This window comes from Crassostrea angulata, chromosome 2 (genome assembly GCF_025612915.1).
Source record: "Crassostrea angulata isolate pt1a10 chromosome 2, ASM2561291v2, whole genome shotgun sequence".
NCBI classification, from domain to species: Eukaryota; Metazoa; Mollusca; class Bivalvia; order Ostreida; family Ostreidae; genus Magallana; species Magallana angulata.
Window position 1 is genome coordinate 37,870,936 of NC_069112.1, and position 72,089 is coordinate 37,943,024.

Genomic DNA, 72,089 nt, shown 5'->3' on the forward strand with positions numbered 1-72,089 from the left:
TTGATTTAACTATATTATAAATAAAACGCAGAGGTTGCTTTGGGAGCAGAGTCTGATCTCCAATATCGAGGATGCTAAAGAAATCTCCTACCTCACTCAGACGTGCTTGATAGATAGATGTGGTTGTTGTTAAATGATGTAACATGATTCCTATGATAAAGTATTGTATGATTTGAAACACTAGTGTTTAATAGGATACAATATATTACCATATGTTATATTGTAAAGCGTTATATGATACGATAAAATATTGTATCAATTTTTTTGATGTTTTATGATATGATATTGTATCATAATATTGTTATGTATAGTATTGATTATTATGATACAATATTGTATAATATTATATTGTATTATTCATTCATTATTTAATCACATGATACTATTACATATGATATTGCAATATATAATATTGCATCCTATGATATTATATTGTATATTATATGATATTGTATCATACACTATTGTATAATATGATATTGGTTTATATGATATATTATCATAACACATGAAAATGTATTTTATAATATTTTGATATGTATTATTGTATCATATGATACAATGTATATAATATGCTTGTATTTTATAATATTTTACTTTATCCCATGATATTATATCATTTGATATGATACAATGTTGTATCAAATTATATTCTATCATAAAATACAATACCATGCTATAATATTTACATTCACTTTCTTTCCCTCTATTAAATTGCATTTGTTGATATGAGTGATATTAAAGCACAAAACAGAAGTATGAATACATTTAGTATTCCTTCAGTATTTCTTGAAGAACAAGAACTGACTCTTCTCGCGACTTCAAATAGGATAACTACCTGATAGTATACTTACGCTGATAAATGTTTCATTGATGTAAATATATTTTGACAGTTACATGAATTCAATTGATTAATTTCTTAGTTTACCAAGAGTAAATTCATTAAATTACAGAAAGAAAAATAAAATTGTGTTATTAGAATTTAAAACGCTGTGCACTATTTTTGTCAGCATATTTCGCCTGTTCCAATGGCCATTCCGTTAATTTCGCACTACTCGTTGAATAAGACAGAGCTTTTTAAAAAAAATCATATTTGAGGGAAGGAAATACATGTTTAAAAAACGTAAATACAAGCATTGATTCATTATTTGAAACGATGAGTGCAAACAAATTTTCATAACGCGCTAGCGCGCGTTATACAATTTATATGCACATACCGTTGCAGATATGAGACCACATCTTTAAAAAAATAATGATTCAATGCTTAATATATCTCACAATGTGTTAAGGTATTTTATGGTATTATATGATATATATTGTAAGTATGATAGGATGCAATTTTGATTTTGTATTATTGTATTGATTATCATACAATTTTTTAACAGATGATATACGATATTGTGTCAAAACAGAATCCATGAATATCCATGATCATAAAGGATGGTTTTCATATAATATGATACAGGTGGTCTCATAAAAGTGATGCCTCATAAAGGTGATGCCTCGTCTCGGTGAGCTTTGTAATATGTTATTACCTATGTTTTATAATTGCGGAGCTCTCCATCGTTTAAAGGGTTCCGAGGCATATTTTGGATTTTTTTTTTTTATAAAATTAATAACATTAAATTATCCAGCAGGATAGGGTCCGGACTCCTATCCCGTTTTACTGCGTACATTTATTAATATTGAATTTTCCGGGGGCGGATCCCCTCTCCCCCTCTGGATCCATGCATGAGCAAAAAGTGTCGCATAATGAAATTAGAATGTTACTGTGGTTGGTCCACGGTAAACAGACGGCTGGTAAGTGACAGGAGTCTAGAAGTGCAAATGTACACATTATGGCGGACATTAAATTGTGTGTGGAATAGATAATGATTAGGCATAGCCAGCACTGGTAAACATATATGTTACATGTACACATTCAAATATTTATAAACATTCGTACCTGTATTAAATTCTATGTAATCGACCGAGACTGAATGCAATCAAAAAATTAAAGGCGAAGGCGAAAGTGCGAAGGCCAGAGTGCAAAGTTGGGAAGGAGCGATAGTAGAATCGCTCCTTCGCCTTCGAACCTTCGCACTTTAGGCATCACATCTTCGCGCTTCGTTGTCGCATCTTCGCACTTTTGCTCATTCGCCTTAGCACTATCGCCTTTGCAACTTAGGTCGAAGTGGCCCTATCGGAACACCATAGATATATGTAAATGTAATTGTTAAGATGCCAACCATACCCCGATGCAATACGTCAATATCTTGTTATAACGGAAGGATTTTTATTTTCTAAGACATACGTAAACATAAGTTTATTTGAATATGAATTATAATTTCTGTTACTTTCTGTAAACTGCAGCAGTAAAAATAACAATAGTGTAAAGAATATTTCACAAATAATAAAAAAATATACTGAACAACTTTAATCTACAAGGGGGTCATTATTCTACAGGGGTCACTTTTCTTCCTGTGGAGTGTGTTCATTTTTATGAAAATGACACTTATTCTTCAGGCAAAGGGGTCATTTTTCCACGTAAAATAATGACCGGGGGGTCATTTTTCTGCGTAGAATAATGACCGGGGGGTCATAATTCTACGTAGAAAAATGACCCCCGGTCATTATTCTACGTGGGTCATTATTCTTCATTACACCGGCCTTTGATTTTCTATTTCGACAACTGTTTTGAAAATGTTTTAAATTCCGCGCAGCCTTAATCCTAACTGAGGCACGTTGTTTTAAAGATTTAATTATGACAAATTGAAAAAGTACGACATATTTACTCTTCTATTGATGTATCCGATACAGGCCCAAGGAAGGTTTGTAGCTACCGTCCACTTAGAGTGATCCATCGTAGTATTAAATGTCAGACCATTTTGTCGGAAAAAAATGTATCTAATATTTTTTACCTGCAGTAGAAATATTTTTTTTTTAAATTATAACGACCGATTAACATGCTTTTGATTATAGTACAATATTTACATTCTACTGTGTTTTACCATTAAATTCCGTGATGTTTAAATGCCTTTAAATGCAACACCTATTCACTGCGTATGAATTTACGAGTAATTTACGTAAGTAGTTCTCAAAAAGTGATTTCTATGTTATCAGTTAAAAAATGTATTTCATGAATGTTGTGAAAACACCATGTTTTATAATTATTCAACAAAAAAGTTGACTTTATTGTTAACAGCAACATTTCAAGAGTTATTAATCATGGATTATATTTTCATGCTCGTCGATCTTATCTCAACAGTCTATGTGAAAACCAGTTTAAACCGGTTTTACAAAACAGCTGTTCTTGCTGTTACTTATTCACTCTCTCCGTGATCTGCACTTTATATCGATTTATTTAACCAAACAATTGATTTCTTCAGTAAGGGAATGTAAATATAAGCATTAAATGATAAATATTTGACGTCGTCGTGTCAATTACTGCCGTCAGGTGAGCAGACAAATTATCATAACGCGCTAACGCGCGTTATTCAATTTGTCTGCACACCTGACGGCAATTATTGACACCACGACGTCAAAAATAAGTCATTCAATGATATATTAACTTCTTATCTTAGTAGTTATAAGAGTAAATATACCTGGTTTATTGTAACATCTAATCTTCATTCAATGACATGTGAACTATGTAACATTTTTAATGAACATGTTGAATTTGTTTATGCATTTAGGGACTATTGGGTCGATGCCGATATCAATTCAGAAGGTCATTTTCAATCCAATACCGCCTGACGGTCTTCAATGTGATATCTTATATAAATATAAGAATTATCTAATACAATAACAATATTTATCTACTTATACCATACATATCATTTCAGTATTATAAAAAACACACCACTATTAATCGCTTAAGCACTTTGAATTATGTATCTTTTGTTATATCTGCAGTTATTTAAGACTTTACTCAGTTTGCTTTTTGTAACTGTTTACTTCGTCTCAGAAGTATTAAGAGTAAAAGTAACTGCCTTCGTTTTAGTCATTCATTCGACTGAATTAAAAAAAAAATTCTTTGATGGAATTAGGAGCAAACACAAATAGGTTTGTGAAATAAAAAACCAAGAAAATTCAACAAACATTTTTATTTTTTCCCCTTTCTTGAAAAAATATTTCTGGCAGCGTTATACATGCATTATTAAAGTTAGGATTTGATCTGTTCGTAAATATAATTTTGCATATTTTCTTTTCCTTGTCAGGTGCACGCAGATAAACATTTTATGTCTTAAAGTGTTTTTTTCATAATCAACAATATTTTAAAAAGTGATACAATCTTAATCTAGTTTAAAATTTTGAAGGATCATAATCAATTTCTCAAAACTTATTCAAAATTTTAAAGTACATTAGACAGTTTTTCGTAAGAATCATTTAAATTTATCCTTTGTCGTTTTGAGTAAAATTCATCTTTTAAACTTTAGAGCGTTTTACAACGTACATCAATCTAAATAGTAAAAGCAGGACTAGAATAATGTCATGTACACATGCATGTGTAATAAGACTAATAAAGTCTTAGTTTCTGTCTTATAATGCAACAACATATACTGTTCGTGTATACACACTCCTAAATTAATAATTTTCCAAAAAGATTAGTCTTAAGGTCCCTTTCAAAAAAGCTGTAAAGGAGGCACACCTTTTTGAGAGGTGATAACCGAAAGAACTAGTCTAAAAACATATATAGAGCTCGTTTCAAAATACCGTCGATTTTCCCACTTGTTGACAGGCGATGTTTACGTCAGCCGGTAACTTCGCCGGCATCAAAAGCATGACAGGGAATGTAGACACATTAACATTTTATTCTAAACTCAACTTGTATATATCGATTTTGGCCAAGTTAAAATAAGTAAAATTTGGGTATACAATTGAAATTGTATATCATTTCATCAAAGTGAAATGATCGCAAGAAAAAATGGGCCCTTGTAACAAAAATCACAATGACCTTTGAGAATGTATGGATTCTGTCCTTACATATTTCAAATATATGATATCAATAATGAATATATTAATGATTATATTATTTATTCATTACATTTTTAATAAATGTAGCATATTCTAATTACCGACATACCGTATATATCTGTAACCCCTGTATAAGGCATGAGCGATTTGACGTTAACATCAAGTGTAGTGCTGAAAAAATGTATTATAATTATTCAATAAAAAATAAATTACAAGTGAAATGTTTCATGCACCGAATTGAAAACATGAAACTCGTAGCCGACTAGTAGAATTAGTTTTGTTGCTTTTAGATTAAGGAGCTATTTCTTATTTTTATGTGCATTTTCTGTAAATAATGCATTGATATGTTTATACCTTATTAATATTCTCCTGGCTTACACGACGTGCGAAATAATTGATTATTATATCTCTGGTGACCTAGATTTGAAATAAGCGAAGAGAGGCAGCCATATTGGAATTGTTTGTTTAGACGCTGGTTAGAGATTTTACAGGTTACATGTACTTCTAGAATTTAAACGTACTGCTGTTAACAGTTGACATAAATCCGAAAGAAAGAAATATTGCATGGACAGGGCTCTTGGGCCCGACAATGCGGCACTTTAGGCAAGATCATCAACGGATATTGACTCGGGAGCGCTTTGCGGAATGACCGAACAGTTTATAGTTTGCGGTTTAAAAGTAAGTCCACTTAAAGCGTCGCTCATTTGTTTTTTGGGTTTTTTTTCTAAGCCGTCAAGCAATCTCAATTATAACTCCTAACAGGGGATTCTTTTTTATGCCCAGATATGTGCATGACGTGCCTCATTTTAAACCCCGCACCATTCATGCATTGGATTGCTATTGCTCGCGAACAATGGGCGGTGTAGGATGCGCGGCATTTTAAATCTCTGGAAATATCTGAAAACGGCTAAACAGATATTGTTTACCCAGGACGTTACTTAACCATACATCCTTTTTTCAGGTGACGACAGCACACTTTTTTACACAATGGTTGAAGAGGCTTGTCGCATTAAGATCCGTTTTCGCCAGAAACAGTTTTAGAAAATTGACAGGACACTGTTGGCCTAAATTAGGGATTGCGTACATTTCTTTTTGTTCTGTGCAGTGACAAAGGAGTTTGGTTTAAGCTGCCCATGGCATTCGAGGCCTCTTGAGACAAGAGAAACCATATTATAAAACGCAGTGCAACTGGAGTCAAGTTTTCATAAAGGTAAGTATAGAATTTAAGTGTTTATGATCCGTTATTGTTTGTTCGTCTTGCAAGACCTTCTTGTAGATTTCTTTTCAGTTTACCATCAAGATTGCTATTGGAACTTCTAAATTCTTTTCCATTAACTATATCAATATCCCGCCCCAAATCTTGCAGGTGTCGTTTAAACACAGAGCGGCAAGATTTTGGGATTTTTTTTATACTTTGATGCTTGTTCAGAAGACATCTGATCGCCCTTTTTTTACTTGATTTTTGGAGCGTCTTTAGCGTAGAATTTTCGTAGTTTTCCGTTTAATTCTAAAGGCTCAATCAGATGAAAATATGCTTGCTCGCCAAATGTTTCTACACCCCATTCTTCAAAAAGGCGTTGAATGGAAATAACAATTGCTATCACTTTGTCGATAAAGAGCTTGAGCCACGAGGCAACAAGAATTGTCCTATCATACAAAATCACCTTATTTTGGTGACATAAAGGGTAGAATCTTAGTTTTTCATAACTGTTTTTCTTTTTTCGATATCAATCATACTTTATTTATAAACGAAATTTATAATATGGCACTGTTTTGATGAATTTTTTTTGTTGTAAAAATCCATATATCTCCAATGTAATACCTTTATCTGAAGAGTACATTTGTTTCTTGTGTGGCTTACATGACAGGTGAACTACCGTATATCAGATTTTTTCCGCGTCATGTTTTTTTCCGCGATTCAGAACCTAGAACGGTATATAAAATTTTACGCGAATCAAATTTTCACCATTCCAAAGTCATAGTGAAAATATAATTCAAGATTGTTTAACCCTGTGAAGTAAGAGGGTAAACGTATCTAAATTGTAGCTCTTTATAATAAAGAATTCGGACAAACCATTCACACGATTTCCTTAATGTTAAATAATTACCGATAATTATTTTCAGAGACGCAAACAGTCATAGATAAAAAGATCATGTACCGTTACATATACCAGTAGCTCAGGTATAATTAGACATCGGTTTACGCAAGAAAAGCGACCGTTTTAATTAGCTTGTCAATGGATTATTAAATAAACTATGAGGCTTACATACCTTTTATCTTGCGCTTGCTTCCGATCCCGCAATTTTTACTCTAAACTTACTGAACACAGTTTATTATACTTTTACATACATGTTTACTTCATAAGGAAAGAGAGAACTATATTATAAAAAGAACACTTTGTATCAAATTTACGCTGATATATTTTCCGCGATTCGGAAATCGTCGCGAACAAAGCGGAAATTGGAAACACGCGGAAAAAACCTGATATACGGTATTTACTTTTCAAAATTATTATTTCATAGGAAAATAATGATTCACATAGGAGAAATATTTGTTCTTAAGGAAATATTAAAAGTCTTATAGGAATGATGTTTTCTATAGGAGAAAAGTATTTCCAGCAGGAATTTGATTCAGACAGATAGTTTTGGATCATCTATCACCGGGAAAAATATGGCGTTTCTATATATCCGGCGACAATAAGACTAAAATGCTATAAATTATAAAAAAAAATATAGTTCATTGAAATTTCACCCCATGATAATTCCCTCTCGCTCCGGAAAATGAGACGTCCTCGTTTCAAAGCTCACCGATGAGGATCGCTGGGTGCACGCGGCCTTTGACTGAAGTAGACGGACTGGTAAACTTGTCTTTGATTATTATCCGGTGACCTTGGTCTGGACGCGGGAGTTTTGTGAATTTTGTTGACACGGTTTCTTGAACTTGAGGTGTTCCTTAAAGCTGACATGAATTCATAAATACGCATTATTTCCCTTTTATCTCCGACTACCGCCATATTAGTTGTCGATTTCTATTGTTCTGCTCATCGCTACACACCCCCTATATAAGGCCGAGAGCACTATTCATGCTTCACCGCATTCAGGTATTTCAATCACCCAAACACGTTACCTTGGACGAAAAGACGTGTAGAACAAAAAAAAATATGACAACCATTGCACTGATAAGGAATATATCCAATGAACGACGAAACATGACAGACTGAAATCAAGGCACATAAACATAAAAAATCCTCGATATTTGTAGACCTTTTTCCTGTTTATCTTATAGCATCGCACATGCGCAACCACACACTGTGGGTAATCGAGCAATGTCAAAGATCGCATGGAAACGGAGCGTTTTTATATAACCGATGGATAAGAGTCGCTGTTACGTTGTTACTTTCTTGGAATTACTATCATTTAGCTACTGGGTTGGATGTAGTGCCGCCGGGGTTCCAAAAAGATGCAGACGTTATGCACTCTGTATCGACGACACACGTGTTCGATGTGCATGTGAAAGTAAGGCAGCAGCACTATCTGTGCAAAATAATACGGATACTAGAGTAAATTGAAAATTCTTTCAAAGAATAAATATATTTTGTATTTTTTTGATTGTTGTTTCCTTTATTCTTTATTGCAAACATTTTACTGCAATGTGTATTGGATGCATTTAGAAGTCCGTGCAACCTGAATGCCTCGATCGGAAAGCAACCGACCGTAACTTTCTCGACCAGTATATATACCCCAGTGGCAGTAGAGGAGCGATCGAAACTAATATGGCGACCAAAGGCTTTTATGAATTCACGTCAGCTTTAATGACGCGTTCTTGAGAGGTGATAATGTTGTTTACGTCTGCTATCTTCTGATTAGCGATGGTCTGTCTTTGGTTTAGGTCTTTAACAGGTCGAGACCACTATAGTTTGTGACGTCGGCATAAATTTGCATACTAGATTAGGCATCTGTTTACTTTCATCGACAAACCAATCAGGTGAATGAGTTGCAAGGCATTGTGGGCTACTACAAGTTTCGGTGTATGCAAAGTGTATTAAAAATATATACCATTTTGAATTGTCCTTTGGAAATTCATTTTGAATGATTTTCCAGAATTTATGAAAGTAATATGGATAATTATGTCTGAACTTCAATTTCTATGCTCACATTTAAAAGATATTGCATATGAGGACTTATATCAACCTATTTAAATACCCCGTTGTCAATGTTCAAAAGAGAGGTACGTCCTATTGAATTAAAAGCAGTGAATACTTGTTTTTTTTTTCACGTGATACCCCATATTTGGGACAACATTAGTAGAACGTGCGGTGATATTTTTCTTCAGGGACATTCATCAGAATGTTTAACGGACAAACTACTTTATGCTGCATATAGTTTGCGCTTCTGCGTTTGTATATTTATGCATTTCTACTACCGTGGCTATTCACGTATGTTAAAAATGTACAGTTACCGTTATTTATTTCTAGTGCACAATGAAAAAGTCACCAATTCACAAATGTGATGTTTTTTTCTTATCAAAAGATGTTTGTACTTGTATGCGTATGTTTGTCAGTCGTTTGATACTGATCATTTTTTAAGCAACAATTAATCAACTAAAACAACAGTGTTTTTTAATGTGAGCATGGAACAAAGTTAATGGTACGTAATCTTTCCTTTATCACCTTCTAAAGTAAAAATCAAGATGTACAAAAATTCCGGCAAGCAATTAAATATTGTGTATAAAACAGACAAATACCACGTGCGTTTGTTGAATCGTAAACACGTTATAGACCGTCATGCATTGCAACTCATTCACTGGATTGGAGAATCTGTTTGCCGAAAATACTGTCACGTGTTAAATATGGCTATCCATATAAGGTAGTGTACCCGACCTGTTTAAGTCTCTGTTCTAAATCGTAGCAGTTGGAGTTTAGATTGCTAACGGCATTCTTTAGCATTTTGATTTCTCAACGTTGTCGTATGGTCTTGAATTACAATAGGTGTAACTAATTTTTGAATGTCTTCTGAACTCAAGTGTTCGAACGGCAGCTGTTTCACAGGTTCCAGTCGGTTGTAATACTCTTTAATTCTTTTTGCGTCCCGGCGTTGTTTGCTTAAGGTTTTGGTTTGTGCAAGATGCATTCTACATTGCGAAATATCAGCAATTGCAACACAAACTTCTTGAGGCTTTTTCTAAGAAATTCCTACAGAAGGGTCGACTTTTGATCCTGCTAGGATATCAGTCGATCCTATAAACGATACTGTGCTATTGCAGGTCCTTCCATCCTTGGCCGAACCGTTTTTGAACGAATTGTTCATGCTATGCAGGTCTCTGTTTACTAACTCATTTGTTTCATTCAGATATGCGCGTTATTATCCCCTCGCGCAACTTGTTGCGAAGGGGATATAGCATCGCTACCGTGCGTGTGTGTGTTCGTATGTGTGTGTGTGTATGTATGTATGTGTGTGTGTGTGCACTCCATTTCAATTTTCTAGTAAATTGAAAAAAAAACCTTCCAATAGAATTTCCTCAACCTTTGCACAAATATTCCTCATTGCAAAAGATTATAACAAATGCAATGCCATATTAATTGGTCAAATTTTTATGCAAAACCTTAGATAAAATTACACCATTGTAAAGAAGGGGGGAGCATACATTATGACAAAATTCGTTCAAAACTAAAAATATTTATCATAGATTGCACACTTCTGTAAAATAACAAATAAAAAATGCATGTACCTTTCAAACCATTAATTCCATTACAAATTATTATTTCATTAAATCAATGTCATAATCAATTTTGTTTACGATTTATCAATTTTCCGCTTCACTTCTTTGAAGCCAAAGTGAAAGTAAGCAGTTCAAATCAACAACTTGATATTTTTGAGATTTAGATCTAGTACAGGTAAAGAAAATGTAGTTTTTGCAGTAATGGAGGGTTAGTTGAATGTGGTCTTCTCATTAACATAACTATATATTCCTAAATAATGCATCCCTACACACAATAACTCATGTTGCGAGGGGATGCTCCGCTTAGCGGTGCCCTTGTTTCTCTTTTATCACCGCATATTGGTTATCGATTTCTGATGTTACACTCATTGCTACATAAGACCAAGACTTCACTTAGGTATTTAATTCAGCCGATCACGTTACATTATATGGAAAGCTGTGTAGAAATGCCAGTTGAAAAAAGAAGACCAACGCCGCACCTGTAACAAAACAGACAGAGATTCAGGCACATGTTATATATTCTCTTTATTTTTTTTTTATTGTTTGTATTTATACCCTCTCGTAACAAGTTGCAAAAAGGGGATAAAGTTACTGTGCGTGTGTGTGTATGTATGTGTGGGCTAATTGTATTCAGCGAATCGGAACGCCCATCTCATTTCTTTTATTTCATTAGAAATCTTCCTGTAGGAAAACACTCAAATGGCAGTTTTGATACCTTTAAAGGTACGCGGCAGACCGCATATGTGCAAGATTTAATCTTTATGCCACAAGTTTTCTTTGTATGTCATTTGTAATTCAATAGTTGACCTTGAATTCTGTTCTATTTTGCTCTAACTTTAAGTGGTTAGAACTTGGTTTTTATTTGTTTTTGACATCACCTAACACTTATTTAATCTTTAATATGGTACTGATCCTGTAGTCTAGGCTTCTCTTGTAAGACTGATCCTGACCATTAAATGCAACGCAGGGTGTCACAGTTTCAGGAACACATACTATTGTCCGAATTTATTAATACAATGGGTATGTAAATGTTTGGAAATTGGATTTGTTGAGCCAAAAGCCCAACTGACCTAAATATTATTTAAACCTGGCTGTCTAGAATGTAAGTCTACATGTATAGCTAAGTGATTAAGTAAATTGCTGCAAAATTTGTCATTACTGTCCTAAATGTGAATTGTAACAACTATATGCATACACACGGCTAGGCGTCGTTTGAGCAATAAATTTTAAAACGCTTATGATCAGCCTGCTAATGACTTATATATTAATATATTTGATGATTTGTATGTTGATATTTTAAACACTTGTAGCCCCCCCCCCCCCTTCCTCAAAAGCTCGTTGATTTCTAGTGGTATTTAGCAATATGTAAAAGTTTAATGACAAACACTTAAATCTATATTATAAGCATCGTACGAACTTGAAACACACAGTATCAGAACTTTTTTTTAAAATTCTCATTTATCTATCATCTTTATATCCTCATAAAATCAAGTTTCTAACAGTTTTCGTTTGTAAAAAAAAAACCATTTAGTGCATCATTTAAATCACACGATGATATCAGGACATTTCATTACTTAGTGCATTAACTGTCATTGCTGTTCACTGCCAGGAACAAATAAACTGTAAATTATTATTAGGTCCCTGTTCACTACTATATCTGGCAGAGTGAATACATTGTGTCCGATAATAATAAAATTGTATAATTTATATTTAATTAACAAACAAAGTATGTTGCGCAAGCGATTTGAATGAAATTTACCTCTGTTTGTCCACTTCAGCTTACGAGCAACATTAAAAGAAAACCCTTGCACAAAACAAAATATTGTTTTCGATAAATTTCTAACCCCGAAGGCGCAAATTCTAGAAAACTCCTTATGAATCGTGTTTTGTAATATTTAAAGATACAATTGATTCAATCAAATTATGTAGTAGTATGTAGCAGTACTCGAAATATTCGAAAACGTGTATGGATCCAAGCAATAATGACCCTTAGTCTCGGTCAACCATATGCTTGGCTGTGTCAATTAATCACCGACAAGCAAAAGATACTATCTACAAATATGAACACCAGATCACGTGATAGCTTGATGACGCGACCTTTAAATATGGAAATAATCTCTGCTTGTCGGAGATTTACGGACACAGTCGATGGTTCAACGAGACTATATCAAACTCTGGCGTATGAATACATACGACTGCTAAACATATCTACAAGGTATTTATAAGTAAGTTTCTTTAAAAAAACAATGATAAAGCATACATTACATCGAATTTTTTCACGAACTAACTAAAGTCTTCTCAGCGGTGATGATTTGTGCTGAGGTCCAAACATTGTTTTAGTTTCGGTTTGCCAGACTAACTGCATAGGAGAGTTGATTAAAATCATCTCCTAAAAAGAAGCTCTAGTCAGTGTGTACATGCAATTTAAATCAAATTTGTGCAACCGTATTTCTTTCCTATTTGTAAAAGTTTGCAAGCAACGCATCGAACGCAAGAAAAACAATATTTTAATCAACTGCGTTTATGTGTTTAATGCTGTAAACACTTCTATAATTGAAGTACCGTAACTCGATTATTTATCATTACCCTTATCCCCGGTCAGTGGAATTTTCTAAGGCCTTGAAGATGACTTGTGCAGGATTTGTAATTTCATCCATCTCTCAGGCACTCTTTGGACCATTTTCCCAGGGTGTTTTTGTACTCCTTGGTATTTTTTCAGCCAATCAAAAAAAGCTATTTGGTCACGTGTTTTGATTCAATTTGTAAATGACCAGTAAGCGTAGGGTCATTACCACTTTATTGAGGATATTGAGGGCATCAAAGTACTTGACACACTCTCCTCCACCCCAGCTTTACCTACCTCACTTACATGTACGTATGAATGACATTTGTATTTTTTTTTCTGATATGAACATTTGTTTGTGGTGCCATCTTTGTGTTTGAGTTTGACATCTATTGTTATTATCTCAGTTTAGGGAATCAGCATATGGATATGTCACTTTTGAAGAGTGAATATATTTTGGTGTCTGATTGCCTATCTTATATAGATGTTTGCTACTAATTTCGTCATTTGCAATAATTCAATGACAAATTTCATTTAAACGTGAGTGTTTGATTTAATTGTTTACTCAGCTAAAACCTATATGCGGTGAGTTTGTGCAGCATGAGCAAAGTAATGTTGCTCAGAATGGAGCAATTGATACGATTATTGACCATCGTCGTTTGAAACGATGAGGGATATATTTTTTACCAATGTGTGTGGTTCAATTCGGGGCTACTTTAATCATATTCTTCTAACGGGCTGGAGGCCCCCTTTTGGCAGTTATTGCCCCTGAACTTTTCCAATGTTTAAAAAAACACATAACAACTTTGAGCCGTTCATCATATAAACATCGGGATGGAAGCGTACACCTTGGCCGTTAAAAATAAGATAAAGGTCAAAGGTTCCGGTCTAGTTTTCAACTACAAAAAATTCGGGCTAGGTTTTTTAAGATTTTTTTTAGTAATGGTGGGAACGCATTTTATCGATTTTATATTAACAGAAATGTTTTTAAAATAAAAAGGGATGGAAAGACCTCTCATTAGTCGATTATATTAGTTTGCCAGTATTATATCAGAATTGCCAATCGGTTATTTGTAACTCAGTTTGACGGTATAATCAGTTGATTAATTTAATTTTAAGATATGGACATTCCTAAATATGACATATATTATCAATTTGTTTTTAAGTTTTCAATATTGATTGTTCAATAAAGGCTAGGCATTAAGCACATTATTAGGGCCCCGCAAGGATTTGCGGGTGCCCTATAGTAATCACTCTGTCCGTCCGTCCGTCTGTCACTCTTCCGTCCACAAATTTCCTGTTTTTTTCTAATAACTTTTTTATGGTTGCCCAATCAAGTTCAAATTTGGTATGATAGTTCAGTAGGCAGAAATACATATTTTGAGGCAAAGTTTGGTTCTCTATGTCTTCTGGTTTGGAGCTGGGGTGGTGGGGTAGATTCCTAACTATGCATAAGAATGAATGGGCAAAGAGAGATAACTGCTGAGAATGAATGGGCAAAGAGAGATAACTGCTGAGAATGTTACATGTACCATTGTATACATGGAAGGCTGTGCAATATTTGTCCTTTGGGATTAATTAACCTTCCACAGGAAGAAAATCCTAAGCTTTATCTTAATCTGTCACATTGACATTAATTACTGCACTGCCTGTGTCTGCAAATGAACTTTGTTTTGAAGTTAAGGTCAATTTTGAATGATGTGTATTGTGTACATTCTTTGAAATATGGATTTAAAATATAATATTCATATTTTATTTTGGTTTAAATACCGTACACAATGATTTATAATAATTTTATTGAATTCTAAAATCAAGATATATATTAAGATATTCTTTTTCACTATTTAATTTTTCAATAATTTATTTTATTTTTTTCTGCCTTAATGCTGTTAATTTTAACAGGTAATCATATAATAACCCCATTCTGTCATTTTTGAAAAAAAAAAAATCTTATTGTAAATTTAGAAGAAAAGGATGAGAGAGCAGAACAATTAATCCCCTGGGATTAATTATCTTGCCTGCTGCAGAAAATTTAGAGGCTTATCTCTATCTGTCATATTGAGATTAATGAACACCTTTGTCTGCACTTATGTTTGTTTTGAAGCACATTAAACTCTTATTCCATATGAGCTGCACCCAAATATTTTTACCCCTCAGTTTGAAGGATGATATTTGAAAAAGAATATATTTCATTCTAGTCCAAATACTTATATTCTGTAAAATTAAATATATGAATTACAATAAAATTAAATTTTTTTTTTATTAGGCCAAAAAAAATTAAATACTTGGTTCTCAGGCCAGTTTTGTCAAAATTAAATGAGGGAGGGAGGCTTTTTTTTTTCTTTTTATCCAATAAAAAAATGACGAGGGATTTTTTTTTTATTTTATTTTCAAAATCCGAACTTCAAACAGAAAAGGAACATAAAAACTTCTTTCTCTCAAAGTATCAATATTTGGGTCAATGGTCCAAATGCAGTTTGTTATGGTTTGAATCAGTGTTTTGCCTTGGTCGAAATTGGTTGGTGTAAACCCTAATCCTGCCTTTTGCAGCATTTGTAAAACTCTGTTGTATAACACCCTCTTGTTGTTAACGATATCTCCATCTGCTGCATATGGTTCTGGTAAAGACAGCTTTCGAGCACCAGATATCAGAACTTCAAATGCATTCCTTTTGGCCTTACCTGTCAATAAGGATTTTTAAAAACTTTACATATGGCATTGTAAATTACATTTACAGAGAATGTACTCATAACTTTCGCTATTAAAATCAGTTTTTTTTCTTGTGGTGCAAATATTTCAATGAATATTTAATAGTGGTGCTATTCAATTTTATATTTTTTCTAAAATTTAATACGAATATTCTTTTCTGCCTCAAATCATCACATAAAATCAGGAAAATACCTAACTACAATGGTGTGAAAATATGCCCAAAATATCATGAAATATTAAGCATATATATAAAATATGATTTTTCACACTAACTAAATACATAGTACTGTACGTACCAGATTCAGCGCCAGAATCCTCCGTTCCCGATTCCGAAGGCATTTCACAAGCGGTGCTTCTCTTTTGGTCTTTATCTTCTACAAGGTTGAATCTCACATAATGACCAAACAACGATACTGTTTGGACAACATTCATATTTGCCATCACATTGTCAAACGCGTCAGTCTTTGATTTTCCAACAGAAACTGTTATCGGCAAATCTCGCAGTTTTTCCGGGAAAACCCAAGTCCCGAGGTCAATGGAGCCGTTCTTTATGGATTGAAAGAGTTTTAACATAGTACATTTCTCGGAAAACCCACCAACTATATGCCAGGGAAGCAAAACAGTTGATCCCTTCCGAATTTGGGCCGAAATTAATGCCACGTGAAACAAACCTTTTGATCTGACCGCCATTTGCATTGCAATGCTTATCTGTTTACTCGGAACTCCAAGGTCGCACACTTTACCTTAGCGTAATGGAGTCGGCCGAGGATTACCGATTGAGTTTTAGTGATTCTAAAATACGATCGGGATGCGGTCGGCGAATTCCGGAATTTTTTTTTTCAGTCGATCTGCGCACGAGAGAATTTTTATTTTATTCATTTGATGATAAAAATGGGTAATGCGCATTGTTAAAAGACATGCGGGCGGGCCTGAGAACCAAGTTATTAATTTTTTTAGGCCTTAGATATCAGTTTTTTTATTCTTTTTTTCTTTCTTTTTTAATGGATGTTTTGGTGTTGTTGTTGTTTTTGGTTGCTATGTTTATATTAAAGGAAACTTAAGAATAGTACCTGAAAATGTTCCTTCTGTAAGCCCTGATTAAATTCAATAAATGGATGAGAGCAGGATAATTAATCCCCTGAAATTAATTATCTTGCCTGTTTCAGGAAATCTAAGGTCTTTCTTTATCTGTTATATGTATTACCGTACACATGTGTCTGCAAGTGATGTTTGTTTGAAGTTGAGGCAAAGCCTAGGTATCATTGCATTGGTATCAATTCTTTGTTTTTTTTAACACATTTTATTTCATCCCATGTTAACCCACTTTATCCCGTGGATATGACTCATTGGATATTTTATTGATATCCCACAGTTGTGACTTTACAATGGGATTTGCGTAGGCATAATGAAGTAAAATAATGTGGAGTTTTATAAACAGTGTAAACATTGATTGTGGTGTATAAAACAGTGGATAAATAGATCTCATATGATTTGTAGTATAATATGATTTTTATCCAACTTGTGTGTTTTATCCCCTCTCTAAGGCTCAAGAAAAAAACACTTTAGTTGTTGGATGAAAATCATATCCAACTACAAATCACGAAATCCTATATATTCCAGTTCTTTACATCTTCTGCCGGGCATTTATTTTTCATCATTGTTAATATAAAGAGGATGGAATTCAAAGTTTTTTTCATTTCTCGATATTAATTGTCATAGCGGGGCCCTTCCTGACTGGTCAGTTTTCTAGTTATTATTTTGCTTACATGTAAATAAGAAAAAAACCAAAAACTTGCCATACTATGATAATCATTCAAGTAAAATGTGAACAACAAAGATAGATTTAGCTTTAACGTTTCTACGTACGGGTTATAAAAACCTGTCTTGCTGCTGACTTGTCAGGAGAATTTGTCAATAGGTATTGTTCTGCAGTTTGTTGACTAAATTTTCTGCATTTTTCTAGAAATTGGGGTATGCATCTCTTGCTATTCCTTCCAGGCTGAGACTGAACGCATCCACTGATAGAGCTAGTTCGACCTGAAATAGAGAGACATCTGACTGTTCCATCGTATTGCAAATATAGAATATCCCAATTTTGTTTTGATCTCGGCCCTGGTATCAGCCCCAGCGGTTGGTATCGGCTTGGGCCGATACCATCCGAGGGCTTATACCAGGGACGAGATCAAAACAAAAGTGTGATGTTGTTTATATCATATATCTAAAATCAAAGACTTTAATTCAAATTTAAATTCCAAATAAGGAATATAATTTATTATGAAGAAGCTATAGATTTTTTTTTCGGATTTACAAAACGTGTTCGTTTTTATTTCTTTTATATGTGTTAAAACTTTTAGAGTTGTCGGTCTTTGTTGACAAACCATCGTCATTTGAAATACAGTAGAAGGGAGACTGTCGTCTGAAATGAAGCACTATCTTCTAGAATTCAAAATTATCGCGAGAGAAACTTCCCGCCTACGCAGCTTCGTTATGAGTCAAATTCTTTCACTGGGATTTCGTAAGTTTCTCGTCAGATTCCATTCATAAAGACCCATACTGTTATAGCAACTAGAAAGTTGTTTGAGAACGTTCATAAGCGCGTCCATTACTTTAACCCTTTATTTTTTACAGTCTAATCTCTGGTTTTCTAAGATAAAGTCCATCCGTTCCATCCTTCTCTATATCCTCAATAATTTAAACGTTGATTGATATTAAATAAAGCGTGCTATTGTTCTAAATACACAACCGTTGTATAGGTTACCTCCCCTTACTTAGATACACATCACTCTTTGGCGCTATTTTTGAATTATTATTTTTCAATTTTCGGTAATAAATAAAAATATTCAGACGTGTAAGGTGATAATTTGTATTATGTATTCGTTATTCTATCGTTATTTCACAAACTAGTCTTAATTTAAAGCAGCGATATATGGAAATTATCAATTTCAAATTTGAGGGCAATACACCCCCTTGACGACGGGCTGAGACAGAGAAATATCAGCCCCGAGGGCGATACAGCCCTAGCTTCCAGTTGCTGTCTCACCTAGTCCAAAACACGTGTATCAGGGCTGATACCCTACTGGGTATATGATATATAAGTATATTTGTAACTTTTCCCAGGTATTGAATAATGTCTGTACAACAACTTTGTGTAGTATCTACTTTGTAAAAAGTAATATTTTAATCTTTGAGATAGCAGATCTGCCAAAAAATTGGCTTTTTGTTGAGCAGTTCGATGTTGTAGTCATAAGCCCAGTAGTACGTGTTCCAAACCAGAATGTATTGGGATGGATACTATTTGCTGAAATAAGTCATTATTGTAGTGTTGTTCGTTATGACAAACACCTGCTGGTTCCTCAATAATTGTTTGTGTGAATAGCTAAACAAGAGGCCACCTGGGTAGCATATAACCCATACACAAACGTGTCGAGGAGTCTCATTTATGCATTATTTAATTAAGTTTCATTCTGGAGTAGAACAATTATAAATTTGTAATGACGACCACCTCGCTGCCTTAAATATTTAAAAAAAAACCTGTGAAACCTATCATTTTGGCGAAAAACTTAAAGATCTGGTCTAAAAAATTATGAATTCAGATTTCCATTCAGGTGTGTGAGAGTAAAGAAGATAATTTTTTAACATTATATGCATGAACACCTATACATCTATTTTGGCCCTGTCAGGCCAAAGTCAGTTTTTTATACATATGTGTGAGAGTAGAAAAGAACATTTTTAAACATGATATGCATTAACACTATATTGCCCCCTCATGTCCCGAACCCCTAGGTAGAGGAGTTAGTGGGCATCATAACCATGTATTCAGTTTTTTGCTCACATGTGTGGGATTAGAGAAGATTTCTTAAGATTTAATACATTTTTACTATTTGGCCATATTGACCCCACCATAGAGCCTGCACCCCTAACGTATGGGGTCATGGATATTATAACCAGACATTAAGTTTTTAACAAATATATACGGGAATAAAGAAGAGATTTTTAAGATTGAATTCATTTTTACTATATGGCGAAAGTGGCTCCACCCTAGAGCCTGAACCCCTGACCCTGGGGTCATGAATTTCACAATTTCGGTAGAGGGCCCCATGGATATAATAATCATGCATTTAGTTTTTGTACAAATATATACGGGAGTAGAGAAGATTTTCTAAGATTTAATACATTTTAAGTATATAGCCATATTGGCCCAACCCTAGAGCCTGAACCACCCAGGAGTCATGAATTTCACAATTTGGAGATGCATTTGAATCAGCAAGGTATAATCGTGCCTTTGCTACTAAATCTGCTTAAATTCATTATTCTTAACAGTTTCGACTTAGTTGACAAAAATAAATTAATTTTCCCAAAGCTTTTTCTAAAATTCTAAAGTTCTAAAATTGGAAAAAAATGCCTTTTTCCATGTCTATGAAAGCACACAGTAAAACGAGTTTCTGAGACACCTGAAAATTTGACTTTTAAAAATTCACTATGCACCTCTAGTTTAGTCTCTGTTCTAATATTAAGTGTTGTTCTACCTTTAGTTGGTGAAAAGTTGGCTTCTTCTTAGCCAGTCGTCTAAATAAGCATGGGAGTGTAAACTGCTTTGATGCAAGCGGCTTAATAAAACCAACCCTTTTTGCAACAAAAACTCCGAATGGACCTACTGGATACTTAATACTCTGATACTTTTACTGCAAACCCTACGTTTTTCTGTTTTATAAATGGATATGTACATACAGGTTAGTATCTGAACGATCTATAGAAGAGGCCCATTGCCCTGTGTTTAGTAAATGCAAAACTATCCTTAAAGTTTTCGGAAGTTTGTTTTTAAAGAGTATCCCGGGTTGCTTTGGAACAATAAAACCGTTTGAATAATGCTCTGCATATAAGTTTGAGGATTTCATTTGCATTTTTAACTATAAGACATTTAATTTCCCCCATTTTTTTTTCTCTGGGTCCTTCAGAATTTCTGGTAACAAAATGTTTGAGTATTCCGCCATCTTTACTATTGGATTTTGGAGCCATGTGTGACTGGATTTGGGTAGCAAATATTTTCCCCTTTTGATTTTTGATGGCTGAGAATTTGATTTTGCTGTGTTAGTCCTATCTGAAAGTCTGCAGGCATGAGGCTTCTCTGTTGTATCGAGCTGTCCACAACACCAGCTCTTTTCCTGATCCAAAGCCGACTTCAGATTTATCAGTACCGTCTTTAAGGTCACTTAATTGTATGTCATATGCCTCGTATGTTCTCGTACATCTTGCCTTCTTGTGCACACGAGAGCATTACCAGCAGATGTTTGCCCCCTTCTAAGGGTACTTTCAATAATTCATCTTTCCCAGATAAGTATAGAATACTCAAGGTATAGACATGGATATTGCGTCTGGCAAAAAACAGCTATTTGAATTATCTAATACAAGTCATCAATGTTTACTATAACACTTGTAATCCCCCCCCCCCCCCCCAACAAAAAAAATAAATAAATAAAAAGTGGGCCTTCCAACTAATGAACATTTGGACTACTTGGAAGACAATTTTTTCCCTATATAATTCTGTCGTGAAGCCAAATGTGTGCCATAAACCTTGAATATTTTTTTTAGAGAATGCTTAATTGTTTTAGATTATGCTTAATTGTTTTAGATTACTTTTAACAAACTGCATATTTATCATTTTGTTTTTAAGAAAAAAGTTAACTTATTGCATTTCTGTTTTTAACAGGTCAATATACTAGACGTGGAACCTGCACATTATGTTTAAAACAACCTCTCCGTACAAAGTATGTAAGTGCTCGAAATGCAGTGGTGACGCAGAGTACATTTGCTTAACATGTTCATGTAAGATGTGCGTCAAGTGCGAGCAATATCATGTTAATGATATCAGATCTACTGGCCATAACGTGGTTATAATCTCTGAAAAAGAATACGAGGGCAAAGAAGACATACATTCGAAATATATAGACGAAAACGCTACAATTAAGCGACAACAATACCGAGAAATTATTCACACAATTAGGAGTGATACTATTTTAAGAAGACGTTTTATTCTGAAGGAAATAAAAAATGACATCAATACCTGTCATACACAAACTTACGATGTTCAATCAGAGATGCAAAATGTCGCGCAAAACATGAAAGATATGCTTGATAATTGGATTCGGAAGATTGATTCCCCACATAGATGTTTAAACAAAAAGAAAGAATTAGAGAGATATTTTTCAGTTTTACAAAGATTTGAGCAAAATGATGAACATTCATTTATCAGACCGGTTCGATTTCTGTCATTTCTGTCATTCTTTAAAAAAAAAGGCATTCAGGCCGTCAATTTTCATATAACATACCACAAACGGCTCCACATGACTGATTCAATTAAAAGAAAGGATTTGAAAAAGTTATTAAGCGGGAAAATTAATAAGAAACGTGTACGTTCAATAGGAAATGAGTGTCTGTTTGATCTAATGCAAACACCTGAGTTACAGAACTCTTTTTTCGTCGGGGATCCTGGGTTTCAATGCCATCACATTTCGGTTCTTACTTCAGACCGATTCTGGGTAAATAATGACACAATGCTTTTTTTGACAAGCTCTGAAGGTGACATTCTTTTTGACGTGGAAGACTTTCATGGTGGTTTACAAAGCTCTGCATTTACTGGGGGTGTGCACACAGTAAACAGTAAGCAGGAATTATTTTATTTAAATCGACGCTTCAATATTAAAAAACTTTCAAATGATATGAAAACAAAAACGACATTTGTAAAAAGAACAAACTTTTTACAGACACCAAGATGTATGTATTCGTCCCGTCGCACTGGCGATCTACTGGTTGGTACCATAACGGGTATTGTTAACCGGTACAACCAATCAGGAGAACTGATACAGTCGATTAAAGACAATGCACAGGGACAGAATCTGTATAAAAAACCAATTTATCTCACTGAAAACAACAACGGGGATATTGTAGTGTCTGATTTGCTAAATGGTGTGGTGGTGACAGATTACCATGGACGGCATCGTTTCTCCTTCAGCATGCATCCAAATGGAAGAGTTGTAAGGCCTTTTGGAATTTGCACCGATGAGTTGTCACACATTATCGTGTATGATAACAATAACCTTACATTATTAGTTATCGATAAAAACGTGAATTTCATACGTGATTTGTATATTGAAGCAATTGAGCCACAATGGTTTTCACATGAATTTGGAATGTATCGAAGGGATGTTACTCCATTATGCCTCAGTTACGATGTCACTACTCATCGTCTTTGGGTCGGAACATGCAATGCTAACAAGCTGTACATTTACCAGCATATTACTGGACAGAACGCATTCAATGGTAAGAGAGATATATATATATATATATATATATATATATATATATATATATATATATATATATATATATATATATATATATATATAATCCAAAAATGAGTGAAAGGTGATATCACACAGTATAAATAATCAAAAAAGAAAATGAACAGTTCCAAAGTTTCTATTCACTAGCGCTTTCTGGATTTACATCCTTCTTCAGGTGAATGTACATAAGTTATGAACTTGTTTTCCTTAGAAACGTTTACTATGACGTCATGATGTAACGAGAGTCTTTTCAGGGAAGGAATAACTCCATGACGTCATAATACAATATAAAACGTTAAAGTTTGGGAAAACTATATATATGCACACACTGTATATATATGTGTGTGTTTACGTTTATTCCCTATATAAAATATCTTCATATCGAATGTAAACGATGTATATCTTTAAGAAAAGTAAACAATGCAATTGAACGGGGCATGTTCAAAATTTGGTAATTTGTTTCCAATTTTGATATTAACAGTACTTAAGTAAGGCATTTCTAATAGTCAACCAAAATGTCAGCGTAGGTCGTTGAAATTAAAGTTGGATACAGAGCTCAGAATTCTTTGTTATGTTAACAAAACTAAGGTAATATTCTGTTTACATTTTGAAATTTCCATGTTTAGACCTACAAGGAATGTGCCAAATGCCAGGAACTGTATATTTATGTTTATTACTTATCAGCAGATAGAAAAAAAAGCTTGAAAAAGAACCTTTTACGGTAAACTGAACAATTGTCAACAAAATATAGCGCGAGAAAAACAGGAATTGTATGATCTGCAGTTTGCTCATAATTCTCTGACTGAAACTCAAATTTTGGCTTATCATTACAAATGTCTTACTAAAGCATGATAAATTACAAGAAAAGGAAAATTAAACTTGACCAAAATCGTGACAATGCCCCTTTAAAGATTGTAATTGGCAAAACATAAATGTAAACTCTTAGGTAGCAAGGGACAGTTTCGGATAAAGTACCCGTCAATATTTTTGTAAAATTGAGAGTTGCTGTACTTAAAGGCTTATGAGTGTTTTTGATATGATTTTTAATGATTATCATTAGTTAGAGGGGTGTTGTTGAAATTGATATCAAATATGCAGGCCCCATATGTTAGGTACATGAGAATCAGAAGTAAAATGCGAAACCTGCGGCTATGACTGTTGTGTTGACTTTACACAGTGAAATTGCAAGTTACCGACAGGAGGTAAAATAACACGAAAAGTAGGTGGATGGGACATTTTAAACTATACACCGGTAAGTTTCTGACATGTGATAGTGCAACATGCACGCGGTACAGAAGGTCAACCCTCTGCAGGGAATTAGCTGGGGGAGGTCTAATCAAGAAAAATAAGCAAAATATGAAAGGGTCAGAATCTCATAAAAACCAGTATGTAGAATTTTTTACAGGTTTTGACTAGTAATTTTCTTCAGAAATTGGAGATTGGTCTTATAAAGAGTGAATTAAAGGTATTTGTGCTGAATGGGAACAAAGGAAATTCTAGTAACAGAGTTCCTTAGACATGCATCACTTGGCTACAATGAATTTCATAAAAATTTGTCCCCTGCCACCTTAAGTGTTTTAGAGTTTTTTGTCAAGTACACGTACATTTCAACATTAGTAAGTCGTATCAAAAAAACAACTACGCATATATTTTAGTAAACAAATTATAAGGGATCAATTAGCAACGTCAATAGATGTAGTACATAATTAAACAATAAGGAAATGCTCGCTCTCAAACAATAATTGTTTGAGAGCTTTATTATCCATTTGAGACTTGCTGTAGTCGGGTACTATTCACAGATTTGCTCTAAAAAAATAAAGCCCATTAATGATCATAAATACAACATTACAAGAAAAGTTTAGAATATTAATACATATGCATTACGTAGAAGAAAACAAAACTAACGTAAAATGTTTCTTCTTTTCAAATCACATTTTCCAAGAAATGTAAATAAGAAGTTTTCATATTCCTACGTTACCTGCCTCTTTACTCTTTTTTACGAAAATATATACATGCACCAGTCTTTGATTGACAATTCATTCACCAATGGAGATTGCTTATATTATTACAACAAGTTTAGCATTTTAAAAAAGCTTACCGCTTATAGAGCAAACCCTTAACAGCAATAAGATATCAAAGACAATTTAATTTTAATCCATCCTTAATAAATGTCGCCTTTTTCTCCATGCAATGGCTTGCCACACTTTTTAAAAAAAAAATATGTGTAATTTAAGCGTGCGTGCTTAAAATGGAAATTTGTTACAGCATGTTATTTATTGGAGATCGGCTGTAGTAGATGAAAAAAAAATATCTTAGGAAGGGTCGTATCACTACAGTAAAATCGAAGTTAATACATCAGCATTCAATATCAATCAGTTTACTGGTAATAGTTTTACCTTATCTTATATACAAACTTGCTTACTGATATTGGCCATACAACATGGGGGCCCAGGGGTAATTATTCTAAGTCGAAAAATGACCCCTGGCCATTATTGTCCGGGGGTCATTTTTCTTCTTTACACCGGCACTATATTTGCCTTTGCTTGTCAACATCATCGGGTACTAGTTTTAAGATAGCTTTTCGGCAAGATGGATTTCATGTAATGTATGTACAGTTGTGTAGAAATCTGCATATACCTTCTTTCTGGTGAACAGCTTAAGGAATCAATAGGGTGGTCTAATTGGATAATTATTATCAGGTAGGGAGGTAGTCATCAGAATATCATTATTTTTCTACTTCAGATTGAAACTTAATTAAATGCATAAATGAGACTCCTCGACAAGATGGTGCATGGACTATGGTACTCAGGTGACCGTCAAGGACTATTAGCCTCTTGTATAACAAAACGAAAAGATTTTTTATACAAACTAACGGATTAATTTTACTTACCCAATTATTATGATAATATATTCTTAGCAAATCTATTTCATAAGTTCAAACAAGAGTAATATCAGTTAAAATACATATTCATAATCATGTTATTTAAAGATAACATTATTATGGATAGTATTCACACAAAGGAAACCCCGGTTTACTGTAACATTGACAACTTTTCTCTTGTTTTAAAAACAGTTTAATATGGTTTATATTATTTCAGAAATCGATGAATGGGAAGATTCAGAAATTCTAAAACAGAAAAAGGCATTAAAAGCCCGAAGGATTTTTAAAGACGAGGACATTTTGAAAAAACACCTGTCTATCAGCGGATACATACATGGTACCAAAAACGGACTTGAAGTAGTTAAAGTTTTTCTACGATACGATGACAAAATTGCAAAATTGGAGATAAAGGACAATATCTTGGAGGGACTTAAAGAGGAATTTATCATCATTCCTAAACGAATAAAAAAATTAAAAAAAAAGCTGACTTCAATTACAAAAAAAGAAAATTCTACTCCTGGAGTTGATGTTGTAGAAATGAATCGTGTAGGTAGAATAATAAGTAACCGAGCATCATATGTATATAAAAACCATTCAGACGTATTTGGACTTCGGATAAGTAATGTAAGATGCGTTGACGGCAAGTTTAAGCAAGAGCCATGCATTGTTATATATTGTTTAGACAAATCATTCATACCGTCCGGCGAAAACAAATTACCAGAAACACTAGAAGGATATCCTTGTGATATACGAGAAAACATTATCATGTTTGGAGGAGGACCAAGTATAGGATCTAGCATCGGGATTCCATACAATGGATCATGGGGTTCTGTCGGATTTTTCGTTAAATCAAATGTTCCTTCCTTGATACCTGTTTCTGGTTTTCTCACAGCAGCTCACGTAGCAATCAAAGAATTAGACAAACTACACGACGAAAAGGCATTACTGTCAGAATGCAAGCAAAGAAAACGCTGTGAATTTGCCAAACAAACTCATTTTATTGTGCAGCCAGCATGGCCACATAGCGACGGTGGTAAACCTGTTGGAGAAGTTGTAGAATCGTTCTGTGGAAACTATAAACCATATGGAGAAGGAAAATATAACCCTTCTTTTGGAATGGACGCAGCTTTTATAAAGACATATCCTCCAATGCCAGAAGGTAAACAAATTCAAAACATTTATTTTTCTGAAATAAGTGTTAAAGAGGCACTGTTTTTAGTTTTGAAAGATTTAAGGTCAGACGACACGTCCTTCAATTTTACATAACTATCTCCAGGAATGTCGCTACTTTGTCAAGTTTTCTTGCATAAATGTAGGGTACCTTATTAGGCATTTATGCAAGATACTAGAGTATGCATTTTCCTCTTTAACCTTATTGAAAGTACAATTGAATTGCTGACACATGTACAAAAATGTTTGGTATATGTGTGTGTGTGCATATATATATATATATATATATATATATATATATATATATATATATATATATATATGTATGTCTCTGTGTGTGTGTGTGTGTGTGTGTGTGTGTGTGTGTGTGTGCATATATATATGTGTGTGTGTGTGTGTGTGATATTTTAAATATTTAAAAATGACAAAATATAATAATGATTTAATTTGATATATTAACAGGTCGTTGAAAATTTAAAAATAATCATCATTTTTCGACGATTGTCTAGTCTGACATTAAAAAAAAAAATGAAAAAAAAAAATTGTTAATTGATATCTCAACATTTTTTATAAAAAAAAATGCAAATCCATGTTCATTGCATTTAATTACTGCTGATCATTCATGTTTCAAAACTGATCTTTCGTACAGTTAAAGATAGCATCATGGAAGTCATGGATGAAAACAGTTTAATTTATGACAGATCCACAAAAGTATTAAAAAGGGGAATCGCGACTGGAGAAACCAATGGGATTTTAATAAGTAACACCGCCTCAATTGCTGTAAGAAGTGAATCGAACAATAAATATGTATATCAGTTCGATAACTGCTACGAAATAAGAAGTAGTGAACAAAGCAAACCGTTTTTTGAAGCAGGAGATTCTGGTTCTGCTGTTTTTGTGCATGAATGGAACAAACTAAAACCCCTTGGAATTGCATTTGCCTTTGATGCTGTTGGAACAACATGTGCATGCAGGATAGACCAGATTGTTCAGGCTTTCAATCTGTCTATTTATCAAGAGGAAGAAGATATGGACACACAGGATGATTGATAAATCTACTATTGACCTTTTGTTTTCTTTATGTTTAGGTACAGTGGTAACAACGTTATTGTTGACAAGCCAATCGTGTTCAATAGTTCGTGTAACGTGGGTGGTCGTTCGTGTTACGTGCGGGATCGTGCGTTTATCAGGAAAATTGGTTTGCGTTTTTTATCGTGCGTGATCGTGCGGTTTTTTCGTTTTGTAACTTTTTTTAAGGAATGCAAGAATTTATTCTTAAAACAAAAACAAGTAGTTTTTGTAAAACAATGTGAATTTAAAAACTTTTTTTTTTATATAAGAATATTGACAGTTGTTAACATTCATTCTCTCTTTCGTCGTTAAATACATTTTTTTATTTCCAAAGCTCATTCAATCCTTTGTTCGGTCGAGTTAGTTTTGCTTAATTTTATAATCAGCCTATATCAAGCATCCATTGTATCTTGACACATAATTTCCATCATAATAGCAAGAGCGACACGTTGAATGAAAGCGGCCAAGCTTACCCATTCCCCGTTTTAAACTAAACGATTGTTCCCAACGTTTTTCTTTCAAATGAGAATACGATACGCATTATTATCTGGTTGATTGTATAAACATTTGTTTGAAAGAAAAAAATTTAGACGCTTTAAAATTAAGAATAAATAGAAATAAATCAGTTATGTACTGTAAATTATGAAAATATTGGATGTGAAAAATCGAAATTCAATGGAACAAGGTAACAAATTTACCTGTATCCCTGCAGAATTAAATCGTACGTAAGAGAATTAAATTACATAAACAGTCAACTAGTATGTAAATAATTTAGTGTAGTTTATGCATTATTCATTTCTATTACACGTAATTTTCTTTAACTTATGATAGAAGTTAATATTCGTTATGGAGACAACAAAATAATTTGTGTGTGAATCCTTTATATTTGTGTATGGATGTGTAAAAGTGTTAACTAGTAAAAAATTTAACAGTGCATGACTAAAGTACATGCCGCTTTTCAATAAAACACAAACATAAAGCAATACAAATTAAAGTAAAACGTTTCCTTAATTCTAATCTTAAAAATTAATTTTGATTTTGCGTGTTTAATGGTGTAGAATCGTTCGGTTGCGTGTTTTATCGTTTTGGTTCGTGTATCGTGAAAATTCAGTAAGTAAGTGATCGTCCGTGTATCGTGCGTGATCGTCCGTGTATAGTGCGTGATCGTTCGTGTATCAGAATCGTGCGTGTCGTTTGTCAACAATTCCGTCGTTTCGATTGACGAGTTATCGCTCTTGAATGCAGGTATAAACACTTCCGGTAGAATTGAAAGTAAGCATAAAGTCAAATCCCCGCTATAATTTGAACCAAACATTATGCATTTAGATAGTAAAACAACGATAAAAGATATTCTTAATTACAAGAAAACCGATATTAAATCGTATTTAAAGAGTAAAGGTAAAAAAAATAAGCGGCACGAAGCTTGAACTGGCGAGAAGAGCGTACGAAACAAACAAGGATGACGATGTAAATATTAAGTCTGTTGTCAATTCTGAGCCCAATCTAGTCGATGAAAAAATAGTTTCAATAGACTCTTTAAAAACCGGCTGGACTTCTGAATATCTCACAATGATGTTGAAAATTACCTATTACACAGCAGTCACAGGACGGAAGACAAGGAAAGGATGGAGTGTTATCGTCAATTTATCAGAGGTTTTAACTTTTTTAAGGAAGGATACGTACAAAAAATAATGATTAACTGGGAGCAGTTGATAACCTATTACCACCCTAAGAACAGCTGCCTACGTCAATATTACCTGAGAAACCGTGCCTTATTGCAAATTCCGCCATAAAAACAGCTTAGCTACGGTGTTTGTCAACAGGACGATTGTCAACCAACACGCCTTTGAAGGGGCGAGTATATGGATGTGGAAAGTTTAGGGGTAAGCCATGACCAGGAACTGGGAAGGTTCATACATGCAGCAACTGGGACTATGGCCTAGAATCGTAATTATTAGAGGATACTTCATCCGAAAACCAATGACCGGTATATCAACCTTCGATACACGTAAATGAACAGAAATAATCATATTCTAAGTTAAACATGTTAAATAACTGGACAATGTAGATAAGTAGAAACTTGCGTCGAACATGTAAGTCAATGAAGCCATTAATTAAGGTTCAATAGCATGTACATGTAATGCTGACACGACATTGTTTAGCTAACTGTCAGCTAGCAAAGTATTGAGTGTAAATTATTGGATTAAACGTTTACATTCCAATTGTTAGTCGGTGTATTCAAGCTCAAATATATTAAGACCCTTTTCATTGTATTCATTAAGTGTCGATTATTAACGGGTGTTGCTAATACGCGGAACGGAACGGAAATGGAAAATATCATATCACGTTTATCGCTTTAAAAGGGTATAAACTGGCCAGAAACGATTTACTTTGTATCATTTATTCATATTTGATGGATGATAATCAACGTGTGGATGTCTTATTGATATTCTTATAAATGTCTATCAAATTCAATTGGCTTTAGTTAAGTACGAAACGAAAAAAATCAAATGTATACAAATTATGAAATATTAACATGATTAAATGAATAAATAAGCTTTTACTTCTTACTTATTTTCTGATAAAGTATTGCTGGCACATCAGCGTAACGTGCTCAGTTAATGAGAGCGTTTCATGTGTTAAATGTGTGGTCAAATGGCAGAATCTACCCGGCTTGGTGGTGAGTTACAGTAAAACCCTGTTACTGCGAACTTTAAGAGACTTGTGAATTTACTTCGTTATATTCTTAAAATCCATATTAATTATGAATTCGTAAAGTATTTATAGTCAATGCGCGGAAAAACAATTTGGCTACCTCAATACCGGAAGTCTAAATGGGGTACTAATTACAAAACCCACAGAAGATATGTTTCCGTATATAAAAGTAAAACTCGTAGATTACTGTTTTGTAAAAGCAAAAAAAAAAAAAAAAAAAAAATACACTAAAATTGATTTTATTTCTGCGTAAAGATTTCTTTGATAGGCATAAGGACTACATTATTTCATACTGCATGTACAATTAAAAAAATATATATTTTTCAAATGTAAACTCAACCACCTTTGATAATAATGGCAATGCACAATTTATTTCTTAGAAAAGAAGATTTCAATTATTGTTTGTTTTTTCATGAGTTCATATATGATTTTACTCTGTTGAAAAGATCGTTTTTCGCTGATATTCTGTCGCGTCGTTTCTAGTCCGCGACGAATGATATCGACCGCTGAGGCTATGTCACGGAATATTGGTGGTTTTTCCTCCGGTTCCGAATCGGAGCTAGACTCTGTGTGATTATAATTTTTGTCTAGAAGCTCAGTCACAATATCAGCGTCCGTTTCTTACGTCATAATCAGGCCTGTATAAGCTGTCACGAAGTCGGTGAAAGTAATTCCTGCAGGCGTCAGTCTTTTGGCGAGTTCTGCCAGCGGAATGTCGTCGTCTGAGTCGTGAGCTGAAGATGCTGATAAAGGTACATGTACAAGGCATGAAAGCGGCATGCCATCTTCCGCGCTGACACCATCTTTGGAATTTAAAGACAACGAGAAACCGGCCTTACTAAAACAGTTACCAAAACAAAAGCTTCCAACGTTGTCCCAAGCGGCGGTGGTAGTGCGTATGGCTTTGAGAACATTTGGAGATTGACTTTGCTGTCACTGATAATATAACGAGGTTTTTTTTAATAACAACTTGCACCATATATATCCATAACTAGTGTCATTTATATCCCTTAGGCCAATCATGTACATGTACACTTCATAAGGAGACGAGAATAATATTTATCGTAATTATTGAGAGATCATACTACACATTTAAGAGAAATAACAGAAAAATAAAATGTTAAGATAACTTTTAAATACCTTTTTAATGTATTTCATCAATCTCTCTCTGTTTTTTGTCTACAGATTTTAGATAATTCCCTGACCCATAGGCTGGAAGACTAAAGTAGTATTGGGCTGGTAGAAATGAAGCGTGAATGACGTTTGGGATGTGCAGAACAATTATCCACAAACTTTAAGGTCTTGCGCTTTAGGCGAGGAATTTTGTACCAATGGCTCTATTCCATTCGATATATAAGATGCACGCCATCTATGATTTGTTTTTTTTTTGAGCGCGATATGTGGCTGGAAGGGAATATACATTCTTAAAACAACGGGGGTTTTAAATTTTAATGGGCAACAGTTATTGTTTAATTTAAAAAAATCGCTGTAAACATTGTCGAGATTTGTTATTTTTTACGCCTGTGTGACATAAAGTCAGCTTGCCATATCCATAAATTCGTTATGTCAGGATTCGTTTTATCCTCAATACTAGTATTTATTAAAGATTTATTAAAAACTTTGCCGGAGACAGAAAAATAGTTCGTTATACCTATAAATTTGCTATATCCGTGTTCGCTATAAACAACTAAAGTTGCCTTACTTTACTTACTTGATAATTAGTGGAGATGAAGAGTGATCTCACTGTGGTTCAAAATTTCTTGAAATCGAATTATATTCGAGCCGCATAAAATATTTGCTCTACGGTATGATTTATTTTACCCACTAACAAGAAACAAAGATATTCTGAAAGATAAGTCAGGAAGAAAATGTAGTTTATAAATGAGAAATTGCTTAAATTATAGAACATTGGAAGTGCTGCAGTTATACTGTGGGTGACACAAGGAAAGGCATCTTATGAGTAATGGCAGATGGTGATGTTTCAGAAGTTAAGAAAATATTTGTTACACAGTTTACAGGATTTGAAATGATAAATCTTAATATCAGGGAAATACATTACAAGGGCATATGTAGAATTATGATACTGCCAAACAGAGTTAGTTGATGCTATTATCAAGTGGTCTTAAATTGTTGAATGCAAAATACATGACTTTGTTAATGAGAATAATTAATGAATGCTGTGGTAATCTTAGAAATATGAGTAATTAGCCTAATTGTACAAAATCCAATATTTTGGAGACATGCCATCTAGGACGTGCCAAGAAAAAGAAAGTCTGGCAGTATAAAAGTACACTATCATATAATAAACTGTATGAGGTGAATAATGCGTTTTATAGGGGTTTAAGCAAGGACAATGGTAAAAACATAAATTGTTTAGGTTGGAATTGTGTAAAACCCCAGAGGATTGACCCGACGGATGGAGTATTGACTGTCGCTGTAGTTTTACTTTGTAGTAAAAAGGGGTTATATGTTATAGTGTTCTGCACCTAGGGAAGGTAATAATATGGTAGTATGAACAGTAACACCATCTGTAGTATGTAAAGGTTAACCAGTATTTATATGGTAATTCTGCAATGAGAATGCAAAATTTTCCTCTCTAAAGTTTGTTTTGTGTGCTTAAGTTTATATGTTAGGACTTTATATTAAGCAACGAGAACTTTCTCACTGACAAGAACTGTGACTGCTGACAAATACGAGGGTCGAATCTGTGCAGTTTTTCCCTTGACTTACAGTGGGTTGTTTTGTTTATCTTTTTTGAGTTCTTTAAATATAACTGAACATGTAAACTAGAAGAATATTCTGAAAGAACTATGCCAAGCTGTAGAATGTTATACATGCTAAATATCCCCAGCTGAGTTTTTTTTATACAGTAGGTCCCCTATATGGACCTTTAAGCACATTAATTGAGGTTGATTAGTTGTATCTGGAAAAGAAAGACGCTGTTAAAAGATCGCTGACGTCTGGTATCAATGTACGAATTAAGGTATGCATATTTCGCAAAGGTTTGAACGAACCCATAACGCTCATGTATCAGGAAGCAGTAATATGCAGGCCAGACTGCTTTTCCACTATTCCAGGGGTAGTGATTGACATGCATGCTACGGACTTTTTACTAGTGAAAATACTCCAATTTATTTTATAAATGTTTGACCAAGTGTTATTAGAAGAAAGGTTATAAATTCTAAAGCAGTTGCATGCGATACAAATTCATAGAATATGAAAAGATTATACTTTTTAAGCTAATAAAAAAACCTGATTTATAGGTCAGTGTTGTATTATCAAACAAAATACTGTACAAAAAGTACGTTTGTGACACGCGCAGCCAGGTTTGACAATACCTGATAATCAACATTGCTTAAAATTTGATACAAGTTAATACTTACTGTAGTTGATCCTATACCTACCAAAGACCTCAATGTGTTCGAAAAATTTGAATAAAAAGGATACCGAACCCGATATGAATCGCGAACACCTGATTGTTTGGCTGAAGCTAACCCTATCCTCCTTCGTATCAAAAATAAGGTTAAGGCTGCTGTTGCTTGTTAAAATGAATTTATCATTAGGGATAAGTTCAATTATATAATACGTAATGAAAGGGTTAACACATACTTTTACAAATGTAACCATTAACAACACCTTTATTTTATTAATGTTCAATCTTGTGTTAATGAAAGATAAAGCTTGTTCTTTCTTGATTTATGTTCAGTAGCCATTATGTTAATATATTGATGACTAGTAAACAAACTTTGTTCCAAAACTGCTTGATTGAACAGATGTAAATACATGCAATAAAGTCAAGTAAATTAGTTATGCTCAGCCAAACAATCATAAATATATTAGATATGTGGATACTTCTGTAATTTAATAATGTTTGTGATCAATAGCTATATAGGTGTATAGCTATTTTGTACCACGACATAATGTTATCAATCCGGAACACAATGGCGTTTCGAACGGAAGTCAGATATGTTTTGACGATGAAGCCTTCCACCTTAAAACAACGGGGGTTTTAAGTTTTAATTGGCTACAATAATTGTTTAATTTAAAAAAATCGCTGTAAACATTGTCGAATTTGTTATTTTTTTACGCCTGTGTGACATAAAGTCAGCTTGCTATATCCATAAATTCGTTATATCAGAATTCGTTTTAGTCTCAATACTAGTATTTATTAAAGATTTATTAACAACTTTGCCGGAGACAGAAAAATAGTTCGTTATACCTATAAATTTGCTATATCCGTGTTTGCTATAGACAACTTAGGTTGCCTTACTTTACAAACTTGATTATTAGTGGAGATGAAGAGTGATCGTACTGTGGTTCAAAATTTCTTGAAATCGAATTATATTCGAGCCGCATAAAATATTTGCTCTAAGGTAGGATTTTTTTACCCACTAACAAGAAACAAAGATATTCTGAAAGAAGTTTATAAATGAGAAATTGCTTAAATTATTGAACATTGAACGTGCTGCAGTTATACTGTGGGTGACACAAGGAAAGGTATCTTATGGGTAATGGCAGATGGTGATGTTTCAGAAGTTAAGAAAATATTTGTTACACAGTTTACAGGATTTGAAATGATAAATCTTAATATCAGGGAAATACATTACAATGGCATATGTAGAATTATGATACTACCAAACAGAGTTAGTTGATGCTATTATCAAGTGGTCTTAAATTGTTGAATGCAAAATACATGACTTTGTTAATGAGAATAATTAATAAATGCTGTGGTAATGTTAGAAATATGAGAATTAGCCTAATTGTACAAAATCCAATATTTTGCAGACATGCCATCTAGGACGTGCCAAGAAAAAGAAAGTCTGGCAGTATAAAAGTACACTATCATATAATAAACTGTATGAGGTAAATAATGCGTTTTATAGAGGTGTAAGCAAGGACAATGGTAAAAACATAAATTGTTAAGGTTGGAACTGTGTAAAACCCCAGAGGATTGACCCGACGGATGGAGTATTGACTGTCGCTGTAGTTTTACTTTGTAGTAAAAAGGGGTTGTATGTTATAGTGTTCTGCACCTAGGGAAGGTCAGGCACGTAGCATTGTTTTTTAAAGTGGGGGGGGGGGGGGGGGGCGACTCATCCAAAAAATCCTGACAAGCAAAAAAAAAAGAAAAAGGGAAAAAACTTTCCAAAATCTTCAAAATCCTAATCCTTAGGGGGGGGGGCGTAGTATATAACTTCAATTTCATTCATCATTCCCTTATTTTCATATCAATTTTTTACATACTCCCAAAAAGTGGGGGGACCAACTCCATGATAATTCAATTTTTTATATGTAAATTTTAAAAAATTTAAAAATAAAAAAAAAGCCCCCCCCCCTGATGCTACGTGCCTGAAGGTAATGCTATGGTAGTGTGAACAGTAACACCATCTGTAGTGTGTAAAGGTTAACCAGTATTTATATGGTAATTCTGCAATGAGCATGCAAAATTTTCCTCTCTAAAGTTTGTTTTGTGTGCTTAAGTTTATATGTTAGGACTTTATATTAAACAACGAGGACTTTCTCACTGTGACAAGAACTGTGACTGCTGACAAATACGAGGATTTAATCTGTGCAGTTTTTCCCTTTACTAACAGTGGGTTTTTTTTGTTGATCTTTTTTGAGTTCTTCAAATATAACTGAACATGTAAACTAGAAGAATATACTACGCCAAGCTGTAGAATGTTATACATTCTAAATATCCTCAGCTGAGTTTTTTAAGCACATTAATTGAGGTTGATTAGTTGTAGCTGGAAAAGAAAGACGCTGTTAGAAGATCGCTGGTGTCTGGTATCAATGTAGGAATTAAGGTATGCACATTTCGCAAAGGTTTGAACGAACCCATAACGCTCATGTATCAGGAAGCAGTAATATGCAGGCCAGACTGCTTTTCCACTATTCCAGGGGTAGTGATTGACATGAATGCTACGGAACTTTTACTTGTGAAAATACTCCACAATATTTTATAAAAGTTTGACCAAGTGTTGTCTGCTTCTATGATACTGTAAGAGTTGTAGAGAAGTATTCAGATTTGCTTTAGATCCATATGTAACAATGCCAGAGCTGGAAGTGGTAAGTACCTTTGACCAGGGTCTAGACACAACAAACCACGTGATGGATTCTTTGTCATTCGAACTCAATCTGTTTAAGGTGCTTCCAATATCGTATCTCACTGTTTCAACATCGCCTGTTATTGAGGCAACTTGCCAGATCCAATTGACATTAGTTAGAAAGTTATATGCAGAGGTTTTAGAAAATTGTCCTAAAAGTTGAGCTGAAACCTGAATATTCCTGACATAAAGATTATCTGCTTCCGTTATATACGAATTTATTTTAACTCGGACTCTTTTGCCAGCTAAAATGGATTCAACAAGCAGGTCTAAAGACCCATGTATCCCACGTCCAAAAGTGTCGTGACTGTATACTTGTGTCCAGCAATCATCTACAAGCCACATCATTGATCCAAAACTTTGAAAACTGTTCAGCTTAGTGTGCTGGCCAACATACCACTGAGAAGTTGGAATAGTGCCAGTAGTTGACCATATCGTTAACAACCAAAACACTCTTGTTGGGAACTCAAATTCCTCGCCTAGTTTAATTTGACCTAGACGCCATGGGTATTGTCCGTGTACATCCGAGCTATCACTAGACACTTCAACTGTTGTTAAACTGGTCATAAATCCAGTCTCTGGTTTTAAAACTTTAACACTAGCGCCATTGTTAACTGTATTTAACAACACAGATTTGTCTCCACATGTTCGAACCCCGGACAGCGTATTACAGTAGACAGGTTTTTCAGCAGCGCATGATCTACATTAAAATGTAGGTTAGTATATTTGTCCTATACATTTTATTCAGACAAAAATAATACCAGATGCGTATTTCGAACTCGATAGGTCAGTGTATTTCTTTTTTTTCGAGAATGGACATGCTCTACTATCGGTGTGAGTTTTAAGTACCAAAAAAAACGTCGTACTTGTGTTCAGGTTTACAATTGCACAATGGTCATAAATTCATCTACATAGAATATTCATAACAATATTACGAAAAATAACTTCTCCGTTTTGCTCTAAAAATTAGTAACTGCAGTTTAAGGACAAGTGTGAAAAAAAGTGTTTGTTGGAGATGAATGAGGAACGTGATAGTGGTAAAATAAACAGGGAGACCTTACTTGTTAATACACCGGGGAGGCCATAATTAATTGAGGCCGATTTAAGAAAATCAAGATTTCCAAGACCAAGTCCAATATTGAACAATTTAACAACTAAGTTAGTAAAAAAATATTATGGTGATGTTAATTAGTTGGTAGAAAATGGGTTGTTTATGTTTTACATCAATCGTCTGACATCGACGTTGATAGATACAGGCACGTAGCATCGTTTTTGAAAGTGGGGGGGGGGGCAGACCCATCCAAAAAATCTTGACAAGCAAAAAAAAAATAAAAATAAAAAAAGGAAATTTAAAGTTTCCGAAAATTTTCAAAATCCTAATCCGCGGGGGGGGGGGGGGGGGGGGGGGGGGGGGGCTTAACTATACTTCCAAAAGTTCAAAATTCTTCCCTACCAAAATTTGTTTCCCTCCAAATCATGGAGGGGTGGGGGGGGGGGGGTAGAGGTAACTTCAATTTGACTCCTCATTTCCTTATTTTCATATCAATATTTTTTACTTCCTTCCAAAAAAGTGGGGGGGGGGGGGGGGCAACTCCATTATAATTCATTTTTTTATATGTAAATTTTAAAAAAAAATGGTTGCTGCGAGAAAAAGTGGGGGGGGGGGGGCCCTGGCCCCCCCTGATGCTACGTGCCTGAGATATTCATGTGTACCCCCTGTATATAAAGCCCCCCCCCCCCCCCCCCCCCCAAAGAATAAAATCAAAACGAAACACTTATGTTGACGGTGACACTTTACGATTCTGACAGGTTGGTGAAAAGTAAAGAGATGTGGAAGACCTTTATAACAAAGTTGACAATGAATTGGCGTCGATAATAAACAAATTTTTCTTACACATGTGATGATGATTACTGCAATGTACTGTTTAAAAGTAGTAAAAAGGTATGAACGTTGTACAGCATTTATTTAAAATAATGGCACATTTATCCATGTGGAGTATTCTGAATCAAGAAACATGAAATTATGTTGCCAAGCTATAAGTTATTTATTTGGCGAAGATCAACGTCGAAAACAATTTATCAAAAGAAAAAGAAAAATGGATGCTAAGGTCAACAAATGATTACATAAATGATTACTTTCTGTACAGATGCTTTAGTCCTGCTAGGACACAAGCACAAGCTAATTTATGTATAGCGCAAAGAACACCGTAGACCTTATTTAGGTATGAAGTACTACTATCCGAGTCCACCAGCCTCTCCTCTTCAGATATTCTTTACATGGAAATGCTGTTGTTACAGTCGGTTCAAGCATATCTTTTACAACATACACCATAGCATAGCATAGCATTGAAATCTCATAGCATAGCATTGTAATCTCATATCATAGCATTGGAATCTCATACCATAGCATACAATCTCATATAATCGCATTCGCCATATCATACCATAGCATACCATAGCATAGCATACAACATTCTTTTAACTCGGTTTTAAATATTTTTATTTGAAAAAATAAATGTTTACATAATAGATTTGTGGTAAACTTCGGCTTCTTATTATTTTATTTCGAAATGTGTGGAACTCTTCTGTGTATGGAGGCGTTTTTGTTCAAATCTCATATCATACCATAGCATAGCATACCATATCATTAGGCCCTTCATTTCAATTTTTCATAGCATAGCATACAGATCTCATAGCATAGCATACAAATCTCATAGCATATCATTAAAATTGCATACCATAGCATAGCATAAATTGGTAAAAGATATGCATGAAATGACTGTAGGTCTAAAGGAAATTCAGGATGAAAGTAGTAAAGTACTTGTGCATTTTCCGAGCAGGGGCCATCTTAAGGGCAAGGTCGAGGAGCATTAGGAAGACCAAGGAGCCTTAAACTACTTAAAAGCTTATCCATCAGAACGTGATTAAATGTGAATACTGTGTTAAAAGATTATTGGAAGAGAACACGTGGATTTTGAAAATATCTTAATATTTCCTTTATAAGCTACGTGAAGCCTTATAACAGTCTTAATAGGTATCCTATTTTGAGATGGCTAAAAACTGTATAGACTCTAAAAAGATGTAATGGTGAAGTAGTTACCCTTGGAGAGAGATATTGAAATGAAGATCAATTGTTATTTTTAGTTACATGATGTAAACCTTTTTGTAACGCAAACATTTAAATTAATTCATTTCAAGACTGACGTATCGGGCTCGATGTACGCAACTCATCTAATCCCTACAGTGTTATATTGACTTACCAAATCGGCTCGTTTAATTAGGGAATTTGTTGGCATGCATTGTATTAAAATATACCCTCATACGTACCTTACAAACCATACTATATCAACTACAAGTGTTGCGTTGCCTGTAGAGTTATGTTCGCCAACATACCAGCGGGATACATGTGCGTGACCAGTAGTACATACGATTAAAAAATTCCAGTAAAGATCGCCACTGAATTCGTCGTATGCAGACCGACCAAGTAGAAAAATTGTTTGAACACAAACGTTTTCGTTTTCAGTCAAAGTGGCTGACTGTATCGATGTTTGAAAAATAGAATTGTTTAATGAAATTCTGATCTCATCTCCGGCGACTAGACGATCGACAAGATCTCGTTTACTTCCGTTTATTTCTGTCCCATCAGCGCCAGTTTTAACGATAGCTCTCCATTCTCCACTGCATCCTATAATAAAACCAAAGTACTGAAGCACTGATGGAATTTTATCGATTATTATTTACTTTAAAATCAACGATGTTATTTGGCTTGGTTTTTAATCTGTACTTGAGTTACACACATTTTTCCGACAAGAATTTCGCGAAAACTCCTTATAAATCATTGTGTGTTATATTTAAAGATAAAATTGATTCCATCAAACTATGTATCAGTAATCGATATATTTCGAAAATTGTATGGATCAAAGCAATAATGAACTTTAGTCTCGTTTAATCCGATGCATGGCGAGATACTTTCTGCCAATGTTTACGTGATAGCTTGATGACACGACCTCTAAAAATAGAATGGCTCTCTGCTTGTCGGGGATTTACGTAGACAGACAATGGTTGAACGACACTATATTGAACTCTGGCGTAGAAATACATACAAATGCAAAAAAATATCTATATTGTTGGTACTGACTACTTTTGGGGTATTTAGAAATAAGTTTCCTTAAAGAACAAAGCTCTCTTTTTCATATATTACATCGAATTTATCGATTATTTTCAGGAATGCGCTTTTTTGTAGCCAGCTTTCTGGCCAAAATAAGAAATAAAGTTGAGTACTAGCAACATTGCCTAATGTCCATTATGACAAGATCTGAGTTGTTTTACCCCTTCCGAAAAATCTATTTAAAGGCCACTGCAGTTGATTTTTTCATTATCTCATTTTACTGCTATCACATGCACAGAAAATTTAACTTGTTGAAAATACAAAGTGAACCCAACACACACTTAAATCATTATTTTAACCCCCCTAAACACTAGGGATAGGACGATCCACCTATGCACGGGTGCATCACGGTATTTATTAATCGGCTAAATACAGTGTCGTCCCAGCCCTACTAAACACATTCGTGTATCAACATTAAAACAGTGCAACTCTGTTATTTATATATATGCGTAAATGTTTTACGATCATTATGGTACAAAATGATGTTCCGCTTTGCGGTGCTCGTGTATCTTATTAATATATTCACTAAACTTACCCTGATTACAGGCCGGCCCTCTCCATCCACCTGCACAACTGCACGTGAACGACCCCTCACTGTTAGTGCACTGCCCTCCATTTTCACATGGGTTGGTATCACATTCATTTATATCTGAGAAAGGTAGCAAAGTATTAAAAATCATGAAAGCGTGTTTTTCTTACGAAATTAAATAAAACAACAGATGTTTATATAAATATCCACTTGATGAAGTAATTTGTAAGAATCTTATCATTACGTTTAATGTTTTAATTTTTTAATTCAATTGCAAATTAAATGCGCTTCATTGATTTATGACAAAAAACGAAGGGCGTAGATATTGGCAAGAGATCCAAATTACTGCAAGTGATAAAGAGGGGAGCAGACGGCGATTCTCTCCTTTTATTCAAGGAATAAATCCCGGCGTTCGCTGCACTCAAAATAATTGTAATACTGTAAAATGCCTCCCATATAAACAAAGAACAACACTAGGTCAGTCCCACTAAGACAAGTGCAAATACCACGAGAAGTGTCAAGGAATCCAGTAGAATTGGAATAAGGACCTCAGTAACATTCACCCACACCCCAGGGAAGCAAACATCTAGAAGTAACGTCCACATTTTAGCCGTTGAAACTAGATTTTCCTAGTTCTTTTCCTACCCTGGGAAAGCTGCCTTGACATAAGCAGATAGCTTGGAGGTTATCCCAAATATCGAGGCCTGCACTTGGAACGATATAGGCTCGTATGGGCAGCTTTTATTAAAACAGAAAAATCGAGCTCGTAATTAAATCAATTTAACCTTGCTAACGAAAGGCAGAGTGGAACTTAAGCAAGTTGCTATAATTTTGTATAAAATGAAAGAGGAGAGCTATTTATTTTGAAGTGCTCTTAATTTCCATTGAAACACTCTAAACAGTTTATTTGCCGATAAAAACCTAAATATTTACTATATATTTTATGCAATTAGTTTATTCTTTGTATCTGAAATTGACGCAATTACTTACAGTTAGTGTCAAACTTTTATATGGTATTTAAGAACTGTTTGCTTCTGTTGTCTTGACAACATGTATCCATATCAACCGTTTAATGTTCTCTTGATTTGACCAAAGAATATAAAAATACGTACTTTGAAAAAAATCGATGACTATGCGTGGTCATCGAATATTGGTTTTTACAGAGAATTGATTTTATTAACTGTTAAAAGGCAACTTGTTGGAATGCATGCACGACACTATTTATATATCCAATGAGAAAGGGGTTCTTACCTTGATTACAGACGTCACCCTCCCATCCGGGTTTACAACTACAGATGAATGACCCGCAAGTATTGTTACATAGTGCTCCATTCTCACAAGCACTGGTCAGGCACTCGTCAACATCTAAGAATTGCATGAACCATAAACTGATTTTTAATGCTAGTAATCTAACCATAAACTGATTTTTAATGCTAGTAATCTAAGACCTATATGGCGTCTTGTATGTAACTGCTGATTATAGTAATCTTTGGTAATTACTTGTTTGGGTATTGTGAATTAATTTTACTTATAATTCTGCGAGTTATTATTTAACTATATAGTTTTACTTTATACATAACTTACACGAGGAGAGTAATCAAATTTAAGGAAAACCAAATGATAAACAAAATATATCAAATTGTGGGAAAATAAATTTACAAACAAATATTTATTTTAACAAAAATCTCTTATTTAATCTTCAAATCATGTGAGGAGATCAATTCTTCTCTTCCAATCAGTGCTACTTGTAACATATAGGATTTTGGCATTTCTATACCACTAACAGTTTTATATATGCTTTCCGGAATATATTAACGTTTTGGGAGAGGAAATGTGTAAAGCAAACAACTCGTTAGAGTGATAAAATTTGGATTATTAGATACGTGTAACACTCTATTTTGTTTATGTTTCAATCTAAGTGAAATCTTGTAACGTGGAAAAGTTATAGTTTGTGCATTGCTCTGCTAGCGTGAAGCAATTTAGAACCAAACCCGGGTTTTTTTTGTATACTTGGATTTTTGTGTTCTCTCCATTTGTTAACCCAGTGCTCCTTAAAAGTAATGTCTTTTAAATTTATACAATTTTAGGTTTTGTTTTAAAGGTTTATGAATCAAGGTTTTCTTATTTGTCGATTCCAGTTTATAATTCTACTAGAACTTTACACAATTCATTTTAGATATAAGCCTTCATCAATTTTATCAAAATTATATAATTGTATCAACAAATCACCCGAATGTGAAAAGAAGATTTGTATCACTTGTACTATATATTTAGATTACCTTGATCACACACAGGTCCCTCCCATCCATCAGTACAACTACAAGTGAATGATCCCTCACTGTTAGTGCACTGTCCTCCGTTCTGACAAGGATTGTTGTCACATTCATTGATATCTGTAAAAATGTATAAATCCACTGTCAATAAACTGTTTACAATGTTAATTTTTAACACCTGTAGTTTCTGTTTTTAAAATAACTTATCAATCCTTTAAAGAAAAAAGATTGCTTTTTCAACAAATTAGGCTGACTTCGTACATGTACTGTCTGACATTTGATACTTTGTTCGTGTATAATATACACATAAACAGAGAAAAAAATGGTATGTTTTACCTTGATCGCAGGTGTAACCCTTCCATCCATTTTTACAAATGCAGATATACGATCCATATGTGTTCCTACATTGGGCCTCGTTCTTGCAAACATCATTCGAACATGCATCAACACCTAAATTGTTCATATAGTTGAAAAAATGAAATGAATTATAGCTGGTACATTGTAATTAGTCCTGTTCTAAGCAGCATAATCTTCTCTTAGGTTTGGATATTTTCATGACAACTATCATTGGTTCCCTTTAACTAATGATCTAAAGGTTATTCTGTTCCAATATTTAAAAAAAAGAAACTTTTAAAAAAAGACGTCTTAATGTAAGTATGTCAAACAGATCAATTTGTAAGTCATACAAACATTTGAAAGGATTATTTAAAAAGTTTAACATGTTTGTTTGTTGTTTTCATATGTTTACACAGTAAGAATCTATATGATATGAACAAGCACATATATATTGAAACTGACCATGTTCTTGACATATTTTTTCAAGATACAAGCATTTTTCCTCATTGTTTCATCGCTGTCATTATTGTAAAAAAAAATATATTATGATAGTGGGACATGCATGCAATGTTTACATATAATTGGTCTTTTAGCTTTAACATAAGCCGCTAACTTCTTATCAGTTTTACGATGTAGATTTCTTGCCTGTATGAACGTACATATTTTGGTCGCAATGAACATATCAATTGTTACGCACGTTTACAAAAGCACATGAGTGTTCACATCAACTATTCATGTTGATGCGAGTTTTACAGACAGAACATGTACATTGAGCAAGGAATTTTATTTCAACCCGATGTAGAACATACATATTTCTTTTAACACTGCATAGATGTCTCCGAGTATGCTATTAAAATTGCATGCCTTAGCGAAGCAAAAAATGAACTTGTTGTTAAATATGCATTGTATTAACTTGATCATTGCATCCTTGTAGACGTTCATTATTCCTTTCTCTTATCATTGCCAATAGGTTTGCACTGTTGTAAATATGTTTTGATAATCTCCATTGAGAGGAAATAAAGAACGAAAGGAACACTGCATAGATGTATCCGAGTATGCTATTTAAACGTTCAAAACTTAGCGATGCAAAACAAATATATATAAAATAATCATTACACTACTGTATGCCATCTCTTGAAACTTACTTTCTTCACAATAGGTGCCTGTTAAGCCGCTTGGGCATTCACACCAATAATACCAATCCTCATTATGGCAGGTTCCCTGTCCACACGGGAATTCGAGGCATTCGTTTACATCTACAATAAGCAACTTGTCAGTTAAAATGAATAATGAATTGATTTTTCAACTTTTAATTTAAATAAAATCAAGATTTGGATATGTGCCATTCAGGCAACACATTAATGCATGTTTCGGGTAACATAGCTACGACTGTGATGCATTCTGTTCATATTTCTACATACAACCCAGTCTAATTTTAAAAAGCCCATACAATAGCTACATATGGACCAAGGCAAATGTAACATTTCAGTATGAAGGAGAACACTAACCTATATCACAGTTGTCCCCCTCCCACCCGGCCGGACATTTACAGATATATCCCTCAGGTGTGTTTCCGCATATTGCATCATTGACACATGGGTTGTCTTTTACACAGATACCACCTTAGAAATTAAAAAAAGCAGATAAGTAAATATTTCATGATGTAAACAAGGCATGGTTATAACAACTTAATGATAATGATGATGAATGGTATTTCATTATCATCTATTGTTTTATTTTTCATTCTCAGTAAACGTCATTCTTAAAGTTTACATTTTTTTCTCCTGCAAAATGCAACGGATTGTAAATTGACTGTAAATTCACGCATGTTATTTTTAGTATGACTCTTTTCTTTAGGATGAGCAGAAATAAATTATGCAAGCCTAACAATTAAATATGCCCATGTTATATTTGACTTCATACGGTTGTGATTTGAGTACGAATAATAAGGATTGATGTTTTTAGTTCTAAATTTCGTAACCATTTCTTATATTACTTTTGAAACTGCACATTATGGCTTTATTATACATGAATAAATTTGAAAAAAAATCATGTTCATGCCTACCTTCTTCGTTTTCATTAACTTCTCCTTTAGTGCATGTTGCGATCGTTGATGACAAAGACAAAAACAACTACAGTGGACATAAAAAAATATGAAAGAATATATTTAAAAATTCTTTTTTTTTCGTGAATAAAATTTTTTAAAGGTTTTTTGTGTTGCTTTAACAGATTTTTTTATTTGGTGTTAGAATAAAAACAAATCATTAAAAAAAGAAAATCTACGGGAACTGAGGACAATGGTCAAAAGTTCAACTTTCAGTTATTTGTGGTAGCGATAACAAGCATTTCCTACTCTAAGGGCAAACACTTTGTAAGTTATGGGAGTTTTTAGACACAGGGTCATTTAGTACCAAATCTTTAAATGACTAATAACATAAAGTTTAAATTGTTTGATAACCCGCATAACCAAAAAAGTCACACTGAGGTAATAAAAAAATATATCAACATAAAGAAAACAAGAGGTTTTCAACTGAAAGGTGAAAAGACCTAATGATAAACGTTTTTGTGGCATACTAACTCATTTCGAAATTATATAGTATAGTGTTCAAATACCGAGCAAGTCGTTATGACAAAAGAGCAAGCATACATCCGATACGGATTTTGTAAAATAATAGGCTATTATCTATACTAAAAATTTAAGACATTTTGCAAATAAACTACAAAGTGCCTGTACCCGAATATTTGCTTGCACATTTGGTAACCACAGTTTCAAGGGTACGTTATTTCGTGGCCAATGATCCTATCAATACAAAATGTTAGTTGAAATTGAACTTCAATGAACATTTAATTTCGTGGATCAACTAAACAAAGAAATCCACGAAAATTGGTATTCAAATAATATTGATGAAACCACAGTATTCGATTTGCCTGCATGGGGAAACACAGTATTCGATTTGCCTGCATGGGCAAATTTCTTATAGAACCAGCGACATCCATAACTACTCGTATTTCAAATCTTTTAATATAACTGATGCCGCATAATAGCTTTGAATTGATCTTTTCGTCAATACATATTCTTAAATTTAGTGAAACTATAAAATTCGAGCATTCCTATTAAAAATCATAATATTCTTACCGCCATCCAGAAAAACTTCTCTTTAATAATCAACATGTTGCGAAATACAATATTTGCGTTGCAATGATGGCTCCTTTATAGGAACAAGGTGGATCTCAACATCACGTGATTCGATTTGTTTTCTCCAATCAAGTAAAACGTTAAAAGATTTCTGATAATTATGTATTTTAAGTTAGTTCAAATTCTGCACTTGGTTACATCATTATCTTTTTTCGACATCATATGGCCGTGTACAGTGCCAGTCTTATTCAGTTCGAGAAAGCAATTTTAATTAAATATAATTCCTCGTAAAAAAGTAAATTAACTATCGATTTTTTTAAAAAATTTTACTGGTTATTGAATAAAGGTGATCTATTGTTAGGAAAGCAATCACAGAGTTAGTATTTGAGATCGAGTGCAGTGCTTATTCAATCAACCATGCGTCTTCATTATCTAGTACATCTGCTCTCTCTTTTTTTTTTTTTTACAAATGGCATATTTGGTATATATGTATAAATGGTGTACGTTAATTATATAAATATACAATGATTGGATATTTTCTAAAACGTGGTTACTTTAGCCAGATATTAACTTTTCTAAAGAACCTACAGAATAGGAACAAAACTAATTCACATCTTATATCAACAAGAGCATCTAAACATGATAGCCAAACGAGGCTGTTGAGTAAGGTATATTTTGGGCTACAAAAGTGAACAACGGATGCCCTCCAGTGTTGTGACGCTCAAAGTCAGACGTTACATTTTTTTTGTAATCTTTATATCAAAATAACATGGTTAATAAAAATAATCTATTATCTACAGGTAATTCTGAATTGCACATAACCGTCAATATCTGTAGAACATCGCACTCTTTATGCTTTAACAAGTATGTGAATGTTTAGAGAATAGGAGCAACATTCATATCTTCTGTTTTAAGATTATTATAAGGACAACATTCTTTACATTTGTTCATAAAAGGAGAGATAAACTATGGAATGCAAAAGAGAGTCTAGTATTCAATTAGATCAACATTTAAAGTTCAGAGAAAAGAAAAAAAAATATTTTTGCGGAACAGTTGTACAAAACGCCAAATGTGTATCTTATTTAACACGCCAGGCAAGTTTTTTAAGAGGAATCTATAGTTAATAATTTTAAAAGGCGCCTTTTCAGAAAAAAAATTACATGTAGCACTGCGTTTTTGGGAGTCCTCTGATTCAAAGGAAATGACATTTTGAAGCTACGTTTTGATTTTCCATTCATTGTAACATTGAATCATTGTGTTTCTATCGTTGTAATCGTCGTTTGAATAGCACACTGAGTCGAGCAAACGAAATTTATAGCGCGCTATATATACATATCAATTCATTTGCCAACCTTTTGGTTTTACATTAATGTATTTTGCAATTGTGCTTAGACTAATGTATTTGCTCATTATTAATGTTATCCGAAATTAAGCAAACATTCTTAAAAACTTTAAAAATCCATTATCTATCTTTTTTCTTGGGGGGGGGGGGGGGGGGTAGCTTCCACTTATGAATTTACATTCTCGATATAAACTGAACATATAAGATTTTGTTTATCTTTTGAAACTGAAAACCGACATACCCACGAAAATACACCTCAACGGCTAATCCGCAATCCACGGACGAAATTAAATGATTCCACAATATAATAAATATCAATTTTTCAATTGCCATCATACATATTGTATGCCATTATCGTAATTATGATTAAGTTTGTACTATTTGGTCAATGGATATTGCTCTATTTCTCAAGAAATAACTATATAGATACCTTTATGGCTGTAATTTGAATATTGATGTCACAGTTTAGTTCTAACCAGTTTGAAATGATCACATGCGTTTGAAATTGTTTCTCAAAATTTCAAAAATATACGTTAAAGTTGTAAAAGGCAAAACAAAATCAAACATTAAAAAGTATGAGTCAGAAATGGAAGAAATAGGTAAATAAAAATATGTACGAATAAATTTGTTCCAGCTTTTTATCTGGAATATGCGTTTTATCTAGATAAAAACACAGTATGATTATAATTTAACTGACGGTTTTTTAAAGCCATAATCAGATTTACCTTTGTAGCTCTAAAGAATATTTTAAACACGTTTAACAGTAAACTGATGTATTTTTACATCAAAATACAGAATATATTGTCATCTTCCTAACTGTATTTGGTTGTTGCCGTGTCAATGCACGAAACATGTTGCACGAAACATGTTTGTGCATTACTGTATTTTGCTACATATGGGACGTATCCGCTATGTAAATATAGTCTTCTACGTAATATGTCTATAGTTAGATATGTTTTTCCACAAGTGCTTGAGGACAGGATCTACCCCCCCCCCCCCTTTCACCCCCAAGTAAACAACACTGTGCCGGATAATTACGCAAGTGCAAGGTGGCATTTTTGACCCCGCTTAACATGCAGTTTAAAAAAACCCAATTGTCTAGAGAGTATATAATCACTTTATTTTTTAGTGTATTTCACCCGACAGGTGAGGTATTTTCCTTTAAAAATTAATATACCCTAGGAAAATCATAATCTCATTGGAGAATTGATTCTCTTACAGGAAATATTGACAATCCTATAGGATTTTTAAAAAGTCCTACAGGAATTATAATTCATATAGGAGAATGGTATTTCCTATAGGAATTTGATTCAGACATGTAGTTTTCCTATAGGATATTAAGTTTTCCTATCGGATTTGATCATATCTTATCGGAATTGAAATTCCTATAGGAAGTTCAAGTATCTGATAGAAAATTTCAAATAACCTATGGGATAAATTATTTTTCTATAGTAATTTATTTTTTAAAGGTTAATATCTCACCTGACATGTGAGATACAATGATAACAAAGGTGGTTGTTAACTCTTCAAGAATTGGTCTGTCATATGGCATATTTAAATGTTAAAAATTAGACCTTCTACAAATATAATACAAAAAGGTTGCTAACTTCATCTGCCAGCCGAGAGACACTGCCGATGAATATCTGTTGAAATGTGCTATCAAACTAAATTTACATATTGTACCAGTAAAAACGGTGATCTCATGTCGTAGCCCGATAATTCCCTTCACTGACTTTACGCATGCCATGCCCGTGTTAATACATTCATTGGGCAAATTAGGACAGTTTTCTCCGACAAGTTGTAAGTTTTGAACCGATCCATCTAGAATCAACGCAAGTGAGGGTTAATCCCAAGGAATATAAGTCCGCTCATAAACAGAGAAGGTCCGAGTGTACACGAGAACAATGAAAAGGTAAAAAAATTACGATATTGCATGGCAAACTCGAAAAAAGTACAATTCATTAGATGTATGAATTCTAATCAAGCCGGGAAGGACTTAAACCTTTTTTTTTGTCTTGGGTACTGCTAAAACTAAAAGAATGCACTCATACTGAGTGTATTACAATGAAAGACATAATAGAGAAAATAAAAAAAAAATAATACTAAGAGTTATCTTCCTTGCGATAAAGCCTTCCTTTCGTTGATTCTCTAGAAAACTAGAAATATGTAGTAAATGGATGATTTAGATACTTGGGTTGGGGGTGGAAGGGTGAGGGGTCGATCCTGTCCTCAAGCACCTGTTGACTTTTCAAGCGACACGGATATTTAAAAATCTTTTCCACGTAAGGGAATACTCCCTTCTTTTTGCAACACTCTCTTTGAATATATTGAAAGAACACGCCGTGGTACAGTTTTAAATTTCCATGCCACGTTGTAACTTGCATGAATGTGTAAACACATTAAATCGATTTGTAAGCAAGCGCACATTATAAGTATTTAAAAGCAGACTAAAGTTTTGAAACATGAGTATTTCAATACAATTGCAAGTCATTTGCACAAAGGTGCTAGATTTTGTAATTTGCCAAATTTGTTTGGTTGACGGTATCAAACACCAAATGAATTATTGGTTTTCTTTTAAATGCATGTTCATAAATTTCATACTGAAACCATATGTTTTAACTTTAAGGTCCTTTGTTACAACGCATTTTGAAAAATTACGCACTATAAAAATTCGGGAGGTTTGAATTATCCAATATCACATAAACTTCATTGCTTAGCAACTGCATTTCCTTTTTTGAGTATGCAGCAAATTTACCTCTTATCTAGTATACTAGTATTGGGCTATGCCCAAACGAATATGATTTATGTATATATATATGAATAATGGAGATCAATGTTTAATATATGTCAACTGGCTTATTGCAAATATGATGTGAACAAAGGATACCTGAATTCTGTTTATCAAAAACAATATGATCTCTGAGAAGATCAATGCGACAAAATTTACCCACATCCTAATGCTTGTTTTTAAGTTTATGATAATTTAATGTTCGTTAATGTTAATATTCTTTTATTGAAGTGATTTATTTGATTAGAATACGAAAAGAGGGTTACTGTTGAAACACATAGATTCTTTAACATACTAATGGAGAAATTATTGTTCGGCCAGCTCGTTTTTTTATAACACTTCATGTACTTATACAGAGCATATTTCTTTTTCCGATCTTAAATGTTTACCCAAAGTTACTGAATATCATATGTTTTGGAAGAAAAAATGAGGCACAGGGGACCTTCTTTTTGTAATCAATTAAATGATGCACTGGTATTTGACCTGTAACTTTGGTTAACCCCCACCCCCACCCCACCCCCCTTCTAAATACGTTAAATTAGATTCACGAATTTAAACAAATCATCATACTAACAACAAATTAAAAATTCAGTTCCGGAATTTGTGATGTTTTTCAAAGTGCGTTAAGAGTGTCGATACTAAAAAATGTTGATGTACATTCATAACGCACTTTGAAAATTTTTTTCAAAGTGCGTTGATTTGTAAAAAATTTAATGCACTTTGAAAAAAAATTTCAAAGTGCGTTGATTTTGTAAAAAATTTAACGCACTTTGAAAAAAAAAATGTCAAAGTGCATAATTTTTTCAAAGTGCGTTACCACAGTCCTTGCTATAAATCACAAGAATATTACATTATAAAATAGATTTGTGGTTTTATTACAGACGAATACATTTATTTAAAAGTTAGGTCTAATTACCTTAAAGGTAAAGATAAAGTGAAATTTTTGTTATTTTTTATTACTCATTAAAAATTATGGTACCACATGACCCTTTTCCTGATAACCCCATTAACTTACAAAGTTATTGTCTATTGTGTATCAAAAGCTTGTTATCGCCTCTTTTCTCTTATCCAGAAGATATTGATCATGGGGGCATTGAGCTTTTACCAATGTTTTCACTTCACTTAAAGGCTTCTTAAATTAAGTCACACCGAAAGGATCCGACATGATCCAACATGATTCTGTATTACCTTCCGCAGTAGTTAAATTGGTCTCAGTTGCCTCTCCATAATCTGTTGCACTTTCCTTGTTACCGATCAGACCTAATTTAAAATGAAAAAACATACTAATTTGAAATTTAAATATTTTGTTAAATTTTATGACTCGGCCTTGAAGTCAATTGTATGTCCAATTTTTTAAGGTATTATACTTTGTTTGATAAGGAAAAAAATATATATATTCCTGTTTCCTGTCACCTGACCAAACAAATTTAGGTAGTTAGGTAGGAAAAAAAAATATTTTCAAAAAATATTTTATTTTAAAAAACATGGAGAATGTTCGTTATAATGATAAAGAAGGATATTCACAGTGTATGGTATGTTAATGATAACTTAAAATTTCCAAAGATCTTTGTACTATTGATGCATATGAAATGTATAGGAAACAAGATGCAAGCAAAGAAAAAAAAATAGATTATTTTTTTAATTAAAAATATAAAACCAATATTATTTGCAAAATTTAATCTACATGTGTATGAATGTATTTATCCTTTTTCTGGATAAATATTTCTGTATTGTATTAGCTTAATGTCAATATTAATTAAATCAGTCACTGTACTTCCGTGTTCTTGGGGTATTAGTCCAACCCTTTGACCCACTTACTTCTGAACATTATGTAGTGGATCTGTTTAATTCTCAAGATGAAATAGAAAGCAGTTTTTATGATAATTTTAACATTTATTAACTAATAACAGGTTATTAACTAACTGTAATATCGGGATTTAAAGTAATAAACATCGTTTTTGTAATTTCAACTATACAGTATGTTGCTTCATCACCCTACCCTTATTTATAACCCCTGAAGATAAGATAGTCGCAAGTTAATAACCACAAGGTTATTTATGCAGTAAAAATGTATGTAGATTTGTTTTCTATCATTCTTTTGCCAAAGGGTTAATTTACACAATTGTAAACTCAGAAGGCACTTTCAATTCTCTTTATGAGGAAATTCTGGCGAAGTTACCGATCACCACCATGATCACAAAAAAACTTTAAGGGTCGGAGGGTGAAAGATAGGGTCGTTCGGGAGACAGGAAACAGGAATAATTTTTAATTTTTTTTTGGGGGGGGGGGGGGCTAAGTTAATTAAATGATATTGACTTGTTTGAAATAGATTTTAAAAAATTACCTTCATTTTTCAAAGCTTTTGTAGTTTTCCATCTTCATACAGTTTCACTTTCAAGACAGGAAGTTGTAATTTTCCAGACATTAGCTCTTCAATGCATTTGTTCCAGGTCTCATTTAGAAGTGTATCTTGCTTCTCTGATGTTGTCAGATAGAAATGTTGCAACATAGGCTCACCACAAAAGTCTGGACGAGATGGACCATCATCGAATATGATGTGTTTTCCATCAAATGACCACCAGTGATTTTCACCAGGGAGAAGGAAGTTGGCAATCCTTTTGAAGTGCTTCTGGAAAAGTGTTTGCCTGTTTTTCAACAATTCAATGGAGAACCTGGTGTCGCCAAATGCAGGAAGCAGTTTTGCTTGGTGGCTGATACATGTAATGGATTCCTGGATTTTGGTATAGTCAACTTGGTTTTCATTCTTTTGATGATTTATAAACCTCAGCATTGCATTGTCAATAACTTTCCAACATTGCCTGTTAGAAGTTTGCAAAGAAATATTGCGGAGATCCCCAAATGACCATTCCTCTTGCTCAGGAGTGATGGATCTTAGGCAAAATATTTTGTTTGTTTGTGGTGCATGAACAGTGAGAGAATGAAAATAGCTTCCATAGAATCTCCGAGAAGTCATTTTTTTGGGTATACCTATTAATGATTTGCAAAGATAGCTGAATTTGAATGTTTGGTTGTAAAGCCGTAATATTTGTTTTGGTGATCTCTGATTGTAATGCATGTAGCATACACCAGTGATTTCAACGAGGGATGTGTACAGCTCCAATATGTCAAGAGAAATCTTTTTTTCATTGTACAGGGACATGGCAAATTTAGCTAATTTAATTGCAAAAAGTCTTGCATCTGAACCACGGATCTGATTTTTGTCTCCAATTGTAGCTGTTGAAATTTGTTCCCATTCTTTTTTTACAGACTTGTCTTCAAAGTGTGTAGGCAGCTCAGTGATAATGTGTTGGACAACATTGGAGAGATCGTGTAAAGGTTCACAAGCAGGGATTTCGTACAAAGACAAATGGTCAAGGATATCTTTCTCTGAACAATACAGTGTTGGAGGACGCTGAATTCCATGAAGTATGGACTGAAGTTTTTCTACTAATTGTGGTCTATTCAAATGATAAAGGTAGACTTTCCTAGCTTCCAACTCATGTAAGTCTTCTTTCTTCAGGCTAGAGAATGAGAATGGTGATGGATTGGTGACGCTAAATCTTCTCCAGAGACAGCCTCCCTTGAAAACTTCACATCGATCTAGTAGTGATGGAGGATGAAACCCTAAGGCATATTCAAGGTTGCTGTGCTCTTTGGATGGAATGCCCCACCGACAACTGAAGTTTCCTCCTCGCTGCTGCCCTGCCTCAAATTGACGTGCAGGTCCATCCCCACTAAACACTCGCATGACGTCAATTATAGGAACTCAACCAATTTCCACAGGTTCAACCAGCTGCTTAAGATCTTCTATTCTGGACAATGTATAAGACAATTGATCTTCCTCTGTACTTTTGGAATATAAAGATGTGGCTTTTCCGCTGTTGCATGGACGTCAATAGGAGGACGGTCTGGGAATTTCTGGCAGTATTCTTGGTTGGTTAGATATAGATTTAGATTGTACAGAGTGGACACTTTGAAGGAAATATATGTGTGATTTAAAATATCAGAGTGGTCATGCCATAGCTTAAGGTGTCGCGTTCTCACTAATCTTTTTAGATCTTCTTTTGTTATGTTTAATTTGAAGCAAATGCAACTTTTATTCCATCTTCTGTCAGTTTGTTGTATTCATCATCTGTCCTAATTTTTATTAACTCACTCTGATCCTGAATCATATTGTTCCTAATTAGCTTCAGGGGTATTTTTCTCCCATACACTGTGATATTTTTATCTCCAAGCTCTCCTGATGGGCTGATCGTGTTTGTGTTAAATATTTTAGGAATTATTTTCTCTCCTATGTATAACTCATGAGTTTGGATTTTTTCTTTCACTTCACTTTGTAGTTTCCGAACTGGACGAGGTGTGGGATTTGAAACTTTTGGGCTAAATTTCATCTTGGCTCTCCTGACCCTCTGAAAATAGTCCCGACCACTGACCCGCATCTGTTTGTTAAGCTTGCTGGTATCTATCCCATTTATTTCAGCTAAAACTTTCAATACTTGACCTGAATTTTGGGAGATATTTCCATTTCTGTTTCTAAGATTAAATTTCAGGGCAATACTTCTCCAGACTATAGCCGAGTCAGGTTTGACATTTTGCAGGAATTCAATAAATTCATCTTGTGGAAAGCTGTTTCTTTTAGAGACTGTGACTCGCATGACATGCAGTTTGCCAATTGGTGTGGTTTTTTTATTTGTCTTTTTCAGATAATATACAATATTCTTTCAGATAAAAATGATTTAAGAACTGCCTTTTTCCCCATTTTTGTTTGCATTCTTCCAATAACTATTTTTTTGTTAGATAGTTTTGTAGACATGGAAGCTGGCATACAAATGTTGTGTAAGGAACGTGCATTTTTTGATATTTAAACATAACTCTGCTGTAGAACTCATTCCGCTCTGATGCTGTTTTGAAATAATTGAATTTTCCTAAATGCACAGCTAAATGTGGGGACGAGTTATTGTTTTTTTTTCCAGAAGAGGAATTCCACAAATCAATACTCTGGGGGTCTTTGCTATTTCTAGCAATTATAACTTTGGCAAAATTGCAATAATTCATTACTGTTTACCTCAAAGTTACAGTCTCCTCCATGGCAATGTTTGCATTTGTAAGATCTCGTATCAAAGAGAAATATATATTTTTATATACCTCAAGGTTACAGTCTCCTCCATGGCAATGTTTGCATTTGTAAGATCTCGAATCAAAGAGAAATATATATTTTTATATAAATATATACATTTATATATTGATTTGTTTTGTGTTTGCTTTTATAGTTTGTTAAAATAATAACAAATTTAATATTTTGATATTTTTTAACTTAAAATTAATTTTGCTGCATGATTAATTATCAATGTTATAAGCATGGTATTTATAACAAGATAATTTTTATGACAGAAATGAAGTAATTTCTCGTTAAAAACTTGATAGAAGAAGAAAATTTAATCATTTTTATCAATATGTTTGTTAATTGGATTGATTTCTAGACTTGTCATAATGTTGAATGCAGTATTTTTCAGGACTATTATGGAACTTTTTCATATTGTAATTTTTTTTTTTTAAATAAATAAAAAAAAATACAATCAAGGGTTTGTTGTTTGTATCGAGAAAATAATACCTTAAATAATTACCCTAGATAAATTCGATTTATTTATTTTTTTAAAAAGGTGGGGGGGGGGGGGGGCGGGGGGGGGGAGTCCCTGGCCCCGTCTGTGCAGTATATTCAATAGCGTGATGATATTTCTCGTGGCCAATGTCATTTCTGAAACAACGTTTTAAGTACATGTGAAATGATTAAATGTTCACTGAATGTATATGTGGTTTATTCATTATGTTATACAGTTGAAGATAACAGTTCGAAAACCGGCGCGAAAATAACTTTAGGAATGTTTTAACATACTAGAGTGATCTGCCCTCGAATCTTGGGTAACTGCGCGTTTTAATTTAAACTTTTGGAGTGGTAAATTTATGAACACCATAAAAACACCTGTAGTGCACCTTGATAAGGTGAAATGATTTTTTAGTATATGTTAGAGGTATATTCGTAGTATGTGAAAAACGCTGGGAGCTACACGTAGTGTTTGTTGAAGCAGTGATAGAGGTATTTTTTGTGGGGACCCCCCCCCCCCATAATAGCGACACGGGCACATTCCTATCAGAGTTTAAATGATTAAAGCAAAGATGAAAAAAGGCTCCAAGCACTTTTTGAGTTTCATAAGGTTAACTTGTTAAAGTACTATTTTAAAAAGTTTAAGAATTGCATTGTAAGCTTTTGCACTCGGCGTCTTTTTGACATGGGGTGTTGATAATTTATAATTAGACAGATCACGTGATAGGGTGTTCCGGTCGCGAGTAAATGTGTCATTATGAAATAAGGAACACCTGATGTAATTGTAGATATAATAATTTTTAGATTTGTGCATATACAACTGAATAAACTTTGACTCAATTTAACACTCAGTTTTTCACGATTTATTTCACCATATTTTCAAATTCCTGCCTTAACGTTGCTGAGTGGTTTATTGTGAATATGACTATTGATATTGTCTATCGAAAAAAAAATGGTTTCGGTCGATTTAGAGTATTCTGAGCTTCGGTGCTTTTATTCTGCATACATTTCTTACGATTTTTTTTTATTTGACAGGATTGGTGGTATCGGATTCTGTGTTAAATCCTTTTCAGTTAAATGCCTTTTAAATGCCTAAACATTGTTTTAAGTTTCTGTTTAATTTGATAGCATTGGTGGTTTTGAATTTTGTTTTAAATCGTTTGCAGTTTAATGCCTTTTAAAGGCCTAAACATTGTTTTGTTTGATCAACATCTAACAACGTCTTTTAAAAGAATGAATCGATTAATATAAATGCCCAAACCGTGGCACATCATAAAATCATCAATGCAGACGCCGTACGATCTTGTAGTTGATTTGTAAAAAATGAGCTTTATGTCCCCCCCCCCCCCCTCTCCCAAAGAAACAAATTATTTTAATCTATATTGAATACGTATTTTTTAAGGGTTTTCAAATCATGTTTAAGGTTTAATAATGAAATTTGTCAACTCATATATATACCAAAACATGAATTATCTTCATATCTATAATATGTAACATCAAATTATTTAAAAAAAGGAAATATGTGATGTTAAAGTTTCAGGAAGTCGTCTGCAATCTACTTTAGAAGGGTCTTAAGGCATAGATGTACACATTACCTTTTCCAATGTCTGTTTGGCAATCCTCACCATATACCCGAACTTTACAGGCAAAACACTTTAAAAAATGTTGCACTTATTTTTTTTTTCAAAGCGCGTAACATTTGGGATCAAGTCAACGCACTTTGAATTTTCATTTTTTTTTTTGGGGGGGGGGGGGGTGAGCGTTGCGATAGTTAATTCTAACGCACTCAAAAAAAATATTTGCAAGGTATAGCTAATGTCGCTAACACCCTCACATATGATAGCTAAATGTTTTACCTAATTTTACTCGATAATACGTTGAAAAAAAAATCATATTTTTAGCCTTCCTTGTTAACAATTTCGTAATGAAAAGGCTTGTTGATAAAATCATTTAATATGATATGATATAACACGTGAAGAAAAATACTTCAGAAGGTAACTGAGATATGTATATCAAAATATCACATGAACGGGACCAATTTTGTATCAACCGTCTTTTTGAATAATTTATCTTTTTTCTTTTTGATAATTTACTCTCTAAAAGACAAAAATGATTAATTCAGGACACAATATGTGACCTACATACGGCGTTAATACGCTTATGAAAAAATATTTTGACAAAGTCTATCAAATACAGTACTAGTATGCATATATTTTTGTGATCGGCTACGGCCATATAAGGCATCCGGCAAATTTAACTATTTGCGCACGCATTGCGCCTTGCAGTACTGTATTACTATGCAATGACAACCTTATTTAAATCTTTAATTAGACGTAGATTAACATAAAAAACACATGATTTTCATTAAACATATTTGTTAGATTGTAATGGTTCAGAAATCAAAACAGTGTGATAAACTGCTTTTAGTAAAAACACATGAATAAAAGATACGGCATAACTTAAAATACTTCAAAAGAATCTGCATAAGTGATCGGCAATAATGACGAAACGACTAAAAACGAAAAGTTAAAAATTAAAATTAACGTAAAATTAGACATTACAAAAGGTTGGGCAAGAAAAAATGTATAAATGAATATATCATATTCCTCATTCACAACCATTTTCCGTCCACTCTGGATTCCACTTCGATCAATGTTACTAAAACAGGTTACGGTATTGTTGCCAAAAACCAATGACAATTAATTGCAGATGATGTAGCCCGAATCAACGCAAATAATCATAATTTGAACTTAGAGTTGTAGCTGAAGAAGGAATATGTCTGCATAAAAAATATAAGCATTCTGATTTGGAATTATATTTTACGCAAGCCGTTGTCAACCCTTCTGAACTTACACATTGGATGAAAGAATGGCAAAATGAAGTTAGCATTGTTGATAATTTAAAACACTCAAATCAACAACTGATTATAAATCAACTAGACACACAATGGGGTCTTTATCATATGAAATTAGAATTTTATGTCACATGTAGGAAAAATTAGAAATCAAACCCGATGGGATTCTTTACACAACAAGCAAAAAAGATCAACAGCTTTCAATCAGATTGTTGTGTCTCAAATTAGAAGAAAAAGGATTTTGAAATCACTCCATAATTCAGGAATATCAGGTGATTTAGGCAGAGAAAAAACATACAAATGTATTAAGAGAAACTTGTATGGGCCTGAAATGTCCAACGATGTAAAGTTTGGTATAAATCATGAAATCTTTGTGCATGTACAAAACCGGAACTAGTGTTTGGAAGATTTCCACTACAGTAATCTCTTCTTCAAACAACAAAACCTATAGATATAATTACAATATATATTTCGGATGGTTAACTTTAAATTAATAAGGGGAATTACTATTTTGTAATTGTTGTTGATTATTTTTTTTTCTCAAAATTCTCAAAATGGAAAGAAGTTAACGCTATTTGAGATCATACTGCATTAAAATTTTACAGTTGCTGATAAATTAGCCACTGAATTCATTGCACAGTGTTCTGTTCCAAACCAGATACATACAGATCAAGGGAGAGAATTTTAGAGTGGGGTATTTTCTGAACTTTGTAGACTCCTGGGTATTCAGTCTGATGTATTTGTAGGTAGAGCGTTTTAATAGAACTATAATTACAATGCTATCTGCTTTTGTTATTGAAAAGAAAGATGACTGGAATGATCATTTGCCTTGAAGGTGGCAGGGGACAGTTTTTTTTTTTATACAATTCATTGTAACCAACGGATGCATGTCTTCGGAACTCTGTAACTAGAATTTCCTTAGGTCCCATTCAGCACAAATACCTTTTATTCACCCTTTATAAGGCCAATCTCCAATTTCTGAAGAAAATCACTATTCAAAACCTGTAAAATTCTCTACATACTGGTTTTTATGAGATTTTGATGTTTTCCTAATTTTTCATGATTTTGCAGCTTTTTAGACCTCCTTCAGCTAATTCCCTGCAGAGGGTTGACCTTCCGCATCGCGTGCATGTTGCACTATCACATGTCAGAAACTTACCGGTGTATAGTTTACAATGTCCCATCCACCTACTTTTCGTCATATTTTACCTCCCGTCTGTAACTTGCAATTTCATTGTGTGTAAAGTCAACACAACAGTCAAAGCCGCACGTTTCGCATTTTACTTCTGATTCTCATGTACCTAACATATGGGGCTTACATATTGCATATCAATTTCAACAAAAGACACCCCTCTAACTAATGATAATCATTAAAAATCATTTCATGAATTTTAGCAACACCCATAAGCCTTCAAGTACAGCAACTCTCAATTTTACAAAAATATTGACGGGTACTTTATCCGAAAATGTCCCTGGCTTCCTTGCCTTATGATGGCTTATACAGCTTCCACTCGTATCATTACAAAATGTAGACCAAGATTACTTATTGGTAGATAAATTTCTTGTCCTTTACATATTATAGTCACCGTGGTAATACATCCTTAAAACCCCCAAAACTGAATCCTTCAATGTACGTCAAATGGATTGATATTTAAATGAAAAGTGCTTTTGAATTTGCTTATGACAATTTGTGCACTGCAGCTCAGAGACAAAACAATATTATCAAATGGGTTAAAACTAAAGGAATATGAACATATAGTGATTGGGTTTAGAGCTGGTATTTGCCAATGGTTTCAAATAAAAATGGGTCAAAAATGGATTGAGCAATATCTGTAAAGGAATTTCATGTCGGATAAGAAAGTCTAAGCGAAACATCGTCTCTGCAAATTCTGATGTTTCTCTGGTGCAATATATACAGAATTATCATGTGAAAACAAGAACTGGTAGATGATTTAACAAAGATAGATTTACACTCCTTATATTCTTAAGGTAAGTTAATAAAATTAAGTCATCATTATAACAATATCTGTTCATATTAATGTAGAATAAATTTCTAAGTTTATTGACTATTTTTTTTTCAGAGAAAAGGGTTTGAATATATAAACAACTGGTCTGTTGAGTGCTTTATTCTATACCCTGTAATTACCTGCAAATTTTGAATAAAATACCATATTGTATTTAGTATATTGGTCGACATATTTTCAGACCAATTCTCCTTGACCACTTTGTTGGCAACTAAGAACTTGTCGAATTGGACTGTGACATCCGATCTATCGGGAAGAAGGAAGGAATGGATTGTGAAGTTAAGTAGTGTGAGGGAAAGTTTCACAATAGCTAAAAAAAAGAGGATAGCACTGAAGAGAATTTTACGAGGAATATTTCTCTCTGTATCAGAATGCTCATTTTTTCCAGTTCTAGAAAAGGAAAAAGACACCGTCTTTTGAACGTTCTACATCATAGTACCGTTAATCATATTCCTGTTAATGTGACAGACGCTAAGTACCCACCACCTGGGGACCGGTTGATGCCCCTTGCTCCTATGATCTCGGGAAAAGACATGTACCGAAAAAAAAGTCTACAACCTGACTTACCAGCAGGAGAAATGGTGAAGTGCACTTCAGTTGTACAAGAGACAAAAGTAGTGCCACAAGAAAGGGGTGAGGCAATCATCACAGGAAGACTACTGTGGAATCATTAGATTTCGTGGTGGCTCAATTTACGTGGAATTCGTGGCTACCTCTCATCAACGAATTAACATCCTCCACGAATTAATAAACTAGAGTTATAAAGTCATATTTCCTCTGTATGTTTGAGAGAATACACGAAATTACGTCCCAACGAAGTTGTAAAATTTAAGCAATCCACGAAAATTGGCCCCCGCGAAAATTAATGATTCCACAGTATTGGGAAATTGTTGCAGAAAAACTGTAGAGGAATATAGACTTTACATTTTAAAAGATGGGTGTGTGATAATGATAATTATGTAGTTAATAAGATATGGCTATTATTATTTCTGTTTGTTTTGTAAGATTTAAAAATAACTTGTTAAGTGATAACATTGCTGAATTGAATATTTTGTTTGTATTGAAACATAATAGGTTCCCGCTATGATAGAATATAATTCATATAAATGATTGTAACGTTTATTCTTAAGCAGGGGAGAGTTAAGCAAGAGGTTTAGTTCGCTATCTGCTTACTTCTGTTTTTACTTTAAATAGATAAGTCCTGACTTGCAGATTGTGCATGTAGTTAGTCTTCACACGTGTTTGATCATAATAGGATATGTACAGCTTTTATTTATACTTTCGATCGGTTGGCAATAAACACCGGACATTCTCTTATTATCTATTTAATGTTTTATTATGTCAAGGTTTCCTATTTAAAGCACTCAAACTTTTAGCTTCTGTGGGACTTGTGTAGCATGAATTTGCTGTATGTTTATCACTTCTCTAACATGGTTTAGTATATATTTAACAGGATGCATCCGTTAGGAAAATACTTTGATTATTTAGTCGTTGTCATTAGCTCCTGTTAAGACACCTCACTACACCTAGACTTACACTTTTAAGACACTACGTCACAATATGGCAATTTACATGATTTGTTAAATTGTTTATATCGTTCGATTGGGTAGTTCAGTGGTTAAAGTAGTGGGCTTCTTAACTGCAGATCATGAGTACGAATCCGCCTAGAGCTTTTGTTCATGTTTACTGAATACATTTTTCGAAAATGTAATGTTTTATCCAAAATTGCACATTTTTGCCACTTTGACTTAAATACCTCTTATCCATAATGATATCTATCACAATCAAGTAATTTTCTGCTAATTTGAGAAAATATTTCAAAGTGTAGTGAGCCACCTTAAATTATTTTCGGTCAGTAAACTTAGAGTTAGTTTTAGGTTTTATCAAGAGGCATATGTGTTTCACCCTAGGCCTCTCCCCGGCTCTCGTACACTAAGATGGACGGGAGGATTGGAGCTTGATAGTGGATTTTGATGGTGGGTTTTGGTACAGACTTTTACATACATTTTGTATACTCAGCAGGAATTAACAATTGTTACCATTATTTGGTTTTTGTTGCTATTTTCTATAAAATCGTAAATATTGATTTGTGTAGAATCTGGTGTTTTTTTTTATTGCAGTGTATTTTAGAGATGTCAAAGTGAAATATATACATGAGTATTAATAAAGTTAAAAGTAAGACCAACTTCAATCTCAAATTACAAAGGGCCTGGAAAATCTATTAAAACAACAAAGGCAACGGTATTCATATTTCAGGGTGTGATTTTGACCTGAGCCGTCCTATTACGTACATGTAGAAAATAATAGCTTCGTAATCTTACTTGATCTGAGAGATTCGTACAAATCAGGCCTATTATACTTTTCTTTTCGGTGCAAAAAATAATCCTCAGTTTCATTTTTGCACAAATACACAACATTCAACTATTTATGCAATGTTAACACAATTGGTATAGACGATCACTCAATATCTACATTGTCATGGATAGAGTGGTAGAGTGGATCTATTGAAATAAAATTATAATCCACCGGTACATATGAAAAAAAATCAAATCAATATGTAAACTTGCAATATATTTATTAAGTTTCACTGTATCTCAAACAGCTTGTCAATATTGATTACATAGGATATGGTAGATACATGTAAATGTAATCAGTTGCGTCTACAGCTTCTTCGTTGCGATGGAATAAATGCAAATAATAAAGAAACCAGTTTAGAATAGTACATTTTAATTTGTTATTAAAACCAATTGATGTACAGATTAGGACACGATTTAAATACATGACAAGTTATGATAATAAAAAATTATTATAAATATAATTAATACAGCAAACAGTTCGTATCAAAATTTGGTTGGTGCATCTGCGTTGATATTGCACATCTCAACGTCGCATATATATGACGTAATTTTTGTTTTAATAAAAATGCCTTGCGGCCCTTTTGCATGGATGTGGTCAATTATACATGCACACATCCAACAACGAAAATATATCCTCTTCGCAACAAGTTGCAAAGGAAATAAACTAACTTTTTCTTTGTAAATCCCGATTAAAAATAGAAAAGAAGGTATTGTGTATGCAGGCAATAAACATACGTAATAAAATGCCAACCGGCTTCTATCACGTTTGTACCTGAAATTTTGTCAAAATGCATTAAAGAAAAACTACAAGTAATCTAAAAACTGGTATGTGATTTACAAAACAAAAATTGCTTTTTCATTAAGGGTTGTCAATCAAAAGTCGAAATTCGTTTGCTACTCTCGCTCTGTTCAAGCAAAGTGAATGACCGCCTCTTTTAAACTGGTTATCCTAATTGTAAAAATAACATAAGTACAAAATATTATATTCAATATTTCCAAAAAATCAACAATCCAGTGTGTAGCATTAAAATTGCGAGAGAGAGAAAAAGAAAGACAGAGAGAGATCTTGCATTAATATGTGATCAGTTTGAATCAGTTTTTGAGCTAAGTCAGGTTGTGATAGTCAATTATTCGGACTTATTTTAATTATTGGGTACATTAACATTTTTAGATAGTAAATTGCTACAAAAACTGTTTTAAGGCGTCGAGCTAATGCTCGGCAGCCTTCTAGCGATCGTCTGGATTGGCAATCGTCCAAAAATTCATGCTCTGCACCGCCTTTTAAATGCTCATAAGAAATAAGTTCCTTAAAGTATTAAACGATTTACAAGATATTTTTTTTCCATTTATTCAACTAAATTGTGTACAAAAAAACCCAACTTTGCCTCTCTGGTGATTGACAAGTCATTGCATAAAAATAAATTTGCTTAATCAAGAAATGGCGGATGAATACAATCAGGCCTATGTGCTTTATCGCTTACATTTTAATTGGAGACCGTGCCCGATAGAAATAACATTTTAGATGTAAATTTATGTTATCGGGCACGGTCTCAAAAATAAATGTAAGCGATAAACGTATCTAGTAATTTCGTTCCAAAGAATAAACTCGATAATGCAGTTGGTTTGGTCGAGCATTTTAGATAGCACGTGTTGTGGATTTGTTTGTAAACAACCATACCATAGGAAATCTTGATTCAAACGGGAATTGAAAAAAAAAATGTATGTTTTTATTATTATAATTAGAGACACATTGTTAATGTATTCAAATTATGAACCTGTGAAAGTTGTTCAAAGACTGTTTGAAGCAGAAAGAAAATAAAAATTTTTGAACTTTGAAATTTCTTCGATTTTTGCAATTATGATGAGTTATTGTATCATTCATTCTATATAAAAGAAAATGTCAGCTCGACGCCTCTGTGGCCGTTCCGGCCTTTGAATTTCTATTTCGACAACTGTTTTGAAAATGTTAGAAATTCCGCGCAGCCTTAATCCTAACTGAGGCACGTTGTTTTAAAGATTTAATTATGACAAATTAAACAAGAGGCCCAGAGGCCACATCGCTCACCTGAGCAACAATTGCCTTCATTCTGATCAAATTAGCATTACAGTATCAAAATATCTTGACAACTGAGTACAGTAGATCTTGCTAAAAAAAAATTGAAAATCTGCCAATTTTTATCCACCTCTTATTTTTTGGTAAATACCAAGCCCCTTTTGTTGTTGTACCTGTAAGAAGATTTTTCTCTATTCCTATATACCCCCCCCCCCCCCCCCATTTCATGGCCCCACTTTTCTCTAGGGAATCATGGTTTCATCAAACTTAAATCTGCATAACCTGTGCTTTCACACTAAGTACTGCGTTTTGAACCGAAAACTTTCCCAGAATACTTTTAAAGATTTTCTCTTTATATTCCTATGTAAAAATTCAAACCGCCATCACGGTCCCGCCCTACCACTAGGGGCTGTGATTTTGCAAACTTGAATTTACACTACCGGAGGATGCCTCTATACAATTTTAAACCTTTTCTGGCCAAATAGTCTTTAAAAAGAAGAATTTTAAAGATTTTCTCTATATACTCCTAAGTAAAAATTCATCCCCCATTGTGGCCTCACCATACCACTGGACTATTATTTAAATAAACTTGAATCTATATTATCTGGGGATGCTTCCACTCAAATTTGGGCTTTCCTGGCCTAATAGTTTTGAGAAGAAGACTTATAAAGATTTTCTCTATCTATAAAAATGTATCCCCCATTTTGACCCTGCCCTACCCCCAGGGACAATGATTTGAACAAACTTGAATCTACACTTCCTAAGGATGGTTACATGCCAATTTGAGCTTTCTTGGCCAAATAGTTTTGAGAAGAAGATTTTTAAAAGATTTCCTCTATATATTCCTATATAAAACCTGATCCCCCAATTGTGGCCCCACCCTACCCCGGGGACCATGATTTGAACAAACTTGCATCTACACTATCTGAGGATGCTTCCACTCAAATTTGAGCTTTCCTGGTCTAATAGTTTTTGAGAAGAAGATTTTTAAAGATTTTCTCTATATATTCCTATGTAAAACATGACCCCCTATTGTGGCCCCACTCTACCCCCGGGGACCATGATTTGATCAAACTTGAATCTACACTACCTTATGATGCCTCCACACAAGTTTAAGCTTTCAGGCCGAATAGTTTTTGAGAAGAAGATTTTTAAAAAATACCAACAAGTTTTCAATAATTCTCAATTATCTCCCCTTTAAATAGGGCGTGGCACTTCATTTGAACAAACTTGAATTCCCTTCACGTAGTGGTGCTTTGTGCCAAATTTAGTTGAAATCTGTTTAGTGGTTCTTGAGAAGAAGATGAACATGTGAAAAGTTTACAACAACGACAACAACGACGACGACAGACAACGGAGAAATTGTGATCAGAAAAGCTCACATGAGCCTTTGGCTCAGGTGAGCTTAAAAAGGTTAAGTTTACAATACAATAAGTTGTTAAAGTTTGTTTCTGGAAGAACAGACTTTGAAAATTTTCTGAATAAATTTTGACAATTTTTTTTACTGTTTTAATCTTTAGTTTTTAAGATCTGTGTATATACAAACATAGAATTGTGAGCAAATCTCTGTATCTTGCTTATAATTCGAAGCTTAACACTCAAATATGGTTAGTAAATAGAAATTGTAAACAATTAAACACAAGAAACATGCACTATAACAAATAAAGAACACAATTTATTTTTTCGAAATGAATCATATATAAACATGTACATATACCTACATATTTCCGACAGCGATATCAAACTCTATTTAAACTGAATAAACTTGAGAAAATGCCAAGCATCTCAACAAAACCTATTGCATTAATCTACCATTACGCAAAAGATAATGCCGAATTACCGATAGAATGAATTGTATTTCAGTACTTTTTTGATACATCAGATTTTGCTTAATTTGCGCAGGTAAACGGTTAACTGTTTGATTTACCGAAGTCTCTGTTTGATTTGATACGTAAAAATCAGGAAATAAAGACGATAGTTCCCAGGTTACAAAGCATAAATAATGAAAACGAAACGAAAATCAGAACAAGCTAACACCAATTAACGTCATGTGTGAAAACTGTCAACGCATTGAAATATTTAGCCTCAATTTACTTCACAAAATCGGCACCAATATATTTTGCATGTTTCAAAAATTTCCCTTCATTCGCTAACTGTTGCACAACAAGCAAATTCATCATAGTCAGATCGACCCTTTTTCGTATAATGTCATGGCTGCTTTAAACAAAGAACCTCGTTTTAGAACTATGGAATACGAGTCTTGGTAAAATGGGTACGCAAACCCGGGCCGTGGCAAAACAAAAGCCGGGGCAGATCGGCAATCGTCAATGCCAAATACGCATTATTTTGCAGCAATATTTACAGCAAATACAAATATACTTGTCCATCAAATATCCTGAAATTTTAATGAAATTGGCAGATTAGTAACTGCCAATCTTTTGTTTTGCCCAGGCCAAGTCTTGTCTACCCATTTTACCGGATGCCGAATCCGAAGCTATTAAACTGATTGAAACACGCCTTTCCTTTATTATTATTTTCGTAATAACTCAGATTTGAAACAGAATTAGACCTTAATTTTTGCAATTTACATTTTCCTTCCAATAAGGATAATTTATGCTAAACTACGTTGAATTGGAATCAGTAGTTCTTGAGAAGAAGATTTTTAAAAATGCACCCCCTTTTTCTACAGTTTCAAGGTTTTCTCCGCTTTGAATACAGATCGGACTTTTATTTCTGCAATTTATATTCGCCCTCCCACAAGGATGCTTTGTGCCAAATTTGATTGAAATTGGATAAGCGGTTTTAGAGAAGAAGTTCAAAATGTAAAAAGTTTACAGACGGACAGACAGACGGACACACGGACGGACGACGGACAAAAAGTGATCAGAATAGCTCACTTGAGCTTTCAGCTCAGGTGAGCTAAAAAGTACGACATATTTACTCTTCTATTGATGTCTCCGATACAGGCCCAAGGAAGGTTTGTAGCTACCGTCCACTTAGAGTGATCCATCGTAGTATTAAATGTCAGACCATTTTTTCGGAAAAAAAATGTATCTAATATTTTTTACCTGCAGTAGAAATATTGTTTTTTAAATTATAACGACCGATTAACATGCTTTTGATTATAGTACAATATTTACATTCTACTGTGTTTTTCCATTAAATTCCGTGATGTTTAAATGCCTCTAAATGCAACACCTATTCACTGCGTATGAATTTACGAGTAAATTACATAAGTAGTTCTCAAAAAGTGATTTCTATGTTATCAGTTAAAACATGTATTTCATGAATGTTGTCAAAACACCATGTCTTATAATTATTCAACAAAAAAGTTGACTTTATTGTTAAAAGCAACATTTCAAGAGTTATTAATCATGGATTATTTTTTCATGCTCGTCGATCTTATCTCAACAGTCTATGTGAAAACCAGATTAAACCGGTTTTACAAAACAGCTGTTCTTGCTGTTACTTATTCACTCCCTCCGTGATCTGCAATTTATATCGATTTATTTAACCAAACAATTGATTTCTTCAGTAAGGGAATGTAAATATAAGCATTAAATGATTTATTTTTGACGTCGTGGTGTCAATAACTGCCGTCAGGTGAGCAGACATATTATCATAACGCGCTAACGCGCGTTATTCAATTTGTCTGCACACCTGACGGCAATTATGACACCACGACGTCAAAAATAAGTCATTCAATAATATACTAACTTCTTATTTTAGTAGTAATAAGAGTAAATATACCTGGTTTATTGTAACATCTAATCTTCATTCAATGACATGTGAACTATGTAACTTTTTTCATGAACATGCTGAAATTTGTTTATGCATTTAGGGACTATTGGGTCGATGCCGATATCAATTCATCAGGTCATTTTCAATCCAATAACGCCTGACGGTCTTCAATGTGATATCTTATATAAACATAAGAATTATCTAACACAATAACAATATTTATCTACTTATACCATACATATAATTTCAGTGTTATAAAAAACACACCAAACTATTAATCGCTTAAGCACTTTGAATTATGTATCTTTTGTTATATCTGCAGTTATCTAAGACTTCACTCAGTTTGGTTTTTGTAACTGTTTACTTCGTCTCAGAAGTATTAAGAGTAAAGGTAGCTGCCTTCGTTTTAGTCATTCATTCGACTGAATTAAAAAAAAAACAACAACAAAAAAAACAAAAAAATCATGTCAGTCTGTAGGTTACGACTTTCTAGTATCAACATCAAAGGATAAGCTAAACTTTAAACACTTTGTCAATTGAAAGATTAAATACACCCTTTCCTTCGTCGTGTTTGGCAGATTTGGTCGCCATGTCTGAACATATAGTTTTGTATTACTTATCCCAGGACTAATTAAGTGTTCGTAGATATCTGAAGACAAGAAAAAAATCTCTGATAAAATAGAAACAATTGGCATTTTATATCGACTATCACATATTTTGTTTTGATGTACCCCTTTACACAATACAAAATTGTAACTTATTTTCGCAACTATCTGTATCTAATAATCAAACAATTTATATAGCGCTTTATCTTAAGGTATTTGTTTACCGAAATTTGATGTCTTTAATTCCAAAAGGTTGATTTACAGTTCCTGTAATGAGCAAAATCTGTTCTAAAGACACTTAAAACCAGTTCTATGAAGTATATATTTTTGGACATGCCATATTTTCTTTGATGGAATTAGGGGCAAACAAAAATAGATTTGTGAAAAAAAACCTAAAAAATCAGCAAACATTTCATTTTTCTCCTTTCTTGAAAAATATTTCTGGCAGCGTTATACATGCACAATTAAAGTTAGGATTTGATCTGTTCGTAAATATAATTTTGCATATTTTTCTTTTCTTTGGCAGGTGCACACAGATAAACATTTTATTTCTTAAAGTGTTTTTTTTTATAATCAACAATATTTTTAAAAAGTGAGAAAATCTTAATCTAGTTTAAAATTTTGAAGAATCATAATCAATTTCTCAAAACTTATTCAATGGTCACTAGGTTAAAAAATAGGTCAATTTTATAATTTTAGAAATTCAAATAGATAAACATTTACAATCTGAGCCCTCTTTAAAATACATTAGACGGTTTTTCGTAAGAATCATTTAAATTTACCCTTTGTCGTTTTGAGTAAACTTCATCTTTTAAACTTAAGAGAGATTTACAACGTACAGCAATCTAAATAGTAAAAGCAGGACTAGAATAATGTCATGTACACATGCATGTGTAATAAGAGTAATAAAGTCTTAGTCTCTGTCTTATAATGCAACAACATATACTGTTCGTGTATACACACTCCTAAATTAATAATTTTCCAAAAAGATGAGTCTGAAGGTCCCTATCAAAAAAGCTGAAAAAACTATAAGTTGTCGAAGTTTCACTT

At 33.6% G+C, this 72,089-nt stretch overlaps 2 protein-coding genes and 1 pseudogene across 3 annotated transcripts; 1 reads left to right on the forward strand and 2 right to left on the reverse strand.

Moving 5' to 3' along the window:
- The first annotated feature begins 5,397 nt into the window (after window positions 1-5,397).
- Window positions 5,398-27,560, forward strand: LOC128170610 (uncharacterized). Of its 2 annotated transcripts, XM_052836389.1 has the most exons (4): window positions 5,398-5,634; window positions 5,918-6,166; window positions 21,655-23,264; window positions 26,386-27,560. In XM_052836389.1, exons 3-4 carry the CDS (start codon window positions 21,686-21,688, stop codon window positions 27,432-27,434), a joined length of 2,628 nt encoding a protein of 875 aa, XP_052692349.1. In that variant the 5' UTR covers window positions 5,398-5,634; window positions 5,918-6,166; window positions 21,655-21,685; the 3' UTR covers window positions 27,435-27,560. The 2 variants fall into 2 exon arrangements, with proteins under 2 accessions (XP_052692349.1, XP_052692350.1); XM_052836390.1 differs by lacking the exon at window positions 5,398-5,634 and having other exon boundaries at window positions 5,661-6,166.
- On the reverse strand, window positions 15,618-16,637 carry LOC128174294 (uncharacterized). Its single transcript, XM_052839876.1, has 2 exons — window positions 16,244-16,637; window positions 15,618-15,919 (listed from the first exon to the last, which is right to left on the reverse strand). The coding sequence occupies exons 1-2, from the start codon at window positions 16,635-16,637 to the stop codon at window positions 15,618-15,620; spliced, it is 696 nt and encodes a 231-aa protein (XP_052695836.1).
- Window positions 27,561-40,564: 13,004 nt separating the features above from the next.
- LOC128170641 (fibropellin-3-like) lies at window positions 40,565-47,709 on the reverse strand (annotated as a pseudogene).
- Between the last annotated feature and the right edge of the window lie 24,380 nt (window positions 47,710-72,089).

What these genes read in the sequence shown, in the direction of transcription:
- LOC128174294 (XM_052839876.1), bottom strand. Translation starts at nt 16,637, where the DNA reads ATGGCGGTCAGATCAAAAGGTTTGTTTCACGTGGCATTAATTTCGGCC. An exon ending in GGATTCTGGCGCTGAATCTG is followed by an intron (nt 15,920 to 16,243) that starts GTACGTACAGTA and finishes CCTTATTGACAG; the next exon opens with GTAAGGCCAAAAGGAATGCA.
- LOC128170610 (XM_052836389.1), top strand. Translation starts at nt 21,686, where the DNA reads ATGTTTAAAACAACCTCTCCGTACAAAGTATGTAAGTGCTCGAAATGC. An exon ending in TGGACAGAACGCATTCAATG is followed by an intron (nt 23,265 to 26,385) that starts GTAAGAGAGATA and finishes ATATTATTTCAG; the next exon opens with AAATCGATGAATGGGAAGAT.